The sequence below is a fragment of the Clinocottus analis genome, unplaced genomic scaffold (genome assembly GCF_023055335.1).
Source record: "Clinocottus analis isolate CAN_PGR_092001 unplaced genomic scaffold, fCliAna1.0.p SCAF_13, whole genome shotgun sequence".
Taxonomy (NCBI): Eukaryota; Metazoa; Chordata; class Actinopteri; order Perciformes; family Cottidae; genus Clinocottus; species Clinocottus analis.
The window spans coordinates 13718826-13780000 of record NW_027175854.1 but is presented as its reverse complement, the minus strand read 5'-3'; the positions used below and the strand labels follow the sequence as shown (position 1 = coordinate 13780000).

Sequence of the window (61175 nt, the reverse complement as noted above, 5' to 3'; positions counted from 1 at the left end):
GTGCCTGCGGCTGGTGATCTGAGCCCAGAGGCCATCTGACCGGCTACTAGCTGGCCTCTGGAAGCGGCCGTCATCCAGACCCAGAAGTTGAAGAAATTCACAAACCTGTTGATATGAACCCAGATACGAGGGCGGTTGATCTTCTGACGGTTGTGGGACTTCCAAGCTAATGCCGGAGCTGAAGCAATAACATAAATACATCATGCGTAAATCATCCCGAACTAGGGAATACCAGAAAGCATCAGCAGTGATAACTGCACTCTATTTGTGACTGCTGCACTACATCAAGATGTTGTATCCCATTCTTATTGCTCATCACCTGATTCCTATTATCCTCTCACACAACTGTTGTGCACTTATTGCTCACACAAACATATGACAGCAGCCCAGTGCCAAAGGCAATGACAACATCGGTTAGCAATGTTGAGAAAAATGTTTGTGGCAATGTGAATACTAGGATTGTAAAATTGCGACACATAACACACTGCATCCAGGTCATCATTGTAAATGAGAATTGGTTCTCAACTGATTTTATCTGGATAAATAAAGGTCTAAAAAAACAAAAAAAAACAAAATAACTGTTTGAGTGGTGTTTTTATTACTTGTTGCAAAACACAACAGAGACGTGGCACGTTGTCTTCTTACAGTTCTACTTTTCTATTCTGTCAGCGTGGATGGCTGACCTGTGGCGATGCTCTGCTACAGGTTCCTGTTAGGCCTCATCAGTCAGTCATAAACGCTTACCATTGAACAGTGTCTGTCGAGGAAAAGAAGGCCACATCTACAGTTGGTACCAAACCCAGAAGCATTTAATAAACTGCACAACCTTGTAAAACTGCAGTTGAACTTTTATTGCACATTCATGGTCCTTGTAGGGTTTGGTTGGTAGTTATGGAGTGTTCTACAGCATGTCTCTAAAGCCAGCATTGTCCCGCACCATGCTACTGTACACTGATTTGTACACCTTCAAAACATCCAGTGCTGAAGGGCGGAGCTTGGGGTCTTCCTTCTTACACGCCTCATGGATCTGAAAAAGATGGAAGTGGACCACATCCCCTCCAGGTACCCTTCCCATCAGGAACCATGTCACATCTGGGATCTTCCAGATGTCTGTCCTCTCGTCATACTCGGGCATGAGATGGTCTGAAAATGGCTTCCCTTCGGTTCTGAATGGCCACAGCTGCTCTGGGGCAACAAAGTCCCCGGTGAGCTCCCGGTGACCACATTTCACCAACAAGCCTCTGGACGGATCCACCTCGGGCAGTGCGTCGAGATCGTTCACGACCAGGTGGAAGTTACTGGTCAGCAGAAACTGGGAGAGTGTTTTCTCCAGGCTGCTAGAGTCACACATCACCCGCCGCCCAGCTGGGCTGTTGTGAAGATAATGAAGGATGGAAACATAGTCTATAGCCAGCATCAGCCGCATCTGCCATTTGTTATGTTGTTGGTGCTGATCTTGTGCAAGAACACCATCCAAGTTAAGCAAGTTGCCAAGTGAGTGGAGCTCCGTCACCTGGGCGTGGTCTTCAAGGCAAAACCCCACCAACTGCACCACATGGGGGCCCTGCAGGGCCTGCAACATAGACAGTCCATGGAGAAAGTCCTCTCGGTACTCCAGAGAGGACAGTTGGGACAAAGCCACCTTCTGGCCCCTCCACTCTGCCAGATACACCTGAGGAAAAGTGATGACCCGTCAGTAAGTGAGGCCTCATGAAGAAGACAATTCTTTGTATAATAATATTTGTACAAATTATTCAAGCCATTCCTTTGTCATTGCTTTTCAAGCAGCTACATTCAAATGTTGTTTTAATATTCATGGATGTTGAATGTGGAAGTTCAAAAATGAGTTTGTCCCACCTAAAAGTAGCCTTTGTCGCAAATATATTCACAAAATCAGTATAAACCTCATCCCGGATGTAAACCACAAGTTAGCACCGAGGCAAAAGAGGCAGCACTGAGCCGACTGATCATCATGACTCCAACATGGCGGCACTTTGCTGCCAGACATGTTAGCTGTGCCTCTGGGCTTGCAGGAGCTCATAGTGGAATGTAACGGGGCTGAGAGCCACGAGCAGTCCTCTTGGTGGTGGTGGTGATGATGCACCGCTACAGCTACAAACACTAAAGAAGAAGACGACGACAGCGTTGACATGTCGTCTTGTCCACGTTTTTCAAATCCAAAATGTTGCCGTATTTGCGCAGTGAGTTTAGCTTGAGCACTGAAATGTCATTGCTAATGTAGCGCCTTTAATTAGCCTTTTTTTTAAATGATAAATGCCAATAAATCTGAACAGCACGAAATCGAACCGGTTTAAGCTTCTACACTGGAATCACCCCAAATCTAAGTTGAATGGAAATGGCTTAAAGCTTTGTTGCGTTTACTCTCTGTATTTCACTTCACAAAATAAATGACATGCACAGTATTACATATACAGTACAAAAGACCCTCTACCTTCTTCACAGCTCCCTGGCCAATCAGCTTCAGCCTACGCACTTCAGCATTTATCTGTGAACACTGGAGCCAGGGGGTGCAGTTTTTCATGGTCGCCATTTTAAAATGTCGAGGCCCGCAGCCAACATGGGAGGACCCCAGCTGCTCATCCGTCTGATACAAAGACTCCAGATACAGGTAGAGCAAGGCATTGCTGAGGAGCAACGCAGCAAGGCACAGCCCCACCACTGGAAAGCCATGGGACAGTGAACTGCTCTGACTCCGACCCATGGCGCCCTCCACCTGAAATGGAGAACGAAGGTGGGAGAGGATGATACGAGTAAACTGGTTAAAAGTTCTAAGTCTCTTTCACAGAACATATAGAACATATTTATAACCACACCTACTCATTAAGGTGAGTGTGGTCAGAAAAATGTTCCTGTAACCACATGAGAAGTTAAACCACTGGATGTCATCAAATAAATTACATTTTCAGTGGGTGTTCAAGGTCCCATGTGGCATCCTTTACATAGTTTTTGTGCGACCTTAAGCCGGGAGACGATGCTGCAGAAGACATTACATGAGCAGAGGACAGCACAGTTTGTAAGTAGCGGTTGAAACATGGCAATAGTTTAATGTATATACTAAGTAGAGCCTCCATCTTTTTTAGAGTAACAGTAGAAACATTGGCTAATTAATGTGATTTTCTAAGTCTTTCAGTTAGAAATTCAACATCAGAATATACTAATATTGGAAGTTGCCTTCCCAGGTGGTAGGCTATCAATGTTATGTATATGTATTCACTCAATAGAAATGACATCTTTTCTTGAAATACAGTTTGCATGTGTTTTTTATTATTGAGTATAGTTATCATTGAGAAAAATATACTTTTTCACGTTTTAATTTTGTTTAATGTATTTTATTTATGTTTTTCGCGTTTTAATTAATGTACCTATGATTTACAGACGTATTGACTGACCATCGTGTTCACCGGAACTTGGCTTTTATTCTGAAGTCGGTTCTTAGCGTTTACCGTAAGTACCGGTGTACGTGAGACGCGCACCGACAAACCGCGTGCGGGCTGCTCGGCTGTGTTTCGACGTGGAGGCAGTTAGACTGCAGTAATAACTACCATGTGCCCACGAGAGCTGCCATGGGAACGGAAGGTGTGAGGCGTGTGCAGAGAATACAAACACACGTACACATACGTACTACATACACAGTTATACACAGTAGTATAGTAGTGAGACTGCTGAGGGTCACACGCTGACGTGTAACCTCCAGTTAGCAGCAGCACAGCCAGCCGACAGCAGACACGGTGACATGGCATTATTCCCAGGAGTTCACTGACCTGAGTCGATAGGACTTCACATGTTCCGACTCCGCAGACACGAAAACAAGTCGTCCGCTGCTCGTGCACTGCTCCACGAGCCACCGGAAGTAGATACAAACACTTCCTGTCATATTTGCATATCAAAAGCGTTACAGTATATTGAAGGAACTTTGTATTTAAAATACAAAAACGCACCAAACTATTATGAGTCGTTCCCCATTCGCGAGAAGATATACATGTATATAATTACTCAGTTCTACAGCTCTAACTTTGCATTGAAGCCGTCGACACAGACGAAGTGGCTCATAGCTCGTCTGTGTACGTGAACGAGGTTCCTGTGAGCTTTATCGTTGAAGACATGGAGCTTTTATTCTGAAAAGTGGAAGTGTGGTTGTCACTGATTATTATCGACGAGACAAGTTATCTCTTCCATATCGGCGATTGAAAGACTTCAAGCGGCAGCGAACAGGTACTATTTTATTATTAATAATGTCAATCATATTCTCTCTTTAAGTGTCCCGTGAGCCAGGTCGGAAGCCACGGTGCACTTCAAACAGCAGCTCTGAAAGGACTACGTCTGGCATGTCACAACACGGCGCGCGAGAGGATGCTAGCGAACGCTAGCTCCCGTAGCGCATTCATGAGCTAACGGTCCCGCTGGTGCTGGTACACCGCGGTCGGTGCGCGGAGGCAGCGGGCTCTGCTCCGTCTGCCGCCGGCAGCCTCACCGCAGCCCGCGCTCCTTCAACCTGGCTCTCCGCCTCTGGCTTCACGGAAGTTTAGGCGTGCATCTGGCCCGATGTGTTCGTGACTTGGTGTGTTTGCGTGAGGAAAAACCAAAACAATCATTAATTGGGAACATATTTAAACTGATCAATACAACACGTTGTGGATTTTGGTCTATTTTTATGAACACGTAATTTTAATTTTTCACAGTACTGGCGACATCTTTTCAGTTATTGGAATTGTTCTCACTTCGCAGATGAAAACAACACGCGTGTGCTATAATCTGCATTCATACGATGCGCATAAACACGGTGTCAGGCGGCTGCAGAAGTATATACTCGTGTATTGTTGAATCTTATAGTTTGATCTGCTGCAGTACGTGCAGCGGTCCTTCATGAGCTTGTTTCCATAGTTTCCTCTATCTGTGACGTCACGCCCCTTCACACCCTCCTGTTGTTTCACCTTCCTGTGAACAGAGATGAGTCACTGTGGGTGCTGTGCTTCACTTTTCTCTGGGTGTGTTAAACCATTCAGAGCTTTTATAAATCATGGTGTGCCATAGGTTTAATAGAGGGTTATTATGTTGTTATTATTATTAACAATGAACTGTTTCCCACTGTTTACTGTTTTTCTGTTTTCTTGAATGTCTTTTTGATATTCATATTTTGCTTATTGTAAACAAGTATGAAGAGCAGAAACCGGCTTCAAATTCCATGTATGTGAAATTGTACATGGCCATTAAAGCTGATTCTGATTATATCACCTTATTTGAGATAATAAGGTAATATGCTGGATGAGAGAACAAATAGAAGAGTAGAAGAATATAATAATACATATATATATATATATATATATATATATATATATATATATATATATATATATATATTCAATTCTGTTTATAGTGTCTTATAGAGTGTATTCCTTCTTGTTCTGTCTGTAGCAGTAACCTTTGTGCAGACAGAAACTATTTCCCATGAATTAAGAAACCTCTGAGTGAAACCTTTTGGTGATCTGTGAAGAGAGCCCATCAGACCTGCTAGAGATCACACATTGGTAACCTTTTCTGTGTAACACACCTGTAGAAGCCTGCGCAAACCCAAAGATACAGCAACCAGATGCAGATACTAGATGCAGATACCAGATGCTTGCAGAGTCCTAGAGTGATATTTCTGGACTCCTGTGGGAGGCTGCATCTGAGCTACATTTTCCTATAGAAGTTGTCGGTGTAGTATTTAGATTTACGTTTTGAACTTTATTGTAAACATCCAGATACTCAGGAAGAAAAGTGCACTAAACATGTCACTATCCTTTTTTTTAATTTGCTGCCCTTTGTGTTCAGTTAAGACAAATAATGATGAAAATCATTAATTCTTTTAATTCAACAATTCATTTTTTTCAATTCCGAATCAAATTTGATTCGGAATTGTGTGTGTGCGTGTGTGTGTGTGTGTGTGTGTGTGTGTGTGTGTGTGTGTGTGTGTGTTAGTGCTAGGCAATATGGCTTATGAATAGGGTTGGGTCGTGATCGTATAATAGTCATTAATTCATTAAAAAAAATATTGTTTGCACAAAAACATGAAAAAAATCATACATACAGGTAGAGATGATCTGAAAAAATATCTAATTGTTATTGTCATACATAATTGTTATCTGCATAAACATGCATATAAAATACACAAACACATTTATTCAACTTCCTCACCAAAAACATTTAACCAATATAATTTTAACCAATAATACATTTATAACCAATATATTAACTTTATTAATGAATTTCCCCAAGATGTTTTTACTGAACAGACCATTAACGCATCATATAACTCAATGGAACATCAGTTAAGTGCTATGTCTTTATACTTGTTTTTTTTTTACTGATGCTTTGCACGAGCTCTTTTTCTGCAGATTTCAACCTGGATTCGTTTGTCATAACGTAGCTTTACCGGGGGAAATATAAATGTTTAACCACATCCACGGGAATAGGCATGTCAAAAGATCCATCTCTGGATTTTATGAATAGATGTCCATTAATTATTTATTATTATTCAAATTAAGGTTGGAATGATTTGGAGGATAATGTTTGAAAAACCCAGCTCTTGCAAGTAATATTTTTTTTCTTTTCGATTTTCAATAACACTGTCACATATTATTATCGTTATATCATGCAGCTCTAATGGTGAAAAGAGTCTGAGGTGCAAAGGCATTCAGAACAAGCTGAATGCCTCTATCTGCATTTAGTGGTCTAATATTTCAGAGATATTCTCCATTTGTGCTTGGTTTGGTGTCACATCACCTTGGCATTAAATTTAAACAAGTGTCCCACCTAGTGTTCCACCTAGTGTTCCACCTAATGTTAAACCAAGTGTTCCACCAGATGTCCCACCTAGTGTCCCATCTAGTGTCCCATCTAGTGTTCCACCAAGTGTTCCACCAAGTGTTCCACCTAATGTTAAACCAAGTGTTCCACTAGATGTCCCACCTAGTGTTCCAGCAAGTCTTCCAGCAAGTCTTCCAGCAAGTCTTCCACCAAGTCTTCCACCAAGTGTGCCACCTAGTGTCCCACCAAGTGTCCGTCACACCAAATCTTCCACCTAGTGTCCCACCAAGTGTCCATCCCACCAAGTGTCCCACCTAGTGTCCCACTAAGTTTAAGTTGCCATCAGACATGTCAAAGGGCTGTGATCATAAGGGATTCTACTTCACAGACTCTCATAAAGAGTCAGGTGTACAGGCCCTCGTTTGTGTGAATAACCCAGCGAGTCTTTTCCAACAGGACGCTGACAGCCGGCCGCAGCAGCAACACAAGCTGTGATGACCAGAGGCATGATGGGAGTGCCTGTGTTCTGGGTGGTGGTGCTCACCTTCATCTGTACCAGCCACAGCCGAGGAATACAAAACCCTCTCTCCGGGTTCCAAAGGTAAGAAAGAAAAACTCTCCGTTTTGGAAATAATGGATTGTTATCTGCATTGTGCCACATTGCTGTAGCAACTGTTCTTACTTTTTGGAAGGCAGCAATATTTGCATTTGACCAATCTTGTCAAGGCTAGTGATGTGTCGTCCATGAACGATTCGTTCAAAATGAATGAATCCTTACAAGGACTCGAGTAATGAGTCTTCTCAAAAAAAGATTTGTTCATGTTCTTGTGGCCGCGCATTGGGACTTGCATAGGCTCAGCCAAGGAAACAGAAATGATTCGTTGAATGCAGGTCACATGAAAAAGGATCCAAAGACTCATACAAAGACCGGGTCGGGAAATGAACGAATCATTTCTGTTCCCTAGTACTGAGCCTATGCAGGTCACATGGGAAACGGATCCAAAGATCCGTATGCGGCAGATGAACGAAAGCGGAGGTGAACACGAAGACACGGTCGTGAGTCCTGATCGTGTCTTCGGATCAATGATTCTTTTCAAATAATCCAAACTGTCACGATGCATTATTTTAATGCAGGAATTTTATGCCTTGACTATGCCTATATATTATGCCTATGACTTTAATATATATAAACAAAGACTATAAATATAGAGAATAGTAAAGATCCAGAAGTGATTTTGACTTAAAGTGCTCTGCATAGTGGGTCAGGAGCTTTGTGCATGTGCGATTAACTTTCAATCTGGACACGGAGGCTGCAGGTAGCCTGTGAGCGCTTTTCTTTAGGTGAAGCAGCTCGTGGCAGCACCGCTGCTCGTTGAGAACAGAAGCTACAGAACAATAGGTGCTTACATATATACATACACATATATATATATATATATATATATATATATATATATATATATATATATATATATATATATATATGTATATATATATATATATATATATATATATATATATATGTATATATATATGTATATATATATATCTCGCACCAGTGAGTATTTGGGGTTTAACCCTCACACAATCAAACACCAGTTAACAAACTAAATGCTTCAGCTAAAATACCTAAGACTACCCGTCTGTATTAGTTATTGTGAGCCGTCGGGTCGGCGTGGCCGATGGTGCTGTCCATGAAGCTGCTCACAGCAGCAGGCGTGTCATCACAGCTCCGTTCATTTGTCCTCAGGCATCAGAATTAACTAACCGCAGCTTTTCATATCTACACTTATTTAATAAGACTGTCCCAAACTGGAGTAGCGGTTGGGTTTAGCCACCCCTTGGAGTATTTACAGAACAGTGGGTACCTATCTTACCCAGCCTGACTCACGCCTTGATCTCACCAGTCATGCTTCTCACACTGTTCCTCTTTCCCCCTGAAGGGCTCAGGAGGATGTCTGGTCTGATCCCAGCGACTGTGGGTCCAGGACCAAGCAGCAGGTCTTCACAAACTCTCACAACTTCTCTCTGGATATTCGAATGCCGGGTGTTGTCCCGGCCGGGGTGAGTCTGTGTGTCTGAAACTCAGCCCTGAGGGTTCTGCATCTTTTCACTTCATTGCTCTCCACTAGAGCTAAACCAGAGGTTACCGGCCCTACCAAGCCCTTCAAATCAATGTGGAGCAGGTGGACCTAAAGGGAAGATCATTGCATTTATAGCTTAAAGAATATTTGACTCCACACACGATCAAACAAACTCTGTAAATGGTGCAGTCATTATCTGAAGAGACATCAACACCCGACCACAATGGACATGGAGAAAAAAGCCAATTAGATCTCCTGTTGGGTTTAAGTTATACGTCTCCACATCACAATAATAATACAATGAATAAATATTGATATTTTAAAAGCGCCTAGAATAAGTGCTCGTGCCCTAATCATAACAAACGTTCTATTTCACAGTATAATAAAGTAAACTGCTTACAAAAATGTGAAAGAAGGCATCTATAACCAGAGACATAACTCATCTTCTTCTGCTTGTGGCTCATAACATGAAGCCAGCATCTCCTCTCCAGAGCAGGAGACAGGGAGCAGCCACAGTGTTGTTGTTGGAAAGAGTTCCCTGACAGCGTGTGGTAAAATCATTCATCAGGACATTTATTTGTTGCAAGGAAGGAGCAGAGAAGAAGTACACAACATAGCGTGTGAATTGCGTATCTGCTCTATGACCGAGCAGAGACGTCCTTAAATACATGAGAATGAACCATCAACACGGTCCCCATGACGTCTTTCGGTTGGCCTGCATCGACCTGGTCATATAACACACAGAGACATACAGATCCCATCTCTTGACCATAAGCAGACATGTTTGTGTGTAAGTTTTAAGAAGGGAGAGTTCAATGAGAAGTCACAGGCTTTACAATAGTACAAATGATTAATAAACATACTATATGATTCTGAATATAACAGTGAAACAGGAACAGATTAGGAGTAAATATGTTTTTCTACCAACAGCATAGTTATCTTGAATCATAAATTTGCTGTTGAACATTTCAACATCTGATGACTTGTGTTTCTGTAATGTTTCAGTCGGACACTTACCTGTGCACAGCGATTCCTCTGCCAACTAGTCGAGATGCTTATGTAGGTAAGTACATCTTTACAATATCTAGGTTGAGAGATAACATATTGACGGTAATTATGACTGGTACGTCGTGGACCAGATGGTGTGTCTCTGGGAGCGTGAGAGCAGCACGTTGGAGATAGCAGAAGTCAACAGTGCAGTCATATCATGTAGCTTCCAGCTGTAATGTGCACTTCCTCTTTCCATGCTTTAACCACACTGCTTTTCTTCCTCAGTGGACTTCATACCTCATGCCAGCATGGACACAGTTCACCACATGCTTCTGTTCGGCTGCCAGACTCCAGTGTCCACCAGCAGCTACTGGTAATTTCCCAGAGTTACAGAGACGAGCGCGTCAGTCATGGTCCTCTCAGTATCCCCAGCGCATCCTGTTGCGGCTACTCGCAGGCTTTACAGCAGTGTTTTCATTGTTTTGTATTATTGTGTTGTAAGTATTGCTCAACATTTCAAAGCTGGTTAAATAGCATCCAGGATGACATGTAGTGCAAGTCAACGCTCACTGGGGTCATTTTCTCTGAAAACTCAAAATGTAATAACTTTGTGAAAAGGTCTTGTATTTGTTAGGACCGTGCATGATTATTTTAAGATGTCTGACATGAACACACTAATGAAGGGGAGCGTTTCCCTATTTAAGCTTGATAGATGCCACAGTTAGTTTGGCACAGTCACATTCAACTTGAGCAAGACAAGTTGCCCTTGACCCTTGAACCATGTGTAGGATAACTGAGAATCTTCACAAAGAAGTAATTATGATTCCATGAGCGTCTGTCAGTCATTTGGTATCGGAAAAAACCCAAACGATACCCATCCCTAGACAGGTATTAGTGTTGCTCTCTGACTCCTTCCCCTCTGGTCACTGACAGGTGTATTGATGCGTTGTTTCTCTCTCAAGGGACTGTGGCAGTGTGCAAGGCACTTGTGAGGACGAAGCATCCATTATGTATGCCTGGGCTCGCAACGCACCGCCCACAAGATTGCCCAAAGGTAAGTCCCTCAAAGGGAGGAACCAAGAACATCTTGCTTCTTGCAGCAATTCTACGGACTCTTCAACCATCGGGCTGGTCAAGGGGGCACTGTGCACTCCAGCTGGTCGCCTAAAATAATTATAAAAGTAAACATAAAAACACATGAAAGAATATTATATGCACCATATTCACACGATTCCTGGAGATGGAACGAGAGATGATGTCCCTGAGTTATATTCTCAAACAATTAGACTATTTAGACCAAACATATTGAAATGTATGCAGATTCTGATACATTCAAGTCAAAGCCTGTCAATAGCTGTCGGGGTTTTTAATATGTGCCGCACCCAGCCGACCTGATGGGAGAGCCAGTAACCTGCAAAGATCTGCATTCATCCACAGAGCATGACCCGCACACCGACAACTTCATGTCTTATAGTGGCCCCGTTGTCAGGACAGAGGTCTGAGAGACACAGAGACAATGAGAGACACTGAGAGACACTAAGCGCTCTGCAGCTCTCCAGCACGGAGCAGCAGCAGAGATAACAGTAGTGAGACAAGGTCGGATAAAAAAGAGTGAAACTTACGTTCTTTATTGTTGAATAGCAGGCAAACAAGTAACTCTTCATTATAGACATGCGCACGCACACACACACACACACACACACACACACACAAAACATGTAAGTTTCTTTCGCTGACCGATACACAGGTACTGATGCACCTGCAGTCAGCTGATATTGGATGATTTATCTGTCTGACTCTAGTTTTTAAATATCTGTCTCTGAGTGTGTAATTGAAAGGCTTCGTGGCGTTTACATTAAGCAGCGTGTCTTTCCAGAAAGAGCGTGTCTCTTTAGCCTTCATAAGTAGAATCTAGTATATGAAAAGACTTGAGGTAAAGAGAGATCCTGAATCATGAAGTATTGGTTCTATGTACACGTTTCTATCTTTTTCCCTCGGTTGTTCTCATCTCCATGTCCATTCTTCTTTCTGTTGTCTTATTAGATGTTGGTTTTAAAGTTGGAAGAAGTTCTGGAATGTCCCACCTCGTGCTGCAGATTCATTATGGAGACGTCGGTGTTTTCAAAGGTGAGTCCTCGTGGAAGCTGAAGGGGTAACGCGGCACCTTTTCTTCAGGCTGTTCAATCCGTTTTAATGGTAACTCGTCTTCATCCAGCGCATCAAACAACGTCTTCTATTGGTCCACTACTTTGGTTTATTGTCGTTCCTTTTGCCTCAGCAGCTTTGTGTTTAGTGCAAAATAGCAAATGTTCATCTGCTATCAGGCTAAGTTAAGCACCTATATGTCAACTTTGATATGTCATATGTCAACTTTGATTTAAAATAGAAAATCATGTTGAAAAACATTTTATTACATTTCTTTTGTTCTGCAGACCATCATAAAGATTGCTCAGGAGTTACCTTAAGAATGACATCTAAGCTGTGAGTATTCACTTAAAGTGTGACCTTCTCTGTGACGCTGACACACAAAGATATTGAAATGTTGTGCCTGTATGAATATGACGCACATAGACGTCATACACTCGCTCTGTGCCTCCTCACAGGCAGCCGTTCATTGCTGGGATCTACCTGCTTATGTCTGTGGACACAGTTATTCTTCCAGGAAAAAGAGGTTTGTCTGGTGTATGTTTTACTAGGATGTATACTTTGAATGTACATAAGCTGCCAGGGGGCATGAAAACATTTGAAATACAACTTGTTTATAAAAATATAGAAATGCAATCTGTTCACATAACACTGACTTCCTGTAGCCACTAGGTGGCTTTGTGACATCAGTCGATATTGGCATTAATAAGACCTCAGGCTTGGATTGTTCTTACTTTCTGTGAATGGAAAATCATGTCAAATTGCCACAACGCCACAGTAACACTGTTCATTGAAACCTCAAACTTTAAAAAAAATGTCAGTCTTTATTTCATAATCATCATTTGATTTTCTTAGACGCTGACTTTGCTCAGGCCCTAATAAAAATATGAATAAATCCAACCTGTACAAACTCAATAGGGCCTTTTCTGGTCGGTGTTTAGACCCTAAAACCTAAACACAAAACTGGTACTGGTTATTTTCTCTAATGGCTTTAACACCAATATGTGTATAAAAAAATCCACTCGACACCTCGAAGTAAAATCATTGAAAGTACATTTATTCTTCGAAGAAGGAGCAGAGTCAGAAGTACAACGTGGCCTATCCTATCCCATAGTGTCCGAGACTGCTCAAAGAATCCGCCCAACGCTATCATCTTAAATACACATGTTTACCAATACACAAAGGCATACATGACGTCTTTATGGCTTCATCATGACCTCCTCCTCCGTCATCTGACAGTCAGGCCCAAATAAGGCACCAGGCCTGTGTGCTGACACACAGAGACATATTGACACTTGCTGTCTCATGACTTATCAGGACACACACAATGTGGGTGTGTACATAATAACATAGGAGAAAGTTCAATCATAAGTCACTGGCCTTCTAATCCTACTTATCATTTAACTAAAATATGATTATGAATTTAACAGTAGAACTTCATTGAGAGACAAATTTCATCCAACAATAACACCCTTTCCTCCCAAATTGTCTGAGTCTGGTGTGATGCGTGGTAATAGGGCAGTGCCAGAAAGGTACAATGATCAAAGAGTGGGCCTGCCCTGACATCAATTCATTTCTTTTTTAGTTACAAATGCAGACATCGCCTGTGATTACAGTTCATATCCCATCTACCCATTTGCCTTCAGGACCCACACACACCAACTGGGTGAGTCATACCAGAGAATTTAGAATATAGTTTGTTTCACTCACAGTCATCTTATTTAGTTTCACTGATAACTTTGATAATTATTTTTGTCGCAGGTAAAGTGGTCAGTGGCTACAGGATCCGAGACGGGAAATGGAACCTGATTGGGAGACAGTCCCCTCAGCTACCACAGGTACGTTATTACATCACCAAGAGCATGCCATATCATCTGGATGTCCCTGGTTTGCTCTCTAATAACATTTAATAATATGGTACTATAATCTCTCTAGTGGGGTAATATGGTACTATAATCTCTCTAGTGGAGTAATATGGTACTATAATCTCTCAAGTGGTGTAATATGGTACTACAATCTCTCTAGTGGGGTAATATGGTACTATAATCTCTCTAGGGGGTAATATGGTACTATGATCTCACTCGTGGGGTATTTTGGTACTATGAGCTCACTTGTGGGGTAATATGGTACTACAATCTCTCTTGTTGGGTAATATGGTACTATGATCTCACTCGTGCAGTAATATGGTACTATGAGCTCTCTAGTGGGGTAATATGGTACTACAATCTCTCTTGTTGGGTAATATGGTACTATGATCTCTCTTGTTGGGTAATATGGTACTATGAGCTCACTCGTGCAGTAATATGGTACTATGAGCTCTCTCGTGGGAGCTAGATAACGCTGGGATTCCAGGGCAATGCCATCTGCATAAATAATGTTATTAATTAGTTTGGTCATTGCGCAACAGTGAATGTCTCTTCTCTCCAGGCTTTCTATCCTGCTCACGAGGAGTTAAATGTGAAGTACGGTGACACCATTGCAGCCAGATGTGTGTTTACTGGGGAGGGCAGAACCTCCAAGACATACGTTGGGTGAGTTCAGCATTTTTACAACAGATTGTAGCTTATCGATAACTCAAAAGTACCTTTTAGTTTCTACAGTTGTTCTGTGTTCTGTTCATGACTTCTTGAATTATAAATGAGCTCTTGTTTGCCCTCTTTGGACTGTGTTTGTATTAAAATATATCTTACAGTCGGGGTCTGTTCTCCTCTGCAACGCCTTGTGTTTCTTTACACATTGTTCATGCAGAGCACACACTGTTGTGCACTTCAAGGGGAGAAAGGATTACATTATCAGCATGCACTCAGACCCATTGGCGGGCCGTGGGTTTGATACCTACGCTTTCAGTCTGAGTCGATCAGCCGTTGTGGTGTGCGGCACGCACTCACTGCACGCACTATTTACATACAATAGATACAAAAAGCTAGCTCAGAGATTTCAGCTGTCAGTTTCCACTGTGAGGAACATAGTGAGGAAATGGAAGACCACAGGCAGAGTTCTAGTTAAGGCCCATAGTGGCAGGCCAAGAGAAATCTCAGATAAGCAGAGGCGAAGGATGGTGAGAACAGTCAAACTCAACCCACAGACCAGCTCCAAAGACCTACAACAGGATCTTGCTGCAGATGGTGTCACTGTGCATCGTTCAACTCTTCAGCGCACTTTGCACAAGGAGATGCTGCATGGGAGAGTAATGCGGCAGAAGCCTTTTCTGCGCCCATGCCACAAAAAGAGTCGCTTAAGGTACGCTCAAGCACATTTGAAAAAGCCAGCTTCATTTTGGAATAAGGTGCTGTGGACTGATGAAACTAAATGTGAGTTATTTGGACATAACAAGGGGCGGTATGCACGGCGGAAGAAGAACACAGCATTCCAGGAGAAACACTTGCTGCCCACAGTAACATGTGGTGGTGTTGCATCATGCTGTGGGGCTGTGTAGCCAGTGCAGGTACTGGCCATCCTGTTGAAGGTGAAGGTCGCATGGATTCCAGTCAGTATCAGCAAATTGTTGTGAACAATGTTCAAGAATTAGCAACAAAGTTGAAGTTGCGCCGGATCTGGATACTTCAACAAGACAACGACCCTCAACACCGCTCAAATTCTACCAAAGTATTCATGCAGCGGAACAAGTACAACGTTGTGGAATGGCCATCTCAGTCCCCAGACCTGAATATCATTGAAAACCTGTGGTCTGTTTTAAAGCGGGCTGTCCATGCTCGGAAACCATCAAACCTGACTGAACTGGAGATGTTTTGTGAAGAAGAATCGTCAAAAATACCTTCAACCAGAATCCAGACCCTCATTGGAAGCTATAGGAAGCGTTTAGAGGCTGTTATTTCTGCAAAAGGAGGATCTACTAAATATTGATGTAATTTTTCTGTTGGCGTGCCCAAATGTATGCACCTGCCTACTTTTGTTAAGTAATTATTGCACACTTTTGGTAAATCCTATAAACTTCATTTCACTTCTTAAATATCACTGTGTTTGTCTGCTATTTGATGTATTTAATTCAAATTGCTGTTCCGAACAACCAACGACACATAAAGGAAAAACTTGAAAATGATCAGGGGTGCCCAAACTTTTTCATACCACTGTATTTGGATAGGCATCACTTATATTTGATTGTTTGAGTATTGTAACCAAGGGATGTACTGAGCGTCACTTAACTGTTTAAAGATAAGGTGCTCAGTTGTAGTGACTATTGAGCGTTTATTGTCCGGGCTGCAGCGGTATGACGTCAGAGATATTATGATATGATATTGAGCAGGTCTTAACTATACAAATACAGCACCTTTCCTCCATTTGTATGTTTATTACCACGAGTGATGTATTGAGCCGGTTACTTTTCTGTTGTCTGCAGTGGTACGTCTGATGATGAAATGTGCAACTTCTACATAATGTACTACATGGACAGCAAACATGCCGTCCCCTACATGAGCTGCATGGAGTCTGGCTCCAGAGATCTGTTCCAGCGCATTCCAGCTGAGGCCAACGTTCCCATTGCTGTTAGTCCAGGGCACATGAACTCTATGATGCATATGGGGCACTCAACAGGTACAAAGGCATCACATACTGTTTATGCTGCATGCTACTGACACATCGTATTTCAATTTAGCCTCATGATAGCTCTCATGTTGGTTAGGAGGTGAACATATACTTTTATAAGTCATTTTTCTAAATGTGCGCCTCATCGTCTTTTTTATTAACTTGCATTAAAAAAAACCTGTCTAATTAAACTTTATTTTTCCTCCAAAGACCATGAAGACAACCAATTGTTGTTGGATCAAAACAAAGCCGAGCAGGTTCTGGATCAGGGTAAGTTTCAGTTCAGTCACTTCATTTGCAGTCAGGTGGTCAAAAGAAAAAACAAATGTTTCCAGTACATATAATGTACACAATACATTATGACAACAGAACCGAATTCTAAATTACATGTGCAAATAATCAGGCTGAATTTCATTGTATCATCATTGTATCATTGGGTATATTGCCCTCCTGCTCGACCATTGTTTCCATTGTTTCCTTTATACCTCAAATTACTGTTGCAGAGCAGACCATCAGAAAAGCAACACATGGAGGCCTTTGTTTAATTAACTTTTATACAAATAACTGAGTGAAACAGGAATTTTGGAAGACCATATCTGCTCATCCTAACTTGTGGTACGAGGTTGCGCAACTAAATAATGCACATTGCAGTCTTTTCTCCATAAGAAAAAAACACAGATACAAATACACACAACACAAGTCTTTATCATATCTAGAGTGTGGAGGACAGAAGCTGCTCTGAAGTTAAAGGAAGGTACACGGCTGGCTGGACCTGGAGGGCTGGTCACTGTAGGCCAGTCCAGCTAGCGCAACCAGCTAAGGTATTAGCTAGCTCCCAATTCATATGGTCTAAGAGTATATTTTGATGAGTATATATACTCATCACTACACTGTTATCAACTGGTCATTTCTGAAACATACACTTAGCTTCGTCTGGTTCATGCTGCTGTGAATTCAGCCCATATGCTTTGTTGTTTATTGAGATCTAATCGATGAAGACCTGTCCACTACGAATCTGACATCCTGTAGATATACGTCAGACTGACACTGAATGCATCTGCTGGAGCAGCTTATAGCAGAAATCCTGTCTTTACTTCTCCATCGTGAAGAATCAGAAACCATAAGAGAGAAACTTGTTTTTGTTTTGCATGAATTCAACAGTAAGGGTGCTAGATATACTAAAGTTACGATGGGTTAGTCCTGATGGACAGGTGGTACCTTCATGTACCTTCCTCCCATCAGTGTGTGACTGGGTGAATGATGACATGTCGTGTTAAAGAGCTTTGAGAGTACAGTTTATTTATCACTTACATTGACAAACCTATCTTGGCTTGGGTGCAGCTGTTAGCTTCTTTATAGCCACCCCAGTTGTCTCACTGCCACTTGCCAAGTAGATCATCCTCTTGGTCCGGAGCAGCTGAGGACCTCATCACCATATTAGTTCTTAAGCACTTCGACAGGAAGCCATAGTCGACGTAGAAGTAAAGGTTGTTCTAGTTGACTTACTTTTTTTGCCATGCTCTGGGGCGCCTCTAGCCTCCTCTACTAGCTTCCAGACTAGATCACTGTAGATTGGGGCTTTGCTGCCGTTGTGATCAGTGAGTCGGCTCAACTCTGAGCTCCTTGTCAAGGGAAAGGTTGAGCATGCTTTTCAACAAGTTCCATGTTCAACCCTCCTGGTCCATCAGCCTGGCTTCCAGATAAGCTTAACGCTGCGTTAGCCACTTGATAAGCGCAGATGCTGCTTAAAGCACAGTCTCTAGTCGATCGTTTTTTCTCTTTAGTTCTTGTTTGCTGTCTGAGAGTTGTACCTTGTAAACTGCACAGACTTTGCCTCTGCCTCTGATGCATCCTCGTTTGTCATCTTCACTGTCTTCTCCCTTGGCAGTCTGGCACTTTAGCGCACCGAAGGATTGACTGAAGGACTATTGCGTCCTCGTATATCTGCCTGGTGACAAAGCAGCAGCGTGTCTCTCTCCATGTGTCTTCCGAATTCCCTGAATTACTTTGCAACAAGTTCCAATTGATCCTCGTCATGAGGCCGGAGGGCTGCTTCGACTCTCTCGGCTGAATTTGTGATTGTTTTCTATCACGTTTGAGGTTGTCCTTCTTCCACTAGTAACCTATTTCTCCATTATTAAAATAAAATGTATTCTGTGGTTATTTAACAAAACCGTCAAGCAGCTCAAACAATGAAGCTCTCCTTCTCTCGGTGGAAAGTCAATTGTCATGGCGCCCAAAAACTACATCGAGGCAGTTATTAGCAAACAAAACCTTTGACCTCATGCTCCCTCCAATAATGCTCATAAAATAATTATAGAAAGAAAATAATAAATAAATAGTAGATAATATGAGACAGCAGAAACTAAAATGTGCATTTAAAAATCTAAATTTCTGTTGAACTATACATTATCAATAGGCAGATGAACTGAACCATGATGATGATGTAACGGTAAAGAAGGTATATTAGTAGGTAAGGGGAGATTTTAAAGTTGTTTAACGTCTGCCAGACGTCGGCAGGCAGCTTGTTGCTCGGTGCCCCTGATAAGCCCGTTGGCGCGTGTAACTGAATACTGGGGATAGCAGGATGCTCTCAATGGTGAACCTGCAGAAGTAAGCTGTAGTCCATGTTGAACCTGAGCCAGGGCCGGGTGGAGAATGTGCAAGGTGCCTACCACACAGTCTGACCCTCAGGAAGTACGGCCTTTAATCACAGAGGGTGTTGAGCCTTCGGTCTCTGAGCTTAATGAAGAGCTTGGAGGTTAGGAAGCCAAGAAGTTGTCCTCAAGCGTGCATTGAAAGTCCACTTTGTCCCTTGAATGTTCGTCAGCACCGCTGATAGCTCTGGACCTCCTTTACTGATCCAAGTCTCCTGAGCTGTAAGTGCCAGTCCGCGTCAGGCAGAAGCAACTGAGATGTGATCTGATTTGCTGAAAGGTGTGCCAGGGAGGGCCTCGCATCTTTCTCAGGAATAAGTGTAAACATGGCCGAGTACGATCACACGAGCAGGACAGCGGATGTGTGGTGATGTCTCGGCAGAGCATCCTCAGGTTGGTGTCTTTAGGGGTCTCGGTCATGTTGTTCATATAACTGTAGAAAATACCTCTGAGATTATAATTAATAGGTTGTACCGTACAGTAACTCATGCAGTCTCATCATTAAACGTCTTTCCTGTCCACTCTGTTGTTTCCTGCTGGTAAACTCTTTCCTTCTGAACTCTTTTCTGGCCCAACACAACCTGCTAACAACACAACCTGCTAACAACACAACCTGCTAACAACACAACCTCCGCTCGGTAGTGTCTAGCAAAACACATTTTACAAGATAGGTTATGTAGTGGCCAATACATATGTGTTTGTGTTGTTTGTTATTTTATCCTTTTGATATCATGAGTCCCACATTAAATATTTCATCAGCCTTCTGAAGAAGTGAGCTACATTGATGTGTGAAACAAGACTTTGCCTCTGGCCTACAGTCTCCTTGTCCTTTATTTCCATTCTTTCCTGTCCTTCTTTGCCCTTGTCTGTGCAGGTGACCTCTATTCTTTTATGTCCAGGCTGCTAGGCCAGAGCAAGGACGTAGCGCACGCTCATAGGTACAGCCCGAGCAAGATGCAGAGAGCCCAGGCTGAGCTGGTGGCTCAGATTGATAGCTTAATGCAAAAGAAAGACCTGGGCTTTCCCAGTGCCAGGCTAGCCTTCCAAACCAGGGTGGATCATGTTTTGGTGAGGGACAAAGTCCACAAATTCCATCAGCTTGAGGCCACAGCCAAGCCGCCGAGAAGCAAGCTGCTAGCTGAAGGTGGGTCCTGGATGCTAACTTGTTGTGTTATTGACCCCTTGTGTTCTTAAACTGTAACACATTAGATGTGTTGAAGAACATTACAAATATCACCCTTTCTCTTTTTGCAGAGCTTATTGTGCTATATAGGTTATATGCATATAAGTTTACGTCTGCCTCCTCTCCACTTCCCTTTCTTTGTGGTCTCTCTGACGCAGACTTCATGTTATGTAACGAAGGGCTCACTTCAGTCTGAGTGTGAGGACTCGTTCACCGCCTCATGACATCTAGCTTGCTCTGGCTTCAGTGCTGAGGGGCTGTGTCGAGTTCTCTTATAAACAAGCAACTTTAGGTTTAGACTCAGTGCTATCCACCAAACACTGTGTGCGTCCCTGAGGTCTATCGGGTTGATTTCCTTCCACATAAGATATTTCTAAAGATTGAAGTGTGACTGTAATCATTTCAGAGGGAACCAACACTCCATCTGCTCTAAAGTGCTTTACGTTGGCAGTGAGGGAGCATGTTGGATATAAAATGACCAGGGAGCATGTGAAGCACACATTAATACACAGTTTAACGTCAGTGGGAAACAGCTGATGTCATAATTTGAGAGCAGAGACATAGGTCCAATTTAGTTGGGGTGCGTTCAAGCTCCGGTCAGTAAACATGTTTATTGACGAAACAATTATTCCCTCTTTCCGTCTCTCACTCACACCTTCACCCATTTTCTCACACCTTCACCCACCTTCACACACCTTCACCCATCTTTACACACCTTCACCCATGTTCACACAGCCACTCCCACATCCCAGGCTTTAAAATTGTAGTTTTACCTTATTTTTTTAAATTCTTTTTACGAAATTGAGACATTTTCCCCACCAGGGAAAACACGTTCTGTTTTCCTGGTTTCCAGTCGGGCATTGGTGCTGCATCATGGAGCGCTGCAGGCCTTTGTAGCACATTATGCAGCTTCATCTATGTGTGTTGATATGGGTGTCATAGACGATGTGTGTGTGCATTAAGATATGAGTGTGTGTTTGTAACTGTGCAGCCATAGAGATGGAAATGATATTGTACTGCAGATTGAAACACTCACACACACCATCACACTCACACACACCATCACAGACTCACACACACCATCACACACTCACACACACCATCACACACTCACACACACCATCACAGACTCACACACACCGTCACACACTCACACACACCATCACGTACTATACTTCTTGGGTAGAGTACATGTCTGTACATAAGTTACAGCAAAAGGCTGTAACACTTTGAAGGCGAGTGAGAGCAGATGGTGCAGAAAGAGTGTGATGTTGCTCTGGGGTTTTGCTTGCATTCAATCACTATATGATAACACAAGAGACATCATTTTAGGGTCATAGTAAACACAAATATGATCTTTTCTCAAATATAGAGAGAAATACTTGCTTGCTTGTAAAGGAAAGACAGATAAACTAGCATTAATATCTCCCAAAACCAATGGATGGAGAGAAGGAAATAACATTTAGCCACATTCAGTAACTTCCTGTACTCACATTCCCCCTGTGCATCACGTGTTGCAGTGTGTTGCAATGTTACAGTGTGTTACGGAGTGTTGCGGTGTGTTACAATGTGGAAGTGTGTTACGGAGTGTGTTACAGTGTTGCAGTGTGTTAATGCATGTTCAGGCTGCACACAGGAACAGGTTCCATCAGCTGTGTACATCTGGACACTCCCACATTGCTCCTGTGCCTGGTGTATGAATGTATATTAGTGTATGTATGTGTATTAGTGTATGAATGTGTATCAGTGTATGAATGTGTATTAGTGTATGAATGTATATCAGTGTATGAATGTGTATCAGTGTATGAATGTGTATTTAGTGTATGAATGTGTATCAGCGTATGAATGTGTATTAGCGTATGAATGTGTATTTAGTGTATGAATGTGTATCAGCGTATGAATGTGTAATAGCGTATGAATGTGTATCAGTGTATGGATGTGTATTAGCGTATGAATGTGTAATAGTGTCTGAATGTGTATTAGTGTATGAATGTGTATTTAGTGTATGAATGTGTATTAGTGTATGAATGTGTATCAGTGTATGAATGCGTATCAGTGTATGGATGTGTAATAGCGTATGAATGTGTATCAGCGTATGGATGTGTATTAGCGTATGAATGTGTAATAGCGTATGAATGTGTAATAGTGTATGGATGTGTATCAGTGTATGAATGTGTAATAGCGTATGAATGTGTATCAGTGTATGAATGTGTAATAGCGTATGAATGTGTATCAGTGTATGGATGTGTATTAGCGTATGAATGTGTAATAGCGTATGAATGTGTATCAGTGTATGAATGTGTAATAGCGTATGAATGTGTATCAGTGTATGGATGTGTATTGGCGTATGAATGGTTCGATGGTCCATTCACATCCACCTGGCGTTGAATGTGTGAAAGCGCTTTGAGTGGGCGGAAGACTAGAAAGACTAGAAAGGTGCTATACAAGTTTAAGTTCAGTCCCCATTCTCTAAGCTCTGTCAAAATGCTCACTGATGTGTGTGTAAAAAATAAAATCATAGCAAAATAAGCCCATTTTAAATGATCTTTTCTCCTGGTACAGTGTAATCTAACCTGCCAGGGGGCCTTGCAGCTAAATGGATGAAGTGCATTCTATATGCAGGTTCAATTCCTGTCTCTCTTACCACTTTTATTGTTAACGTCCCTGGGGATACGCCTGCACCTTCACATTTTAAATGTGGCTAACACAAATACGTTAAGTAAGAAAACACTTTGGGTATCACACGTGGCAGACTTGTTACGGGGAGCGTGATCCATCTCGCTGCACTGTGCTCAGCAGTGTAGAGCCCTTACGGAGTGGCAGTTTTATGAAATGATAGAAATGGCTCTGATTGATCATGGAGGCACAAAGGAAAGGGAGCTGACGGGGACAGCTGTCTTAGGACACGTCAAAGTTAGAGGAAGGACACCTATGACTACATAAAGACATTATTGATAATGACTGATGCTGGCGAGCTGAAAACCAAGAAGTTTTCCGGTATCAACTCAAAGAAAACGTCTCTAGAAGTGTTTCCCATTGTCTAGTTTTATAAAGTAAATATAAATTGTAAAAAAAACATTGAGGCGCAATAATTGTACAATTGCAATACCCAAATGTTTGAGTACACCCAAGTATTGTGATCGAGAGATACGCATAGAACGTGGTTTATTAGATGTTTCACAACTATTTCTGACACTTTGAAAATGTATGTGGAAAACTATGTAATGTTTACAAATGTGTGCAAATAGAATTCATCTATTTTGTGTGTGTGTGTGTGTGTGTATGTGTGTGTGTGTGTGTGTGTGTGTGCGTGTGTGTGTGTGCGTGTGTGTGTGTGTGCGTGCGTGCGTGCAGACCATCTGGAGCAGGTCTCAGCGTGGCCTCAGAGCTCCCTCCAGCTGGGTCAGGTGTCAGGACTTGCCCTCGACTCGGATGCTAACTTGGTTATTTTCCACAGAGGGGACCACCACTGGGGGGAAAGGTAGTATACTTACCATAAACTCATTCGATTAGTAGTTTTAATGAATGTTCCTAATTGTTTTTACATCAAGTGTCCTTCTGCATTATGTATTGATGCTTTAATGTTTAATGTGACACACTTTGAATCGCCTTGTTGTTGAAATGTGCTACACTAATTACCTCAACTAGCCTTGAAATTAAAAAAAATAGTAATGTATGTTTCAAATGTAGTGGAATTAGTTCATCTGGAGAACACACGACTATCCCTGCATCTTTTGAGCTTCGACTACACTGTTTTCATTTTAAAATGCATAGCTTGCTCACGTCTAGCTCTCACAATACAGCTGCTGTTTCATTCAGGATGATCAGAAACAAAGACTTCTGAAACGAGGACACAGACGTGTCCTTCCCTCATGCTCCTCTCCTCTATATGAGCTCTGATTAATTCTGGATCAATCCAACACGGATACCGAGCGACGTGTTCTGGCCTGGCTCCTAAGCTGCGTGTTATAATGCACATGAGCGGCTTTGAGGAAAGCGATGGACATAAAATGAAGGACATTACCTTTCTTATTCATGCTTATTTTATTCTGCACCAGTATTGTTTAGTTCACAAAAACCTGTAAACGCACAAAGTAAACGCTGCTCTCAGTACGACATGGACTTCCAGCCGAGCGCCGATAGATAATATAAAACCATCATCCAGATAAACTTCAACTATTCCTTCCAAAGTAAATTTAAGTTTAAGTAACGCTGTGTGAGAGATAGAGATAGACCTACACACAGCCTTCCAGTCTGATTGCTTTCGGCAAATATAGATGAACAAGACCTTCTATCAGATGAAGTACAACACTCAACGTTCTTCGTGTATTTTCTGAAGTAGATAAGCGGTTGTCCATCAGATGACATGTAGTCCATCCCTGGCAGACAGCACATACCTGGTTTAGACTACTGCCTTCATACACAGCAGCAAGTCACTATCGATAGATCCACAGCTGGTGGATTTAACAGCAAACCAAAAGCAGTTGAAATATCTGTGAAGAAATCTGTCTCTGTGGACCTATAAAGAACTTTTCTTTCAGCTCTTTTAACAGCCAGGCGAGATACCAGCAGAGGTCCCAAGGGCCCATCCAGCAGTCCACTGTCTTGGTTGTGGACTTGGCCAGAGGAAACATCCTGAAGGCGTCTGGCAGAGATATGTAAGGTGTATTATGCTTCAGTTTGTGCTGAGCATGAACAGAGACAACCCGGCATTTCTAGTATTGTTTGTGTAGTCCTGTTTCACAAACAGAGTGAAAACTGATTCAAATCCCTGATGTTGCAGGTTTTATTTGCCTCATGGAATAACAACAGACCAGGAGAATAACTACTGGGTCACTGATGTGGCTCTTCATCAGGTACGTATGTTCCTTCAGGTCACATGTCTTCTATTGTCCTTCTGGTCACATGACATCTATTGACCTTCTGGTCACATGACATCTATTGTCCTGAAACTGAATTGAATGAACACGTAAAAAAGAGTGCTGCTGCTGTCCCTCATCAGGTGTTAAAGGTGAGCAGTGATGGCAGAGACAGAGTGCTGCTGGCCCTCGGAGAGGCTTTCACACCAGGAAGTGACAACAAGCACTTTTGCCAGCCCACTGACGTGGCTGTCGACCCTGAGACCGGGAACATCTTTGTGTCTGATGGCTACTGCAACTCCAGGATCCTCAAGTTCTCAGCCGAGGGAAAGTACCTGTCTCACTGGGGTGCAGGTAAGAAGCTGACTGCACACACACAAACACACATGGAAGGAATGTTTTAACGCAAAAGGGCGCTCTTCAGTCTTGTGTTAACTGCATGTATTTGTTTTTTTTCTAATATACTCAGTGTTACTGCCAGTAAAGTCAACAGATATTTCTGCATGTGGAGAGCATTTATATTACAAGTGTTATTACAGTGTCTTACACTGCCACGCACAAGTATTCACTGCCCTTCCTGTATTCCTATGCTTGTCCCTGAATAAGATCTGGTGCTATCAATTAGGTGATCGTTGTTAGGCCACAATTCACAAGACTTCAGCAACAAGCAGATCAATGTTACTGCTTTTCATGTCAACAATCAGTTGACATCGCCAAGAGGACAGCTGGCATGAAGCATAGCGATATCTCTAACACACAACTTCATCAGGCATCTCGGCCTTTTTTAAGTAATTTCCTTCATGCTGCTCAGAGTAATGCATGTTGTGTCTTTGCGTTAACTTTTTATGTCACCCTGTTGTGTGAAGTTGTGTTAGCAAGTGTAGACTTGAGGTTGTGTTAGGAGAACGATCTCCCCTCAGTGACAAAGTACATCGTATGTACGCTGTCCTGCATGCTCCAAAGCCTTCGGTGGCTTATAGAATACTAAACCAGGCCAATACTCTTTTCCTCCATACATTGTGATTGTCTTGTTTTTCTGTCTCCAGGCTCGTCAGACAGGAAGAGGCGCATACCGTTCCAAATCCCCCACAGCCTGGTGTTCCTTCCTGACAGGCAGGAAGTGTGTGTGGCTGACCGGGAGAACGGGCGTATCCAGTGCTTCCTCGCCCAAACTGGAGAGTTTGTCAAGGAAATAAAGAAAGAGGAGTTTGGAGGGCAGGTGTTTGCCATCTCCTACAGCCCTGCTGGAGGTGAGCTGATGGATTAAGGAACATTGATCACATATTACTATATTAATACTATATTGTGTTTTATCCCACCAAGAGGGAGATCTTGCATGGTTTTCCACTTCAATTCCCTTCAATCATGATAGAAAATGAAAGAGCACTTTATTTGAATTCATGCTTAGGACCTCCTGATAACCCTAGAAAATAACCATGAAGAAGTCACAATGACATCATCATGGGACGAAAACACAAAGCCTGTGTATTGTGTAACATGTATTATGAATTGTATAATGGAAAATGTAGGATCCAATGTTTTGGGAGCCAATACTTAAGGGTAGAAGTTGGAATATCTTTACTAGAAATACGAATTTGAGTGAACTGGTTTTAAAAAGTTTAATAATGGTGAACTGGTTTTAAATGGTTGAATAATGGTGAACTGGTTTTAAACAGTTTGATAATGGTGAACTGGTTTTAAACGGTTGAATAATGGTGAACTGGTTTTAAACAGTTTGATAATGGTGAACTGGTTTTAAACAGTTTGATAATGGTGAACTGGTTTCAAACAGTTGAATAATGGTGAGCTGGTCGGCCTGGTCGGTTCTGTTGTAAGTTGACGTGCTGGCGAGTCTGTTTCCACTGTAAAGGTTTGTGATTCAAGAAAGAGATCAACGCAGGACCAACTCACGGGCTGAATACTGACTCACATTGTTGAGGTCAGATGGACAACACAGTCACATGTTGAGCTTTCTCGCGACAGCTCACACTGGCTGTAATCTAGCTAAACTCTAAATTTGAATTTTTCGTCAGTAGGTGAAGTGTGGTCTACATTTGTAAAATGCTTTGTAACAAGGAAAAATCCAGGGAGCAATGATTCAAATGCTTTTTGATTTGTAAGAATGGAAGCAGTGTGTTGCAGGATCCCCGTCACTCACACAGCTACAAATATGTTTTACTGGCAGTGATGGCTTCATCAGCACCGTGTTGACTGTGTGTGTGTGTGTGTATGTGTGTGTGTGTGTGTGTGTGTGCGTGTGTGTGTGTGAGAAGATGGTGTAATTTTTGCAGTAAATGGGGAATCTCCATATCGCTCAACTCCACTCAGAGGTTTTGTAATCGATTATTCAACCATAGATATTTTGGATACCTTCAACCCAGAGAAAAAGGTAAACACACACACACACACACACACACACACACACACACACACACAAACACATTACATAGAAACTTTAGTTTGTAAATTATCTGTTTTCTACAAAAGAAAAAAACAAGCTGAATATAAGTATCAGTGTCCTTATAACGGATTCCCATGTGGTATGTGTTCCTCAAATGTGTGTGCGTCTTTATTCCTTCATCCATTCACACCTGACTATGAATAGACTGACATTTGACCCAGCTGTACGGTCCACTGAGCTAGGGGTCTGCAGTGTTCCTCCACATGTGCTGCACCCAGACCATCGGGATTTGGAATGGTGATCATATTTGTGCCCAAACTTTGACATTACGCTGTATTTTCCTTCATTTGCAGGAGTTTAAAATGCCTCACGACATAGTTGTAAGCAGTGATGGCAGCGTCTTTGTCGGGGATGCGGGCAGTAAATCAGTCTTCAAGTTCACCACAGAGAGTAAGCTGAGCTTCATTAAGCCTGTGATGAATATAAACTACATATTGTTTCATGTGCACACTCCATCTGAACTTGTGTGTTTTGTTAAGTGGGATTCACTGCAGTAGATATTGGTGAGAATACAGAAATCAACAAGTCCTTTTTGTCCTTCTACCTGTAACTTAACTTAGTAGTTTTATTAACCTGGAACCTCTACTGGATTTAAAATAATAATAATGTCATTTTCGTTTTCCAGAGTTACACCGCTCTGTCAAGAAAGCTGGAATCGAAGTGCAAGAACTTGATGGTAAGTATTGTTGAGTTTAACTGTTTTTATATTCTTCATGATGCTAAAGTCCATGTGGCCGATAGAGGATGAGAGGTAGAGCAGGGTCGTCCTTTAATCAGAGGATCAAAGGTTCTGTCCCTCTCTGCTAGTCCATGTGTCCTCGGGGCAAGACACTCCAAATGTCTCCTCCCATAGCCGTGTCCACATGGTGTGAATGTGAGTTAGTCCTGATGGACAGGTGGTACCTTCATGTAGCTCCTCCACCAGTGTGTGAATGTGTGTGTAACATAGATGTAGAGTTATGGTTTTTTCGTAAAAAATAAATAGGATTTGCTTTTTATCCGCATGAACTGAACTTTAAAGAAGAAACCCTGTTAATCACAACATGTCTGTGTACAGAAATAGAGACATTTGTCAGGACTCAGGTGAGGCCGGAGCTCAACAAGTCAAAGACAGCAGCCGTCCACAAGCAGCAGACTGCGTCTCTGCAGCCTCAGCCACAGAAGGAGGAAAAGGAGGAGGATGAGGAGGAGAAGAAGAAGAAGAATGCAGCCAGGCCCGGCACGGGGCAGAGCGCCCTCCCCGCTGTCATCAGCACGCTGCTGCTCGTCCCGCTGGTGCTGCTCATGTCCATCGGAGGCTTCATCTGCTGGAGGAAGAACAGTACGTATGACCCAAAGGCCTTCACGTTGAAGAACCACAAAATATCATTTCAATCATGGATGAGGCCACACCAGAGTCTCTGGTTCAGCACAGTTGGGGATACGATGTGACGCAGCCTCCACCTGTAGTGTGTCAACGTCCTGCTATTTATTTTGTGTATTGCTTCTATAAAAAGCCTCTTGTTTTGAATGGCGTCTTACATTTCAATATTGTGCGTTAAGGGTTCGTTGTCGTTAGCAGGGATGCAGCATCCCAAACATTCAGTCTCTGTTTACACGTGAAAACGGCTAATTGAGAGTTTAACAACTGAGTCATGAGATAACAGGACTGTAAGTGTGTGTGGAGCTGGTCGGGTTAAAATAGTGACTGAAGACTGTAACAGATGAGAGTTCATGTGGCCCCGAATGAACAGTGGTTCATTCAGACCTGATGGTGCCAGTGTTCAAGAGTCAGACCGGTACACGCTGCCCTGAATCACTCATGTCTTTGGTCTCAGTATTTGGTCAGCGTTCAGCTTATTGTTGAATATTGTTTGTTTGCAGACGCTTGTGAAGTGAAACCTGAACCCAGCTCTGTGGGAGGGATCCTGGGGAGAATAAGAGGTACGCCGTTTAACTTTACACATATAATGACTCTTTAACAAAGAATAATAATAATAATTTTATTTATAGAGCACATTTCACAGACAAAGGTCACAAAGTGCTGTACTGTCAAAAAAAAAAAAAAAAGACACTGTAAAAACACATGAATTAATGGAGCAGCCCAAACACATTAAAAACAAATAAAAACACATTTAAAAAAAACACATAAAAACAACTAAAAACAGGTAAAAGTAGATTAAAAACAGGTCGTAGGTACTTAAACAAACGCCAGCTTGAACAGAAACGTTTTTAGTTGTTTTTTAAAAGACATCACCGAGTCAACAAACCGAATTTGTAAAGGTAACGCGTTCCACAGCTTAGGAGCTACTGCTTCAAAAGCTCTCGTCACCACGGGTCTGGAAGCGAGTGTGTGGGACGGACAAAAGATTCAGCTGGTTGGACCTGAGGTTGCGGGCTGTTGTGTATGGGAGGAGTAGTTCAGCCACATATGATGGAGTCTGACCATTGAGTGCTCTGTATGTGAGGGTGAGGATTTTAAAGTGGATCCTGTGCTTTACAGGGAGCCAGTGACGAGAAAGGAAACCGTCTATTTGTCGTTGTTAGTATTCTGGCAGCAGCATTCTGGATTATCTGCGACCGGTTTATTGCAGATTTGCAGAGTGCGGGGAAAAGTGCGTTGCAGTAGTCAACACGTGAAGAGATAAAAGCGTGTATGACCATCTCTAATTCAGCCGCAGATAAAATAGATCTCAATTTGGAAATGTTTCGAAGGTGGAAGAAACAAGATTGAGACAGCTTCTTCACATGGGGGTCAAGTGACAGGGATTTATCAAAAATTACCCCTAGATTACGCAGGTTAAGGCGAACAGCAGAGGAGAGAGGACCAATGCTCTGCTTAATCATAGGGACAGCATCATCAGGAGCAATAACTAGAACCTCCGTTTTAGTTGAAGGCCATTTCCTGCTGTCCAGTCCTTGATGGCATTTACACAATCTAGCATTTTGGTTAGACTGAAAGCCTCACTCAGTTTAAAGTAGACATAGAGTTAGATATCATCTGCATAAAGATGGTAAGCGACATTATACGTTTAAATGATCTGTCCCAGAGGCAATAAATATAAAGAAAATAACAGGGGCCCCAGGACCGAGCCCTGCGGTACCCCACAAGACAGTGGAGCGATGTCTGACGCAAATTTGATCGGCTCTCATGACGGATCAGTGTGATTAAAAACACTCGAGCTGTCCTCTGAGGGAGAGGAAGATGTCCTCTGAGGTAGAGGAAGATGCCCGCTGAGGAAGAGGAAGATGTCCACTGAGGAAGATGTATGCTGGGGGAGAGGAAGATGTCATATGGTTTCAGATGTAAAGCCCTTAGAGGCTAATCTGTGATTTTGGGCTCTACAAATACATTGAATGTAATATGAAGGAGAGAAGCACAAGTATGATGAGGTAAGGAATGGAGTGAAGTGAGTTAGGAATGAAGCAGGGATGACGAGTGGAGGAAATACTGAGGCAAGGAGGCTTTTTAAACTCTAACTGCAGTGCCGCACTACAGATGATGATGATGATGATGATGATGATGCAACGCGCTACCTGATAAGGAATCAAGGACGTTCAACGCAGCTGTAGTCCATTTGCTGAACAGAAGTAGAACAGTGCTGCATTCCTGCTGTACATGTTTTAAAGTCAGGAGGAACGTAAACGATTACCTAGGTAAACAAGATGGCCGACACATAAAAACCCCGTTGTCCGTCAGCTGGGATGCGTTTGCAGCACGGTGATGCAGACAGGACAAAGTGTCCTCCTGATTCATTCAGATATCATTTCATGTACCTTATGATGTCTGTATCGTTATGGCAGGTCATATTTGAGTCCTCATAAAGTAGTTAAAAGCAGACGGAGACTCACTCTCACACACACGGAGAGGAAGAACCGTCAGTGTGTGATGGAGGAAGGTCATATCTTGCACATGTAACATGGGGTTTGGATCAGACCTCCATCACTTCTAACACAGATGCAATGAGAGCATCCATCCTGTGTTCAGTCCCTTTGCAGGATCACAGCAGCCAACACGCAGAGGAAACACCAAACACTAGTGAACTAACCTTGTGTCCATGTTTAGTCAGTCGGTCTCTCAATAATACATAAATGCATCAAAATAAACAAATAAATGTAAACTAATAACTGAAATGAATGATAATAGACATTACTGGTGCCTGTGTCCAGACTGAGGACCGGCTCCACGTCCCATTAGTTAGGATTATTATTACTTTATATTATTACTTCACTCAAAGGATCTGAAGAGTTCTTTCATCCTGTCGGTGAACCATGAAGATCTTTGATGTTTCAACATGTCTCCGCCCTCTAAGGTCTCAGCACGTTGCTCATAACACAGAACACATTGTTTCCATGTCGGCTCTCTGTAGTCTGTGCTCTTCAGGAGGAGGTCACGTTGTCCCCGTGCTTCCCTCCCTGCAGGCAAAGCCGTGGGCAGCCTGAACCTGGGGAACTTCTTTGCGTCCCATAAGGGGTACAGCCGGCAGGGCTTCGACCAGCTGAGCACGGAGGGCAGCGACCAGGAGCGGACGGGCGGCGACAGCAGCGACTCTGAGAACGAGGAGTACTCCGCTCTGCCGGCGGCGCCGGGCTCCTCTTAGGCCTTCTGCTCGCATCCACCTTCTTCATCGTCTGTATCGCTGTTGTGTTAGCTGCCAACCGTATTGTTTATATATTTAAATATATTGTACATACAAATAATTTAGCATCATTTGAACAATTTATTGAATCTTTATTTAATGAACCCGCGATCTTGATGCAGCCGTGTTTAGCCGACCCCCACAGATCGTTTCCCCACATCAAACTGGCCTTAACACCACAGAAAACATTCATGGAATTCTTGAAATACGTTTTGTACTGTAAACAGATCTGAGCCTATTGCCGGATTTTAATGTTAATTTATACCAAACTTCACAAAATGACTTTCTATGACTGAAAGTGTTTCACAGTCAGAAGAAGACGAGTGACACAGCTGCTGCTCTGTGGTTTAGTCCCATCTGGACATGAACACAGTTTCTCATGACCCAACATCTGAATGAGAATTAAATGAAGCAGGATTAATTCTGGATTATTCATTGTGATTTTAAAAATCTATAGTTTAACAACTTTGCTATAGCATCCAGTAGAGTACTGGACGTCCTCACTGACACATGGTTCATGTAGTGAAGCCACACAGCTTCAGCTCAACAGGGTGTGTGCGTAACATTTCACTTGTCATGTTGTGCCTTGTCACGTCTGTGTTTTGCCTTTTTTCAGCTCGTGCGTTACAAAATGTTCCATGAGACGAGACAGCTGCTTGTAGAGCATATACTGATTTCTATTCGAGTGAACAGACCATGGATGTTATATGTACATTTTTGAGCGTGTGTGTGTGTGTGTGCACAATGCCAATCAAACAGCCAAGTGTCAAGCACTGTAACTATTATATCAAACTCAAACTTCCATCACTATGAAGAAACATGAAGTGAGAAACGTTCCAGTTCATGTTGCAGCTTCATGAGGTTTTTAGCTCTTTTGCAACACTTCCTTTACATATTTGTGTTCTCTCTTTTAAAGCAAGCTGCTCTCTAAAGTCCCGCGTGTTAGTGATCCACAGGGACAGCATTGTTGCGTTTAGTAACGCACTAAAGAGCTCTGACACTGTCGGGCTGAAACACAAGGAACACGTTGCTCATTCATTCGTCTGGACGTTCAACGATAAGAAGCCAGAAACTATTTAGAGTATTCATGGTCATTCCCCTGAGCTCAAAGTGAAACATTAAATCCTGTTTTGTTGGACTATCTGTCCAAAACATACGTCTGATATAGATGAAAAGTATCAAATATTCAGGTTTGATACCAGTGAAACCAGTGAATGGTTATTACAATGTTCAAATGATTCATCAATATCAGAAATAGTTGCAGAGGAATTTTCTTTCAGTTAAAAATAATTTGGTGTTCACTATGATGAAGAACTACTTTCAAATGAAGCGTCGTTAGCTGAATGTTAGCTTCTCTGTGAAGCATCGTAAAGATGGATATTGATGAAGATAAGAAGATAATGAAGAATATCATTATCAAACCGACTGAACCCACTCTGTGGTTCTGTCCATTAATAAAGATCATCCACTACACACAGCTCTTAAACACACACAGACAACACACACCTCTTAAACACACACACACACACACACACACACACACACACAGACAACACACACGTGGGCCAGACCATAATATTCAGTGTGATTCTGTCTCAGGTTTCATTTCCTCTGACATGACCTACTCTTAAATTGCTTCATGTATTCTCAGATCACATATTTCACTTTCTATCAACATATATTATAGCTACCATACCTGTATTTGTCATAAACTTTGTATGAATCATTTCCTAAATGGCATGCCATAGAAATTACATTTCCAATGTTTACGCGTGAGCTATCTGATATTTATTTTGACACACTGGTTTTGCTGCAAGAGTACTATTTTCAGTAACTATGTTATTTGTGTAATAAAGTATCTGCAAAGCATCACAGTGTTGCATGTTGGTTGTGTTTATTACTCGCCGACATGTGTTAACATGAACTGCATTACCCAGAGGGCCTTTCTGTGAGGAGGGAGCCAGGGTTTAGACCTCTCTAGCGCACTTTTTTTCATTCTTCCCACCAATATTTGTCGTACTCATCACGTCTTTAGGAGAGAGGATGTCCCGCCCCTCTCTCTGACGGACAGCTTTCCCTCTGCACTGACTGATCAGGCGACTGTAGACACATTTCATTCCCCTTTTCACCACAACCTGTCAGGTCCATGTCCTTTACAAGCAAGTTCATCTGCAATCATTCTCTGCCTTTGAGAGTGGAGCAGGCAGCTTTTTCATTAAACTATAACTTGCTGTTCTTATCATAATCATGAAGCTGAGCAATCTTTTGACGAGGTAGCGAGTCTGGAGGAGCCGGTCGTGGGAGCAGCATATCTTCTAGGGAACTCTGGAGGTTACAAACCTAAAGGTTGGATTACGTCCAAAGAGTGACGCTCTCAGTGCTCATCCTTTACTTCTGCTTTGTTTAAAAGGCGGTGTCGGTTCTGCTTCAGGTCCAGTCTCTGCAGGTTTCCTTCAACATGTTGGTAACAAGCTGGGCTTCGATGTGAGGGGATGTGAGGGACCCCACAACGGGTGAGAATGTCTTGTATCTACAACACCAGCTTTCCTCAGAGGACAAAGTTCACCCAACGAGAGTAATACTGGACAAAACCCTGTAGAAGTACAGGTTCCTCTATGAACTTGTTGAAAAGGACCCATCAGATCGACGCCATCTCCCAACATGTTGAAGCTTTCCTGCCCTTTTCCTCCTTTTGGTTTGTAGATTTGGACTCGAGTCTTTTCCAAAGACGTAGCAGTGAGGAGCAGCTAGTAAAGACCAGGCGGTGCAAACGCTTTCAGAAGCTTCTCGTGTTGGTCAAGCTCCAACGCCACTGCTTCCTCTCTACCCATAATGCCCCTCAATGGCTTCTGTCATGAGATCATTGCTGCCTTTTAAATGCCCGTCAAACCCAAGGAGAGAGAACGTAACCATCACTATGACATCATCAGTGTTTCCTTGAAGCTCCCTGCAGAGCCGCTGAAGACTCGCTGCCGTCTCCTCACGCTCATGAGTTGCTTCCTGAGAGCACAGACACACTGCGTTCACCTGGACGCTGCATGGAGCCGCACATCCAGCTCACAACGATCCTGAACTCTATGAAACGTGTTTTCTTCATGAGGTTTGTGTTGTGTGTTATATTTACTATAAGGGAACGATCAATACCTCACATGAGTAAAGGAGAGTTATTTTGAGGTACATACAGTACATAGTTCCCAAGTTAAATGTATTCCTGTAGTTTGTTTGTGTAAACCAACTGCATTGTCAAAAGCATTACAGTCTAGATTATTTTATTATGCAATTGCCACAATCTCATAATGCAGGTTTGAAGACAAAGTGAAGAGGCAGCACCGCCGTTCAGAGATCAAGTTATGAAAACGACCTAACAGTATGCCCGAAGAAACAGAAGAACAAATCACAGAAGATACACTTCACTAATAAAACACATATTAACTAATAAAACACTTATTAACTAATAAAACACTAGTTTGACAGAAAATGTTAGAGCAAAGAAAAAGGCATGAAATAAAAGAGAAGACATGGGAAGAGTGCACGTTCACAAACACTGAACATGGATGAATGAAGCCAGAGGAACACATTGTTCGAAGGATAGGACACATGCTGTGTATTAGTTTAAAGACTTGTGAGCTCCTCTCTGATCACAGCATCACTCTCATGTTACTCCATCAGTGAACCTTCGTGAAACTAAAGCTCGCATGTCTGAAGCTTCTCGTCCAGCTCAGAGTATTCCCAGAAGACTCAAGTCGAGGGTCAGATTAACTTTGGAAACTTGAAGTGAAAGAAGTGAAACAGAATGAACTCTGACTCGACATGTTCCACTAGTGCCTGCTCGTCCTCCCTGTCAGGCCGTTAACACCATCTCTCTGACTCATTGGCCTTAAATTCAGTTTAATTCAGAGGAGGAGAAGCAGGAGCCGGATCGGCCCCAGCGGCTCATACAAGAGGTAAAAACTAAGTCTGGTTGTTTGGTGTGTAGTGATCAGCGATACCAGCATCCTCTGCTCTCTGGTCTACACTGGAGGTGTCTTCGTGCCCCCGAGGCTGGAACCCAGCAGGACCTGAGCTGGACTTCTCGTCTCCACGAGGAAGTATCAGGTTGTATGAGGAGTTTGTGAATACACTTCTGAATGGAGGAGGCCGTAACGCTGGAACGTGGAAACCCTCTGGAGCTTGAGGCACGGCCTCCTGGCTGGCTGATGTGTTCACGGAGGCTTCCGCACTGCAATGCAGCTCCAGAACATCCACAATGAGCGTTTCACTGTGATGACACTGATCCACGAGAAGAGGAAGACGGCTGTGTTCACCCTGCACAAAGAAGAGCTCACGGTTACTTACGGCAGCCGGAGGGTCAGAAGTATCTCTGAGGCTCTGAAGCACCCTAATGTATTTTCACTGAATATTAATGTTAAACACAGTCGTGTTGCACTTGAAACGAGACACATTAAAGAATAACTGAAGGAGTCTTTTCATTTCAAGTTGTATTTCAAATGGGTGTTGGTTTATATATTATACAATATGGAAGGTGCCTGTTGGCGTGAGTGTGAGCGTGAATAGTTGTGTGTCTCTATGTCTGTTCTGTGATGGACTGGAGACTTGTCCAGGTGAACCATTGACAGCTGGGATCGGCTCCAGCGCCCCTAAACAGGATAAGTGGTTCAGATAATGGCTGGATGGAATATGAAAAATGCTTATGATATAGTTATGGCTCCTTACCACAAGCAGAAAGCTCACTGTGGGTGTGAATATGTATTTAAAGCTGATCGAGCCTGCACTGTAAGTGGTGCAGTCAGTGTGAAGTCTACTCCAAAGACGTAGCAGTTTAGTAAAGACCAGGTGGTGCAAACCACCGCTTCCCCTCTTCCCATAATGCCACTCAATGGCATCTGTCAGAAGATCATTGCTGCCTTTTAAATGCCCGTCAAACCCAATGAGAGAAAACGTAACCATCACTATGACATCATCAGTGTTTCCTTAAAGCTCCCTGCAGAGCCGCTGAAGACTCGCTGTCGTCTCCTCACTTTGAGTAATAATCGAGTCCTTTGAGACATGGCCGTGACCTACCGATGACATCATCACTGGCTTTGGGATTGGAGGATAGACCTTCTGTTTGATGCTGTTGGATGTAAGAATGCATGAAATAAATCACACAGATATGGCAACACCATGTGGTCACTCTAATGGGACCATCAGAGGCAACAATGGAGCCCATTGGACAGGAGATGCTGCTCACCAGGTCCAGTGTCTGTAGCAGAGGGTGACGACGAGGGAAAGGAGAGCGAGAACCGAGACCAGGGACAGGAAGACGGCCTTGATCCAGTAATCAGCTGGAGAGGTAAGACATACGGAGTAAAGCTGGGAACTAATCCACAGTTCAGCCAAAGGAAGTAGAAAGAGTGATCTAAAGATAAAGAAGCAACCTACTCAGTGAGTTTAAGGTGACAGTAATAGAAGCAGCTCCACCTTCTCCAGCTGCTGTCTGCGCCTTCACTGTGAAGGTGTATGAACGGGTCTGCAGGTTTCTGGCCGTCAGGCTGGTGGCTTCAGGATCGTCTGGCCAAGCAAAATATATTGTTATTAATAAACGCTGTGAGGAACCGTCAAGGATCCAAACTCTGCATGTGTAGGTATGAAGGTAACTTTACCCAATGTGAGGCTTCTAGAGCGGCAGAACACACAGTCAATGGGTGGTGTGACTCCAGCGGGAGGACTGAACCACGCTGGAGCAAGACTTCAAACCAATGCTTCATTCTGAGTTATTACATTTTGTTGGAGCGCTTCTACGTGAACCAGCGCCGCTTCTACAGTCTAACAGACGTGACAGCGACACATGAACTCAGCGTCCGCAGAGAGGGAACAGAGCCAATGCAGGAGTTTCCATACGCACAGAGAGGTCTCCTTTTAGAAGATGAGAATATAATATTGTGACTTCACACCGAGATGATGTGAATTTAAACCTTTATTTGAGTTCTAAAATGAAGTATTTTATCTTCAGATGCAAAGATTTAAAAAAAGCTTTGTGTTTTTTTAAGCCAGTCCTCTGAGACAAGATCATTCATTTAATATTAGAATCTGTGATATTTATAATGCATCCAGCTCAATTTATAATCTGACAGTAAATATTGTTAAAATATTATTCAATGGAGCTTCTTCATTTGATCTGACAGCAGTGTTACGTCCATGTTTATAGGACTAAAGTTAGACATAGTAATGAGGAACTTGTTGAATATGAATTGCTCTATTGTGTCGTTGTCTGCAGACATAACGATAATTGAAGTATTTATCAATGTCCATGTGTGTGAACACTTTAATTCTAGTGTGTTTTATTGTATTGTCATTCAGTATCTTCAGGTACTGACATGATATAATAACTACGTTGTAACGTCCTGCCGTGAGCTAGTGCTGAACTCCACTGCTTGTAAAGCATTGTAGATGTTGTGTTTAGTGAAGCTGTATCCTGACATGCGTGTCTTCTAATATGTGGATGTGTCATGAGCATGTGTGATAGGTCATGAGTGTAACCATGGTGACAGGCAGTCAGCATACCGCTGCTGAAATTGCTGACGACATTGTTGTAGTTGTCCAAACAGTACAGGACGTAGCCGCGGATCAGAGCCGGCTGCTCCCTCAGAGGTACGGGGTCCCAGGACACCTGGACGTCTGACTCCTGCTGCTGCCCCTTCAGGGACTGGAACAGGCCGTCTGGGATCCCTGACAGAGAGAAGACAGTTGGACAAAGTCTTCTCTTCATCAGCACACAACTCTCCCCTGGAGGAGTGGAGCTCACGTTCCTGCCGGACGTATCCCTCTCTCCTCTCCAGCAGCACGGGAGCTTCCTTGGAGCAGCTGTACAGCGACAGCAAGTATCGCACGCCGTCTTTCAAGTTGCCTGATGAAGCAACAACGGGAGGGATGTTTGGTCAATGCAACACTGCATTGTAACTGTTGCGTGGGCAACGACCAACACGTACTTGAGGATATTGTCGTTTTGGTGTCATTGGGAGGGACTCTCTTCCACTCCACTTCGCCCCGCCCGGAGCTGGGACACCAGTCCACGATGTAGCCGCAGCTAGCCGCGGGACGGGCAGACCAGGACAGCTGGAAGCCACCGGCACGGCCATCGAGCCACCGAGTCTCCACTGGATTGATGTCTGAAAGAGAAGAGGCTTTGAACACTAGATTTGTATTCTGGCGTGCTGAGGCAGAATAAGTCTCTTAAGATAAGGTCTACCCTTCCCTCCTACCTGTAGCCTGTTATGTGTGTAAGCCTCATACCTGGGTGGAGGCTGGGCGTGGTGATGGTGGATGGGTTTGAGCTACCGTTTGAGTTCCTTGCTGTAACTGTGACGGTGTGCTCTTGAGTGGTGTCCAGACTGAGAGCCAGGCTGTGCTGGTGGAGATCCACTGTGGCTGTGTGTGGTGGAGCTCCCTCTGTGCTCGGTGTCCAGCTCACTTCATAGTCTGTGATGTGTCCATGACTCTGGTTGGCCAGTGGAATCTGCAGAAAGGAAGTCACACTTTGGCTCCACACAACATGCGACACAGGAAACTCTCTGGCTTCTTTGTGTCTTTTTAAACTTCATCACAATCCTCTAGGGGGCGCTGAGGTGCTAAGTCCACGACCAGCACCTTTTGCAATGAGACACAGAGGGCCTCTGGCAAGCCACTGAGTCACAGTCCCCATCCGAACCAGAACCATTTATTTATTGTTTAAACATACAAGAAATGTGTCCTGGTGGGAGAAGCATCACATTTAACGATAAACATTTAACGATAAACATGAAATATAGTACAATACAAAGAGAGCATGAATATTTACAATTGGGTCTACTGATTATTTACAATTAGTATCAAAATTCAAGTTAAAATTAAATGCAGGAATGATGAAGAGTTGTTTATTATGAGGTGGTGCTCACTCATCTGACTTACTTTCCAGATGATTAAAATTTGGTTGACCTTCATCTGCATCCACACGTCAAGAGCATCTGGAACTGAGACACAAACCACAACATGTCTGTTCAACTGCTACTATGGCTCATTAAAGTTTGAACGTTTTGACTTTAACACTTACCATCACCTTTTGTTTGAAAGGTGACGCTCGTGCTCCAGTCACTCCATTTCCAGAAATGTTGCATTGTTCCACATTGTACAGTCACAGTATATGTCCAATGTGGTATCAAGTCATTCAGAACTACAAACTTAAGACCGACTCCAAAGTGTTCAATCTGGGATACACAACAAAGACACACACAGTGATGTTAGTGTTGTTCAGGAAAGGATCTCACAGCAGTGTTAAACACCATGATGGTTAATATATTATATTATATTTTCACTTTGATTACCACCAGTTTAGTGCTAGTCTGGTGTACTTTAGCCTAGTGTACTTTAGCTTGTGTACTTTAGCTAGTTTACTTTAGCCTAGTGTACTTTTACAAATATTACAAATACGTTGATTATACACGTATGTTTGTTTTACATTTGTGTTTGAGATATTATAATACGTTTATAATCAATTGTGTGTTTGTGTTTTATTTTTTTTGCATCGTGCCGGGTCCGGTCTTGAAGCCGTCGCCGCGGTCCTGGTATTGTAACTTGTCATGTGACTGTCACAGTCACATGACAAAAAAAGCACTATTGACATGTCTGGAGATCACAGGCCAGTTGACATTGAGACCTCTAGTTAAGCTCATGAATTCTTTCTACTTTTGTCAACTTACTGTGGTATTTTCACCATTGCTAACATTTATTTGGCATGTTATGTTGAGCTTGTTGTAATGTGGCTCCGTCCAGCTCCACTCCAAGCTGACACTTCTGGCATTCAGAGTTGAAGCTGTCACTCCTTTTGGAGGGAACATGTGCACTGAAACGAAAGACAAACAACAATTACTTCACTTGAATGATTACAAAGAGAAAGGCTTTTTCATACTATGTATACCTCTTTTCGTCAGGTCTGCAATGTCTGAAAGCTCTACCTCCCCAAATGTATTTTGCGCCGTCAACGTCCAGTTTCTAGCACCAACATCTACTTTCACTTTCTGGAGGCATCGGCCCTTTGCACATGGACTGAAATACAAATGAGAGTCTCACTTTTCATTCCATACAAAACAAAGAATGACACATGTAACATCGCAACACAAACATACAGGCTCTCAAGCTGTGGCTTTCAAGATTCAAAATAATCTCAGAGGGCCACAGAGCCAATAGATATTAAAGCAAATAAAAACATAGTTAAAACATAGTTAAAGCAAACTGTAATACAAAATTAATATCTGACAATGATTTAACACAAAGTGTTGCACTTAGTGGTTAGGGAGACTGTTACATTGGCATGACCCTGCTGAGAAAAAATCCAGTGGCCCATGTTGGAGCTTGGTGTTGGGGACCCGGTCCGGTCATCCTTGGTGGAGCTTGGTGTTGGGGACACGAACCGGTGGCCCATGGTGGAGCTTGGTGTTGGGGACACGGTCCTTGCCCATGGCCTGGAGCTTGGTGTTGGGGACACGGTCCTTGCCCATGGCCTGGAGCTTGGTGTTGGGGACACGGTCCTTGCCCATTGCCTGGAGCTTGGTGTTGGGGACATGGTCCGGTCATCCTTGGTGGAGCTTGATGTTGGGGACACGGTCCGGTCATCCTCGGTGGAGCTTGGTGTTGGGGACCCGGTCCGGTCATCCTCGGTGGAGCTTGGTGTTGGGGACACGGTCCTTGCCCATGGCCTGGAGCTTGGTCTTGGGGACATGGTCCCGTCTTCCTTGGTGGAGCTTGGTGTTGGGGACACGGTCCGGTCATCCTTGGTGGAGCTTGGTCTTGGGGACCCGGTCCTCGCCCATAGCCTGGAGCTTCGTCTTTGGAGGAGCGAGCAGCCTGCAGATCTAAGAGTGTGAGTGGAGGTTGGGGGAGTGATGAGTTCTTGTAGGTAGGGAGGTGCATGTCCATTTATGCATGTATAAGTAAGGAGTAGGACTTTGTAGTCAATCCACAATGAGACAGGGAGCCAGTGTGGTGAGTGCAGAATAAAATGGATGTTATGTGTTCATATTTCCAGACTCTCATCAGGATCCTGGCAGCGCTGTTAAGGGTGTATTGCAGTTTCTGGATGTTCTTGCCAGTGATCCTAGTGCAGAGCAAATTACAGTAGTCCAGTCTTGAGGAGATAAAGGCGTGGATAAGCTTCTTTGCGTCTGGTTAAAGTGGGGCGGAGTTTGTAAATGTTTTTGAGATGGTAAAAGGAGGTTTTGCACAGGTTTTTTATATGGCAATTAAAAATGAGGTGGGGCTCATACCTTACTCCCAGATTAGTGACTGTGGAGGAAAGGGGCATAACCAGACTGTGAAGGTGAGATGAGTTTTGGATGATGACGGAACCTGATGTGGAGCACCAACAAGATGGGGCTTTGATTTTGCCACTGTTTAACTGGAAAAAGTTGTTGCCCATCTTTTATCTGCTCATCCGGTGAGTTGTCTCGTACCTTCCAAGCAGCCGGTACACGGTTGGCCTCTGGGCGTCTGTCTCTCTCCCTACTGTCCAGTGACAGAGGACCGACTCCAGATCTCGGGTTTCACACTGAAGATCTCTTACGTCAGGGGGGTCTGATGGTGGCAAGAGTTGAAAAAAGAACAGCCAGACTTATAGAAGATGTATTTCAAAATCCAGAAACTCTGCACAATATTAAGTCCTACTCACAGCCAATGTAAGCACACGCCCCATTTTCATTTGTATTCGTTCTGCATTTAACATCAGTGCAGCTGTCTCCTGATGCCTGGCTCAAGAGGACAGTCAAGGCATATGTCTGACTGCTGATCGGTATGGCGGAAATATTTTCACTTTTATATCCAGTCAGATGCATGTTTTTAAAAACTTCCCTTGCAGGTAGAACACAGCAGAAGGTGACATTACTGCCGACCTGAAACTCTCCGTCCTTTGGAAAAACTTCCGGCTTTACTGCGATTTTCAACCCTGAAGGAGCAAAGTAACAGGACATCAGAAGCACATTGAAGGAGTGCCATGAAATAAATATAAATATATAATAATAAAAACATGAAGTTAAGTAAGTTGAACATTACAAGGAAGAGTCCGGTTTTGTTTCCATGGGCTTGTTTGTTTTTTGTAACGGGAACCGAGTCTGACTGAATGGGAAGCGCATTCCAACGCCAGATAGGACGTCCAGTTCCAGGAGTGAGTGGATTCTATCTGCTCAGGTGCCACAGCAACTTCATCCTAAAACCATTACCTAAAACCATTATCTCATCTTATCTTCCATTACCAAATAAAGACATGCACCTCTCTGGTTATTGTTATGGAAGTCAGTCATGTTGGTGTAATAGAAACTCTTACATAATGAACTTGATGGTCTGCTATGAGAACCTCCAGCTCATAGATCAGCACATCCTGCACTGCAGAGCATGGGGGCGTGTCCTCCCAGGTCAACAGCAGCATCTGGCCAAAGCTGGAAAGGGTCATATTCTGAGGTGCACAATGCAAGGACCCTGAGGATAATAATGAATGCACGTTTTAGTTATCATCACAAATAGTGAGAACTTCATCTACACAGACAGTAGACAGATATGAAGACTATGTATATATATATACATATATATATATGTAAACATAAACTTTTGTTACATGTGTGGCTGCATTAAGCATCTGGAATTGAGCATTTGGAAGTGAGGTTTTATTTTTTCAACTATTGATGTTTCATATAAAACCCATCTGAATATAATACAGCGTCTCTAATATTAAAATTAGCCCACTTAGTCATTAAGTCTTCAGAATTGACTCCAGAAAGTCATTTAACTTTCACTCAGAATCACACTATATTCATTTTCATAGTCATAGTCATTTTCATAGCCTCCCAGGAGGCTCCTTACAGCCTCCTGGGACCAAATGATGACAGAATATCTAGTCAGTGGTGTAAAATACTGTCCTTACCTTGTTGTTTTTTTAATGATATTGGTACTTTACTATTATATTTCTACTAACTTTTACTTTTACTTCATTACATTTTGTGGACAAATCTCTTTTCAGGAAGAAAGAACACTGTGCAAAATGAATCAGTGGCCATGATGTTGAAACATTCGTCCTTTGGAGCCCCGACAGTGTGTTTCTGTCTCTGGCCTGATCTGTGTATGTGTTCAGTTCAAGCCGAGGTGGTCTATGACTGCTGCATGCAGTCTTAAATATACTGTATCATTTCATATTGCATGTCAGATCACATTTTAAATTAGCAGTGTTAGAACCCAAAATGTTGTTTAATCCATTCTAATTATTATTACAGTCAATAGGCTGCCTGTACACTTATAATCTATCGTACATTTAAACAAGTATAAAGACTATTGTCTTCTTTTAAATGCAATTTAGTTTGCATTATACATTCAAATGAAAAAGGTGTGTTATCAGCTGTAAATCATATCTGCAGGCTAATAACAGATAAAAGATGCCACACTCACCTTGTTCGTGTGTGCTCTTGAAGAACAGTAAGGCCAACAATAATGTGAGCATCATAATCCTTGAAGAAAACAAAACCATCTGCTTATAATACCAGTGGAAATACTCAGTTTGTAACAAAACTCCATTAAGCAGCATAATCCTGAGGCATTTTCATAGAGAGGAATCAGCATACTTGCATGTGGAAGTCTGGCTGGTTGTTTGGTTCTGACACAGATAATACCATCGGAGGCTGTAAGTGAGTCCCTGCACCAACACTCCCTTCACAAGCAGCCAATGGCACCGCTTTGGAAATCCATTAGCTGTCTGAGATAATTGTGAAATCCTTGTGGACTTCATTTCAGGAACTCAAGAGTCATCTTTCTGGTAATCGTGAGTCACCAACAGATCAGACATGCACTCCAAATGTTCAGATTCTAGTTTCAGTCCTTCAGTCCGGCATGCCTTCATAAAGTCCTCTTAATTTTAGGATTATTTCTCAGCATGCCCTAGTGTAGAAGGTAATGCAGAATCTTCTTGAAAAAGCTTTTATAAGCTCTTTGTTGTCTTCTTCAGAGAACAAAGAGCCAGACACCAAGACAAGCAGCTCATCTGACTGTAGGGCCGGGAGTCTTTTGCTGTCTGTCTTTGCATAACCCGAGAACCACATTCATTGGAATGAATTGTCAGACAGCCACAGGGGTCCAAGCTCCAGGACTCTGACCTGAGCCTGCCTTTGCTTATCACTCCAGCTAACTGCTGCTGCAACCAAGCTTACTTCCTGCAGCCCTTCTGGCATTGCCAGCCAAGCGGGAAAGGGGTGCGCCTTCCCAAGGGGTGCGCATTCCCAAGGGGTGCGCATTCCCAAGTGGTGCACCTTCCAAAGGGGTGAACGTTCCCAAGGGGTGTGCATTTCCAATGGATGCATGTTCCCAAGGGGTGGGCATTCCCAATGGGTGCACGTTTCCAAGGGGTGCACGTTCCCAAGGGGTGCGCGTTCCCAAGGGGTGCGCGTTCCCAAGGGGGGCATGTTCCCAAGGGGTGCACGTTCTCAATGGGTGCGTGTTCCCTATGGCTGCACGTTCCCAAGGGGTGCGTCTTCCCAAGGGGTGCGCGTTCCCAAGGTGTGCGCGTTCCCAGTGGGTGCACATTCCCAAGGCCTGCACGTTCCCAAGGGGTGCACGTTCCCAAGGGGTGCACGTTCCCAAGGCCTGCACGTTCCCAAGGGGTGCACGTTCCCAAGGGGTGCGCGTTCCCAAGCGGTATGACCTTTATGACCAGGCATGCCGCTGATACACTCGATGGGTGTGCTGCTGAGGACCCCTTGGAGTGAGCTTTTGAATTTGGTGCAATTTGGACATCTGGCACATGCAATATTATGAAGCTTTGAAGACACAAATGAACAGCACTGTGAAGCAGCTTCAAGGCGTCTGCAGCAGGCAGGAAGTGGCTAACTCATTGACTTTATAACCTGATAAAAGTTCTTCAAAAACGAATTGATTTCACAATGCCATTTCCAGAGTGAGCGTTTGAACCCAAGGATTCAGCCAATCACAAGACAGGCTCCGTCCTTGGGGTCTTGACAGACTTACACTTTGTGACTGATCTTGATGATGTTAAGGGCCATTCCAGTCATTGGGAGGAACAACTCTAGGAAGTGCACATCCCACACAGGGTGAGTTCAGGGTGAGTCAGTCTTGAGTTAACGGTCATCATGTGGCAGCACGACAGGATGCCCTCCGCCTCTCACACACAGTGACACAACGCCTTTTCAAATGAAACGTTCCACCACACACAATCCACCACACATTAGACATCAGTTTATTGTTTCCTGTTAATCTGAGCGATGTAGAGATACAGGTATAATTTGACTGATATTTAGTTAAAGTATCCTAACAAGTGATCCACTGCATTGTTAACAATTGTGTTAGTGAGCACTAGAGGGTGCTATCACTCCGTCACTGAGGAGAGGATGCTGTGACTGAACTGTTACAGAGCAACACATCCAGACTCACAACACATACTTATAGTTTCCTAATTTAATTCAATTGATGTTCTTTATATGTTGTTCTATTTTTACTTTTGAACATTTTTTTGCACTTTATGACTTCATCACATGACTTCTCTTTTTTTTCAAGTTTCAAGTCTTCTGTATGTTTGCACAGATGGAAGAAGTAACAAATAAAACAAACTTAGTATTGCTCAGGGGTGAAATGTAACTCATAATAAGTTCATAAAATATCTGTAAAATAAAATAAAATATCTTTTTAATAATCCCACCAAAGAAACATTTCTCCTCTAAACCTTTTAGATCAGAAAGAATGACTGAAAAGAATATTTGATTGATTATGAAGGTCTGAAAGATGTTTTATTCAGAAAAATGGTCGGATACGTCCGTGTGTGTCAAGACGCTTGTCTCAGTCGCTTACAAGTATGAGTAAAATATACAGGTTTACCGCTACAGGTGATAATATGTCAATAATTTAGCGTAATGGTGATTTTTATTTTTATTGCACTTTATATTTGTGCCGGTCATATCTTTTTATTTCATCATATTTGTCCCCAACACCTCAAAGGCCGGTCAGTGAAAACATTGTCCTCCATGGAACCGTCTGTGGTGGAAAACAGTGGACCGCTGCCAGGTGGTTTCATTTAAACCACCTGAGACTCCTTCAAACCTTCACTTGTTTCTAGTTCTCTTTGGAGGAGCCGATCCCTCGCTTAACAACACTAACGTGAGGTTAAAATAGCTCCACCTCAAGCAGTACGGGATGATTGGGATTACAGGGGACAAGTACTTTTCCTTTTGATAGTTACAGTACAAACATACTACAACATACTACAACATACTACAACTCTTTTGTCCTTGACTTTTACTATTATTATTTTATTATTTCTACTTTTATTCATGTTAAGGGTCTGAGAGGATAAATCAGACGTTGGTTGCACACAACAGTTGTTAGTAGGATACATGTATTGTTGTTTGGGGTCTGCATATCGTCACCTTCCTAAAATAATGGCCCAAGTCATTTTTTCAGGTTTTTCAGAAAACACAAAAAACCTGATCAGTAAGAGCGGTGCACAAGCTGCCTCTAGACACTGCACAACAGGAATACTGTAACACCGGTCAAACTATGTTGTGATTACTAATATTATGTTCCAGTGAGATTTTCATTGACAAAAATGCTTGCAGAAATGCTAACTACATTGTTAGCTTTAATGGTAGCTTCAAAATGCCATCTTGAAAAGCTTGTAAAATGGCCTCAGTCACATTGTCTTGTGACTGAGGCAAAATACAAAGTCCTAGGTCACACTGTGGCCATAGTTATAGTTCTACTAGAGGGGTAGCACCACATGATCTGTTCAACTCAGGATGTCGGTGGTTTTACCAGAGGTGGCCAGTAACATGAGGAGATGATTTAGGAAAGAAAATCTTTTTTTTTGGAAAAAATATGACAAAGGGCATTATTTTAGGAAGGTGTGGATATGAGATTTGTAAAGAATGTGGAATAATATAAACCCTCATCCATAAAGAAACTCACTGAAGTCAAGTCCAGCTGTGACTAACTAGTTACTTGAAGAAAGATTAAGAGATGAATGTGCCACCCTTTTTTTAAAAACCTATATAAGCAAGTATGGCTAACTAAGCCACCAAAACTCTTTAAACACACACATGGTGTGAAAGTATTACGATAGACTTGACCTTTCTTTTACTGTGGGACCTGAGTGCCGATGGCCTTCCAACTGAGGTGACTCGAGCTGTCTCAGGACCTATTGTTACTGACCAGCTCGCAAGCTGGATAACTACATGTGTAAGATGATGATGATGTATAAACAACATAAACGGTCATACTTGCTGCCCTACACATGTTATTACATGCCAGGATAATGTAACAGTGAATCTGTCATGTTTTACAGGTGGTCTCAGTGACCTGATGCTCAGTCCTGAAGCTCCTGTCTGGTGAGGTAATCCTGAACCAGCAGACTCTCCTCACAGTATAAACAACCATCAGAGGAGATGGCTGTCCACTGACCTGAGAGCTCCATGAGGGGTTAGGTTCAGGGTTAGGGGTAGAATAGATGTCCACTGACCTGAGAGCACAAGAGCTCATTCACAGTTCTCCAACGTGGCCACTTCTGTTGCAGCACTTCCACACTCCAAAAAGGTTGACGGCTGGCCTTCATCAAAAAACTCTGAAAGATAAAGAAATTACTTTTTTCCGAACAAAAAACAAAGCAACATTTTCATTGCCCCCATGTCAGCAAACCGTGTTCATCGCTCTGTCGACACTAGCTCTTTCCAGGTGATGTCATCACGCACACATTGCATTGGCTCGCAAAATAAGTCTGTTTATATGGAGGTGTCTGAAGAAATGACCATACTTGTTAAATTACCTCAGTTAACATAGTAAGCAAACTCAAGTTTGTTTAATCAGGGCTTTTACTACGTAGCACAATACATGGTCACATTTCGTGGTGCCACAAAGGGGGCGTGGCTTATCTCAGCCACTTCTCTTGTTGAAAAGAGCGATCTTTTCTACTATTGACTAAATAACCACGAGATCTGCTTTATACTTGTTGTGGAAGTCACAAAAACGTGGAAACATCATCTCCATGGTGTCTGGGTTCATAATAGTATCCGTAGTCCCACAACAGCCTGAATGAAGCTCCTTCTGGAGGACCAGCAGCAGGTGACAAGCAGAACATCTCAACGCTGATTGGCTGACGCAACTATGACTCACGTGTTTTTGCTGCCGGAGTTGGGAAATTTCAACTCAGACCAACGGGCTGTTCGTGCTGCTTCTACGCGTTTGACGCACTGCCCGCTGGAAAATATGCGTCTATGCAGCTTTGCATTGACTTTGCATGTAATCTGAATGCACGTCGAAATCTTGACCCATTCGGTGTGAACACACCATAAGTCTCTTAAATCTCTCCAGTTGATCCAGAATGCTGCAGCTCGTGTACTAACAATGAGCAGAAGAGAGATCACATTACTCTCCACTGGCTTCTCCTTACCTGCAACGCCTTAACTGGTGATGCACCATCATATCTTATTAAGGAGTTTATAGTGCCATATTACGCCAATTGAGATTTTATAGCACCATATTACCCCGCTAGAAAGTTCATAGTACCATATTACCTCACTAGAGAGATCATAGTACCATATCACCCCACTAGAGAGCTCATAGTACTCTATTACCCCACTAGAGAGCTTATAGTACCATATTACCCCACTAGAAAGAATATAGTACCATATTACCCCATTAGAGAGATTATAGTACCATATTACCCCACTAGAGAGATTATAGTACCATATTACCCCACAAGAAAGCTATACAAAATAAACTGAATTGAATTCAGCGGCGGAGCTCTGATTCTCAGTGGTTGTCTCACTCGTTGGTTGTCTTGCTTTCTGCTTTGAGTGACTGCTAATCCTTTTTTGTTTCTCCTTCCAGAAGTTCCTTGTCTGTTCCTTGAACATTGTCTTTCTTGCAGACATCCAACATGGCTTCCTTCATGTGCTTAATGCCTTTTTTCAAGTTGGACCGATTCCACATGTTTTGATCTGCATGCATGCAGAACTTTTTATAGTCATCAAGATTCTTATTAGAATTATTATATATTTATTTTTAAATTATCATTATTTATCATCATTTGTATTATTGTTCTTATAATTTACATCAATGCAATGATGACCTATTCTGACTGATACCCAATTTTACCCAATTTCCAGATTACCTATCTGTTACTGAGAGAGAGAAGAGAGAGAGACCTCTCTCTCTCCCTCTCCCTCCCTCTCTCTCTCTCTCTCCCCCCCCCCCTCCTCTCTCTCTCTCTCTCTCTCTCTCTCTCTCTCTCTCTCCTCCCCCCCTCCCCTCTCTCTCTCTCTCTCTCTCTCTCTCTCTCTCTCTCTCTCTCTCTCTCTCTCTCTCTCTCTCTCTCTCTCTCTCTCTCTCTCTCTCTCTTTCTCTCTCTCTCTCGAATGGATCGTTCATCAGCTCTTCTACTCTTCTTCTCTTCTCCTTCTCTTCTTCTTTCTGCTTCTCTCTGTGAGTATAACCTTCCTTCTGAAGATAATTATTGTTGTGTTACCTCCAGTCGCTCAGTGATATCATTATTATTTTGTAAAAACCTGGTTTTCCGGTGGTCAGGCTGTTCATGCCTCGCGCTGCTTCTCCCGTTACCGGCACCGGGAGCCGCGCGTCCCGGTAAGAGATCACTGAGACAGCTTCACTACGAGCTCACAGGCTGCTGCTTGACTACTGATTATGAAGTACGATTAATATGACTGTCATCAACCTGTAAGTGGAACTTTTATTTGTTGACTGATTTGAGTTATTTAAAATTCATTATCATGAACTGATCATTTATTTAAAATAAATGTATTAAAAAGTACAACTCCGTCTCAGCTGTAGTGAATTACAAGTGTACAGTGAGATTGAAAATACTCAATCCTCTTGGAATTAGACCCATAAAGTGTCCATTTGTTATATCATTAAATGAATGCACGTGCAGGTCAGAGCTGTAGTGCGTGTTGCAGCTCGTTTAGAAACAGCGTTGCCATTACATAGTTTGACCACAAGAGAGCACTGTCTCAGGTGTACAGTATGTCTTAAAAGTATAATTCTGATTGCAAGATATTTGTACATTTGTGGCAATACATGTACAAAGCAGAGGCGTCTGTAGGATTTTGACACATCATCTGGGGCTTAGCCTTGAAAAGTATAGTTTATGCGCGCGGCGATATGTTTAGGCGTGGAAACACTTCACATACTTCACAGGCACCTGCTCTTCTGGACTGAATTGAATTGAGGCATTTCATGAAAAAGAAAATAAACAAGATGGTTGGACGTTATACCCTCACATTAACTTTAGCTTCTTTCCCCTCGAGAAGAAGCCCAAGCTTAATTATTTTTAGGTACACAATTCTCACACACTACAATTGCATTTACAGACAGATGCTACTAATAACAGAAAGTTTTTTCCCATGTGATACCAACTAGCAGCTACATCCCTCTAGTAGTTCCAGCTGCAACACTCTTCGAAATTCTATGTTTTTTTAATTAATTTCTATTCCCATTACCTCTTTAATTTCTGATCACCTTTGGGGGGAAAACATCTAAAAAATGTTTGTGACATCCTGTTGTGCTACTACCCAAAGACAGCAGCTAGCTGTTGTGAAGTGAGCCTGCTGCCTGACGCTGTTTTGGGTGAATGACGTCTCGTGCGACCTGGAGGTGTTAGTGCCAAAGCCAAAGTAGTCGCTTTTAAATAAATAAATATTTATAATTGTTACTCAAACCTGTCCAAAAACAGTGGAAGCATCCACATGAAATAACCCGAATGTTTTAGCCTTGGGACGCCCCTGGTACAAAGTGTGTTTTAAGGTGAGCCAGATACAGCTGGTGTCTCTCAGAGAGTCCAGGGAGGCTGACCTGAGAGATAGAAACAGAACAGCTGGACAGATGTGATCACAATCACTTCACATGCTCATCGCTCGCAACACGACTAACCATTTGTCTCAGAGGACTTCCTCTTTCTACTCAGGTGAGGATCAACCTCAGGGGATCCAGATCTGTGCGATCTCATGCGAGGTGGTTTAGTCTCTCTCGGGTCAAGGGTTTGGTTCTCTGATTCACACACGTGATCATTTAAATAGTTTTTACTTTTCCTTCCTTGGCAATTCCAACAGAAGTGATGGGTACAAATGCACAACTCAGAGGCAGATGGCAGGCAAAATTCTTTAATCGAGTATTCAGGCAGGAGTCAAAAACCAGGAGATCAATCAACACAGGCAAACAAATCCAAGGTCGGTAAGACGGGCAACACAGGGTTAGAACAGGTAGACTATGATGCTACGGTTCGCGAGAGAGTTTGGCACTTAATGGACCAGACAATCTGGCAGAGGACAAGTGCAAGTGAGGGGACCTAAATAGTGAGAGCTAATGAGGGGACGGGCTGCAGGTGAGATAGGCGTGAGGACCAGGTGACGGGGATGAGGGATAATCAGGAGGGAGTGGCATGATCTGAACTGTCCGGAGAGTTCATTAAACTGGCAGAAAACACGTAATAGGATGAACAATCTGTGACACTTTGGGGAACAGCGTGGAAATGTTCACTGTTTAACTCAAAATGATGAATAGCTGAAGCGCTAACACCCTCAGTGCAAGAGGGGCGGGGCTAGTCACCGGGCTGGACGACCTTCTGTGGAGTTTACATGGCAGCGTGGGTTCCCTCCACGTTCTCCCCATGGCAGCGTGGGTTCCCTCCATGTTCTCCCTGTGGCAGCTTATGTACCCTCCACGTTCTCCCTGTGGCAGCGTGTGTACCCTCCACGTTCTCCCTGTGGCAGCGTGTGTACCCTCCACGTTCTCCCTGTGGCAGCGTGTGTACCCTCCACGTTCTCCCTGTGTCAGTCTGGGTTCTCATCGCAATTTACCCGTGGCAGCATGGGTTCCCTCCATGTTCTCCCCATGTTAGTTTGGGTTCCCTTTACTTTCTCCTCATGTTAGTGTGTGTTCCCTCCACCTTCTCCCCGTGGCAGCCTGGGTTCCTTTCACGTTCTCCCAGTGGCAGTGTGGGTTCCCTCCTCGTTCTCCCCATGTTAGTGTGGGTTCCCTCCACGTTCTCCCCGTGGCAGCGTGGGTTCCCTCCGCTCAGGTTCATTGGAGTCTAAACTACCGCAGAGTGAACGGTGTTATAGATTAAAGCTTTATTGTCCAATCAGAGCTGTATATTTGACTTCCTTCCTATAACTGTAAATAACACAGAACATGTTCAGAAACACACTCACACACACACACACACAAACACACACACACACACACACACACACACACCCTCAGTAATCGTCAGTCCTCTGTCCTCCGTTCATAGACCTGTGTTTCTCCTGCAGGCCTCCTCTCCACCGCTTCGTCCGGCCTTCATCCTCCAGCCGCCGACGTCGGTGGAACGTTCCAATCCCCTCTAATATTTAGGTCAATCTGATTATGAACATTTCCTCTGAGACTCTTCTTCATCAATGACGACCAAGATGGAGACTCCTTTCTACCACGACGATTCCCCCGCCGCCCATGGCTTCAGTCAGATTGCAGAATATGAGCGTTACCCAGGAAACAAGCTACTGATGAGTAAGAAGGCCGTGTCCATGGCGGGCAGCCATCACTTCCCCAGCGGTGGTGCAGCAGGAGGGAGGGTCGGGAACCACCACAACGTGGGGCTCGCTGGCAATAGCTCTGTCATGACATCAGCGGCAGACATGAACCTGCTGAAGCTGGCGTCCCCCGACCTGGAGCACCTCATCATCCAGTCCAACCAGGGACTGGTGACCACCAGCCCCATGCCCACCTCCAGCAACCCCTTCCTCTACCGCAACCAGGCCACCAACGAGCAAGAAGGATTTGCTGACGGCTTTGTCAAAGCACTCGCTGACCTTCACAAGCAGAACCAGCTGGTGGGAGGCGGTCACATGTCACCGTCCTCGCCCTCCACCGTCTCCCTGCAGGCCTCCTACCAGAGGAACCTGATGCCTGGAGGAGACATGCCCATCTACACCAACCTGAGCAGCTACACCCCGGGCCAGATGCCGTACCCTGGAGGGCAGATGGCATACGGTAGCTCCGGCCAGGCCGGCGGTGGAGCCCCTCAGCCCCACACCCGAGGCCTGGACGCCCCTCAGACCGTCCCTGAGGTGCCTCACCTGCCGGGCAACCCCATGTCCCCACCCTCCCTCTCCCCGATTGACCTGGAGACACAAGAGCGAATCAAAACAGAACGCAAGAAGCTCCGCAACCGCATTGCCGCATCCAAGTGCCGCAAGCGAAAGCTGGAGCGTATATCGAGGCTGGAGGAGAAGGTGAAGGTTCTAAAGAACCAGAACTCGGACTTGGCCTCCACCGCCGCCATCCTACGGGAGCAGGTCACTCAGCTCAAGCAGAAGGTCATGAGTCACGTCACCAACGGCTGCCAGATTGCTGTTGCCTCAGCCAGTGCCAAGTCCGGAGGACGAGGCCCCGGCAGCGAGGACTCAGGCTGCTGAGGAGGCGGGACACTATAAGGACTGTACAAGATACGGAGAGTTCAATTGGACCATTTGGCCACATTTCTCTCGCTCTCGGTCAGAGCGAGCAGAGCGCAGGACAGAGGGAGATTTAACAGGATGTGTTTTGGCCTTTAAACCAGTCAATCATCCAGCCAGAGGGGCGGGGCTTAGAAGTCAGAGAGGAGACTAAAGCAGAGACAAATCCCTGAGATTGGGCAACTTGAATTTTGACGTTTGAACATTTGAAGAAGACATTGTGAAAAAGATATAGTTTCCTGTATTCACAATTTTTTTTAGATGTCATTCTATTGCAGAAAATAAACTGTACTGAACAGCAGAAATTATTTTCCACCACTGACATTAATTTCCTATATATTCAAAACATTGTGTGAGTAAATTACCTGTCAACATGTTTTTTACATTGTGAAGATGATCTTTACTTGAAACAAAGTTTTTGATTTGTGGAAGATTGCTCATAAAAGGTTATCAAACTGCTCAAATCGAAATAACTGATGTAGTAATCAGATTACTTTTAGTTACAGAGGACTGTTACTCAACTTGTCATCATTTTCAATAAACAGTGAACAGAGGATCAGAGACACAATTTTATCCAAAATGTGCACTTTTGTTTTGTAATCTGATTACTATTATTACTTTTTTGTTTAATACAATTGCACACGTGTTAAAACAGCAAAAGAACTATAATTTATAAATAAAAAGATTGACAAATCTGTTCTACAGTAACTTTTACTCTTACTGTAAACATGTTGAAGCTCAACTGTGATTGTTTAGTTTTTTACTCTTTCTTATTTATCTTTATCTGTTATTGATGAAAAAGTTGAAATCTACTTTTTATGAAGAAAATAATTTAAAGTTCCACTGTTTTTTTTCTGACATGGGCAGTTTCATTTGGTTGTTGACTCATGAAAGACTTTCTTACTTTCTTTGGATCTTTCAGGAATCAGGATGAAGAAAATGTTCAATTTCAGATGTCGAAGACCTCTGAAAGATCTGATTATTGTACTTTTCAACTAATGGAATATAATGATGAACTAATAATATAACAAATATAACAGCAGGTTGAACAATATACGTTGTTAAACTGTTTATTGACTGATTGTTGATATTAATATTTCCTTCAGCAGCATGACTGAAGAACAATTTAAATCTAATTCAAATCAAAGCAGAAGTGTGCAAATAAGATATGACCATTGCATTATATCTATAATTTTGATTATGATTTCCCAGTTGTTGGTTTTTTTGTTTTTTTTTACAAATGGCTGTTGTTGTCATTTTAAATCAGATGATTTGGACTCTATATCTTGATTTAGATTGTTTTCAAATCAATTATTTGCAACACATTTTGAGTCTACAGGCTCAATACTTTCTAAAAGGCAGAACAATAAAACTGCAGCTGTTTCTAGTGTACAGGATATTTGTTTTGGTTTACGCAAACATGAACTCAGTAAAACACACAACCATGTGTAAAGAAGGCCCAAGACATGAGCCGAGAGGGGGAAACAAAGCTTTGCGGCTATGAAGCACTGTGCGCCCTTTATTGTGTACATATACACAAACAGCACATTCTCTCACCAACGAGTCAATAAGACACCTGGTCGCTGACGCTTGTTTCATGTATAGTGTCTCTTCAAAAGAGTTGACGTTGACTTGACCCCACCCCCCCCCCCCCCCACACACGCACACACACACACACTCAGCTTGGTCGTCAGACTGCGTCAGTTACTCTGTCTGCAGGGTCGCGGGTCGTAGCGTTGCATACTCATGCTAAATGAGCCAAGCTGCTTTTTCTGACTCCTTGGGAGTGAGGATGACATCGTGGTCATTGTGTGAATGAGGTGGTGAGGACGTTTCTGAGGTGGGGAGGACGTTTCTGAGGTCATGAGGTTATTTTTAAGGGCCTTGAGGAGGTTTCTGAGGTTGTAATGGGGTTCCTGAGTTCATGAGGTTTTTTTGAGGTCGTGAGGGTTTTTTGAGGTTTTGAGGAGGTTTCTGAGATTGTGAGGAGTTAATTGTTTCTCAAAAATACTCTACATATATACACTGTATTAGAAATATTTTTCCCTATTAGCTTATTTTGCTTTCAGCTGGTTTGAAGGAGAGTTTCATCAAGTCGCATGTTTCTCTCCTGTGTCTCTATGTCAGCAAAGCAGTTTAAGCCTTTCCAGGTTTGGAGTTGGACAACACCGAGAAGCGCTGTGTAACTGCACATTGCTGCACGGAGTGTCCGCTATGTGCTCCAAGCTCCCAGCGCCTCATTTTCGGACAAGAAAAAGGTTTTCAAAACGGCACCTTAATCAACTTCATTTAAATTGCTCCAACACCGTAACCCTTGTAAGAAGAGACCTATGGTTTAAAAAAAACAACTGTAATAAAAAACTGTTAATAAATCAGCTGTAAAGCAGAGTCAGCGTCTGCTGCATGAAGGTGCAGTGGCTCGGTCTGTCTGCCCTGATGGGCACTCACGGCACTGAAGAAGGTCCACAAAGAGATTAGAACAAGCACATTATTTTTTGACGTCTCTAATGACGCTATTTTTGTATAAAAACATTTTTTAAAGCATCTTCTGTAATAGTGTAATGTTTGAATTTTTTTTTTTCTATTTCAGTTTTGACTTTTCAGGCTTTACTGGTTTTAGATAAGTATGTTTTTTTTTTCTTTCAGTTAAATTTGAGTTTACAAATATTAGGGTTTTTTTGGGGGACAGGTGTAATGTCACAGAAATATGTAGCTTCATATATAAAAAGAATAGAAGTGTGGACATAATGTTTAAATCTTTTGATTTGTGATTCAACTTGAGTGCTGTGGTTGGTTAATGTCTGACGTTCAACCTACTGCAACTGATATTTAATTCTACAAGGCCAGACTGCGTGAAAAACAAAAGGCATCGTAAAGCAATGCAGCGCCGTCTCCTGGGATGTCAAGTCAGATCAATTTCTGTCGTTCAATGTTCAGGCGTTGACGGAAAATAGTATAGCTCATAAAACTACAACTGAAATGATTATATTTTATAACCAGGCAATATTAGTTGGGTTTTGTCAAACTGCTCCCATGTTGTGTGAATGTTAGTTAGTCCTGATGGACAGGTGGTACCTGTGTTATTTAAAGTGTTATTTAAGGCATTTTATTTTACCCAAGTGAGATATGTGAGAAATGTGTGTGAAGCAGGAAAGAACCAATGTTTTGTCATACGTCAGCATTATGGGAAAAATTATGTCTGGCGACAGATTTGGTAAACCAGATCATGGCCGTGTGCCGGCCCTGATCTGTCAACACCGAAGAAAATAAATGATGACTTTGTGGGCCTGGCTTTGTCATGTTGGAACAGGAAAGGGCTTTCCTCAATTGGTTGCTCACTCTTGTCTAAACCATGAAAACAAACTTGCGCCAAAGGATGTGAACAGATGTCGACATTGTTTTGATCACTTTCTGCATCGATCTATTTATTCTCTGATCGATGAGTCATCAGGATGAAGCGTTTCTCTCTCAGTGCATCCAAACAGCAGAACTGAAGCAGTAATTTTATATTTCATACTACTACAGCATAGCAGCACATGTTTTCTTCGTCACATTAATGTATCATTCTTAACACTAATTATAATAATTATTTATGTTTGTATCTTGTAATTTTGGCTGCTTTATACAAAGTCAAATGTTTTTCTGCTTCATGTAAACATGTCGTTTACCTGATCAGAGCATGAGACACAACGTGAAACAGTGTCTCACTGAGGATTTTACAGCATCGTCACTCCTGAAACGCGACAAAAAGATGGACTCATATGAGTCATATGTAACACACAGATCAGTCCAGAAAACCTGCAGCTGAAACTCATAAACAGGTTCAGCCCTTCATTAAAGGTTTCCATCGATCTTCTAAGCCTACCAGTCCATAAAGGGCCTCAGGTGTGATGCAACATCCTGGCCTTACAAGTCAATATGAGTCAATAGTTCATGTTTATGACACTATTCCACAATAAATATTAGCGTAAATCATGAATATGACTTGAAGGGACTCGAGGGTGACTCGAGAGAGCACCCTGAGAAAATATAACTTTCGTATCGATAGCATAAAGCTACACTGGATTACCATACAGATTTATAATCATTAGAGCCAACTGAATACAACAATCATAAAAAAAGCCAAGATACAAACCACATTGCCAATTATGTCACGCACGAAAAAAACCCCAAAAAAACTTATGGCGGGAATATGATTCATCTGGCCTTTCTCCGTAGTTTCATCCAGCAAACGGCGAGAGTGGAGTGAGGACCGTTCAAAGACCAGAGACGGAGTCAGGGAAGTTTCAGTGTCGGCCGAGTTGACACGATCGCTCAAAAATCCTGAACTAAAATAATTATTAAAAATACTGAACTTCACTCAATCAAAGCCACAGATAGCAAATATATATATATATATATATATATATATATATATATATATATATATATATATATATATATATATATATATATATATACATATAGCACAGCACAGCAAATGTATTTACGATAAGACAAAAATACTTTTATTTTTAATTTTTTAATATATAATTTTCCTTTTTATGTGTACTATCATAATATTCCACTAGCACATATAGGGTTTTCGGTACATTATAGCTGATTTAATTCTTCAAATAGACCTTGAGGTTAAGGAGATTTCGCTACAATATTGCTGGGGTTAAACGAGTCGCAAGTGCAAGAACTTTTCTTCTTCTTACGTTTAAGAGAAGTTATCTGCAATGTTATCCTGCAACAGTTTGAGCATCACCAGCATCAACGGACTTTGGGTCAATCAAACAGGTTCAAACTGGTCATGCTGATTGTGAGAAATGTGGTTGAAAGCTCCATTTATATTCTACTTTTTTTTTCAATGACATTTCTTTTTTTTTTCACAGCATACAAGGGAGTTTCGCTGTGCGTGTTGAAGACCTACATTTTACACCATGGTCAAGCCTTTTCTTGAAGATTCACCGTTTTTCACCAAGTAGTCCAGACCAATAAAAGCCCTCGCTCTCTCCCAGATCAGAGGTCTGAAGGCAAAATGTAAACGCTTACATTGTGTAGATTTCATGGCCAATAGACAAAGCTTACACCAAATATAATCTGAATTTACTGAAACACTTCCAGCATTTCATCCTTGACCTTGGAAATGAATTAAAAAATCAACTGAACAACAGTCGTCCACCTAGAAAGCCAATAAATGGGCCGTGAGTTAAGATGTATAAACATCTCGTTTACATAAAGATTTCAGAATTAACGCTGACTCGCAGACAAAGTGTCACTATTAAAACGACCATAATCTCAAAACCTTAGTTAATAGGTGCTTTCAATCAATTCAATCATTGAAATACCCTTAATAAGGAAAGCAGTCCAGCTTCAATAGATTGCCCATCATTATGGATGGTTTTTCATATTAACCCTGCACAAAAAAAATTAAAAAATCCAACCATTTGAAACCATTTGGTAGAAAACACGTTGCGGTTTTTCCATATTCTGCTCCAGATGGAGTGACCCACTTACTGAGAGAGAAACTCTCTGCCATTTCTGGTGACTAACACCCGCTCCACCCACACCGCAACACACACTCGGAGCTGGATTGCTGTTTCTGCAGTTTTGTTGTTTCTCTGTGTGTCTGCTACCTGATAGATGTAAGTGAATAAAAAAGGGATGTCAACAAACTCCAGCACCTGTTGTTGTCGTACTTTCAGCTCCGAAATCTTCAGTCCAATGCTCAATGCTGTTTTATATCGAAGACCACATCCGCCAGTAAAAGAAAAAACAAGATAAAAAGTCTGAATTTATGATAGAAAGTCGAAATTATGAGATAAGAAAGTGGAAATGATCATATTCGCAGCGTAGGGTATGGTAAAATATCGGTACTAGAGCAAGGAATGGTTTTGAGCATCCTCATAGCGATTGGACTACCTATGAAGGAAGCGCTGGATGTCAAGCAGAACCACGGGGGCCGGATGTCATCACGATCCATGGAAACCTGCGGGGCGAGAAGGCACGGAGACGGGATCAAGCGGTTAGGAGTGTGCATTAGCGGGACATGAATTCATACGGGTGGGATATGAGGTGAGGGTCGTGGGATGAAGGGATGAGATGAGAGGAGCCTCGATGGATCACTGACATCCGGCTGGGACCGGCGGAGCGGAGACTCGTGAGCTTCATGAAGTCAGGTGCGAGTGGACGTTTTCCGATATCGTTAAGGTTTGAATGGATGTACGTGAGCCATGCGGGGGAAGGCCGGCGGCCGAGAAACCTTGAGGATATGGTCGGGGTTTGCTGAAGGCCGTGGACCTCAGAAGACTCGGGGTGGAGGCCGGTGCCTTTGGGCTGAACTT

At 42.9% G+C, this 61175-nt stretch overlaps 4 protein-coding genes across 6 annotated transcripts; 2 read left to right on the top strand and 2 right to left on the bottom strand.

Annotated features, from left to right (window-relative positions):
* Positions 1 to 827: 827 nt before the first annotated feature.
* On the bottom strand, positions 828 to 3856 carry pomk (protein O-mannose kinase). The gene is made up of 3 exons (XM_068573370.1): positions 3783 to 3856; positions 2453 to 2734; positions 828 to 1672 (listed from the first exon to the last, which is right to left on the bottom strand). Exons 2-3 carry the CDS (start codon positions 2720 to 2722, stop codon positions 902 to 904), a joined length of 1041 nt encoding a protein of 346 aa, XP_068429471.1. The 5' UTR covers positions 2723 to 2734; positions 3783 to 3856; the 3' UTR covers positions 828 to 901.
* A 241-nt stretch (positions 3857 to 4097) lies between these two features.
* On the top strand, positions 4098 to 34219 carry pam (peptidylglycine alpha-amidating monooxygenase). 2 transcript variants are annotated; one of them, XM_068573368.1, is made up of 26 exons: positions 4098 to 4233; positions 7264 to 7408; positions 8751 to 8871; positions 9897 to 9954; positions 10167 to 10254; positions 10844 to 10935; positions 11925 to 12008; positions 12314 to 12362; positions 12485 to 12552; positions 13612 to 13692; positions 13788 to 13864; positions 14454 to 14557; positions 16384 to 16577; positions 16779 to 16838; positions 20100 to 20369; positions 23763 to 23889; positions 24950 to 25066; positions 25192 to 25264; positions 25411 to 25621; positions 26314 to 26517; positions 27541 to 27656; positions 28022 to 28118; positions 28354 to 28404; positions 28786 to 29049; positions 29592 to 29651; positions 32130 to 34219. In XM_068573368.1, the coding sequence occupies exons 2-26, from the start codon at positions 7302 to 7304 to the stop codon at positions 32306 to 32308; spliced, it is 2952 nt and encodes a 983-aa protein (XP_068429469.1). In that variant the 5' UTR covers positions 4098 to 4233; positions 7264 to 7301; the 3' UTR covers positions 32309 to 34219. The 2 variants fall into 2 exon arrangements, with proteins under 2 accessions (XP_068429469.1, XP_068429470.1); XM_068573369.1 differs by lacking the exon at positions 20100 to 20369.
* A 2079-nt stretch (positions 34220 to 36298) lies between these two features.
* Positions 36299 to 44843, bottom strand: LOC137783877 (leukemia inhibitory factor receptor-like). Its single transcript, XM_068574220.1, has 17 exons — positions 44789 to 44843; positions 43677 to 43828; positions 43406 to 43559; positions 43026 to 43298; positions 42811 to 42931; positions 41280 to 41407; positions 41062 to 41204; positions 40416 to 40569; positions 40274 to 40335; positions 39620 to 39842; positions 39316 to 39495; positions 39132 to 39233; positions 38891 to 39055; positions 37769 to 37897; positions 37578 to 37671; positions 37409 to 37460; positions 36299 to 36652 (listed from the first exon to the last, which is right to left on the bottom strand). Exons 1-17 carry the CDS (start codon positions 44841 to 44843, stop codon positions 36299 to 36301), a joined length of 2541 nt encoding a protein of 846 aa, XP_068430321.1.
* A 5906-nt stretch (positions 44844 to 50749) lies between these two features.
* Positions 50750 to 55588, top strand: june (JunE proto-oncogene, AP-1 transcription factor subunit). 2 transcript variants are annotated; one of them, XM_068574293.1, is made up of 2 exons: positions 50750 to 50818; positions 53665 to 55588. In XM_068574293.1, exon 2 carries the CDS (start codon positions 53791 to 53793, stop codon positions 54805 to 54807), a length of 1017 nt encoding a protein of 338 aa, XP_068430394.1. In that variant the 5' UTR covers positions 50750 to 50818; positions 53665 to 53790; the 3' UTR covers positions 54808 to 55588. The 2 variants fall into 2 exon arrangements, with proteins under 2 accessions (XP_068430394.1, XP_068430395.1); XM_068574294.1 differs by lacking the exon at positions 50750 to 50818 and adding an exon at positions 50873 to 50977.
* Positions 55589 to 61175: the final 5587 nt, after the last annotated feature.

Bases quoted from the DNA above. Each gene is read 5' to 3' on its own strand.
- pomk (XM_068573370.1), bottom strand. From the start codon at position 2,722: ATGGGTCGGAGTCAGAGCAGTTCACTGTCCCATGGCTTTCCAGTGGTG. The intron at 1,673-2,452 runs GTAGAGGGTCTT...ACTTTTCCTCAG, and splicing joins GCCAGGGAGCTGTGAAGAAG to GTGTATCTGGCAGAGTGGAG.
- pam (XM_068573368.1), top strand. From the start codon at position 7,302: ATGACCAGAGGCATGATGGGAGTGCCTGTGTTCTGGGTGGTGGTGCTC. The intron at 16,578-16,778 runs GTACAAAGGCAT...TTTCCTCCAAAG, and splicing joins GCATATGGGGCACTCAACAG to ACCATGAAGACAACCAATTG. The intron at 25,067-25,191 runs GTAAGGTGTATT...CTGATGTTGCAG, and splicing joins AAGGCGTCTGGCAGAGATAT to GTTTTATTTGCCTCATGGAA.
- LOC137783877 (XM_068574220.1), bottom strand. From the start codon at position 44,843: ATGATGCTCACATTATTGTTGGCCTTACTGTTCTTCAAGAGCACACAC. The intron at 40,336-40,415 runs GTAAGTGTTAAA...TTTGTGTCTCAG, and splicing joins CTTTCAAACAAAAGGTGATG to TTCCAGATGCTCTTGACGTG. The intron at 39,234-39,315 runs GTACGTGTTGGT...TTGCTTCATCAG, and splicing joins CAAAACGACAATATCCTCAA to GCAACTTGAAAGACGGCGTG.
- june (XM_068574293.1), top strand. From the start codon at position 53,791: ATGACGACCAAGATGGAGACTCCTTTCTACCACGACGATTCCCCCGCC.